At 44.6% G+C, this 51689-nt stretch overlaps 3 protein-coding genes across 4 annotated transcripts; all 3 read left to right on the forward strand.

Annotated features, from left to right (window-relative positions):
- Nucleotides 1-1205: 1205 nt before the first annotated feature.
- PI3 (peptidase inhibitor 3) lies at nucleotides 1206-2801 on the forward strand. Its single transcript, XM_068987743.1, has 2 exons — nucleotides 1206-1293; nucleotides 2167-2801. Exons 1-2 carry the CDS (start codon nucleotides 1212-1214, stop codon nucleotides 2799-2801), a joined length of 717 nt encoding a protein of 238 aa, XP_068843844.1. The 5' UTR covers nucleotides 1206-1211.
- A 17088-nt stretch (nucleotides 2802-19889) lies between these two features.
- On the forward strand, nucleotides 19890-20256 carry LOC138091053 (WAP four-disulfide core domain protein 15A-like). Its single transcript, XM_068986699.1, has 2 exons — nucleotides 19890-19971; nucleotides 20099-20256. The coding sequence occupies exons 1-2, from the start codon at nucleotides 19890-19892 to the stop codon at nucleotides 20254-20256; spliced, it is 240 nt and encodes a 79-aa protein (XP_068842800.1).
- A 25019-nt stretch (nucleotides 20257-45275) lies between these two features.
- LOC138091030 (antileukoproteinase-like) lies at nucleotides 45276-47930 on the forward strand. 2 transcript variants are annotated; one of them, XM_068986672.1, is made up of 4 exons: nucleotides 45276-45539; nucleotides 46373-46534; nucleotides 46956-47099; nucleotides 47853-47930. In XM_068986672.1, exons 1-4 carry the CDS (start codon nucleotides 45425-45427, stop codon nucleotides 47879-47881), a joined length of 450 nt encoding a protein of 149 aa, XP_068842773.1. In that variant the 5' UTR covers nucleotides 45276-45424; the 3' UTR covers nucleotides 47882-47930. The 2 variants fall into 2 exon arrangements, with proteins under 2 accessions (XP_068842773.1, XP_068842774.1); XM_068986673.1 differs by having other exon boundaries at nucleotides 45276-45509.
- The last annotated feature ends 3759 nt before the right edge of the window (nucleotides 47931-51689 follow it).

Raw genomic sequence — 51689 nt, forward strand, 5'->3', positions numbered from 1 at the left:
ATTACTCTGAACTATGACAGCAGTGAGAAAATACCAACTTAGACTAGCTTAGGCAGTTTATTGGGTCATAACCGAACTACGGCAAAGGTGTGGGAAGAACTGCTCTCAAGATAGAGGGGCGTGAAGGGCTGGCTTCCAAAGTTTAGTCCCTTCCAAAGCCTCTCTTACCATCCTTTCTCTGCTTTTCTAATTGAATTAAGTTTATTTTTCTCAAACAGTTGCCCTCCTCCCAGACTGGAACCATAGCTTCAGGAGTTTCCAGCCTCATCTCTCCTACCAAAAGGAGGGACTTCCCCTTAGTGTCCATTTAAATAAAAGATGTCAACTGACCACATATGCACACACCTCTGATCTGTGACTGGCTGTCAAGCTTTCATGATCAACAGTCCCCATTAGATTCCTAAGTTGGTGGTACAAAGAAACAGGAGTCCTTCAGAAGAAACAGGGGGCCTGTTCTAAAAAGGAAGAAGCCATATTGGATGTATGCACTGTAGATTCCACCTTATAGATGGTTTTTATTTTCTTCCCTTTATGGGTATTCCCTCTCTTCTTACTGTGATTTCAAGAGCATCATGCCGCTCCAGATGTCGAATGCCACCTTCCCTATTACTTTCTTGGTGCATTTCAGAGGCTGCCTGTGAAATGGAAAAGTATAATGATTAGTCATTAAACATTCAGGGCAAATTTGCCTTTGAGAGTTTTTCTTGGGATCAGGGGGAGAATGAAAGAAAAGCCTAGCATGATGCTGGGAAGAATAAATTGTTAGGGTAGGTCTGGGTGGGGCTTGCAGGAGCTGGGGAGAAATGGGGGAACACCTTGGCTATACAAACAGTACTCCAGACCTACCACTGACTTGCTGAATGACTGTGGGCGATTCCTCTCTCTCCTTTGGGCTTCATACTCTTTAAGTATAAAGAATTTGGTCATGATGGTGCCTACAGACCAGCCAGCCCTACTTCTTTGTGAGAATGTGAGATAGCTCTTGGGGCTATTAGAAATGATGTAACAGCCACCATTTCTCCCTGTGGATAATCCTTGGGGAAGGGCCCAAGGTCCCTCCCAGGATGAGGGTGTATATTTCCTGGTAGAACTAAGAAAATTTAAGTCTTATCCCTTGTGAAACCACAGACCCACCCTTGGCACCTGGCCAAGCTGAAGCTGCATAAAACTAGGCTTAGCTTCAGCTCTCAGTCATACACCTTCTTGACAACATGAAGACCAGAAGCTTCTTGGTCCAGGTGGTGGTGCTTCTCGTCCTTGGGACGCTGGTGGCAGAGGCGGCTATCATAAGAGGTGAGTGGACAAGTGGCCTGGGTGAGGCTGGCTTGGGTTAAGGAGAGGTTGTTAGGGGCAGCCTGGGTCTTGACAAGGGGCAGCGGGCAGAGCTGGAGCCCACTCTTTAGCCTGGACAGCAGGCTAAAGTTTTGAGTGTATCCAGAGATGTAGGAAGTTGCCCACTAGATTCCATGTATGTTCTGCCCCAGGACTGAGAAATCAGGGCTGTTTGTGGAGTGTTGGAACATGGCCTTGGCCTCAAGCACTGATACTTGGACAGAACATGCAATGAAGCTGAGGAGCCCCAGGAATCTGGGCCCTGGGTGGTGTCTCTTCACTGCCTGTTTGCTCCATCAAAGCACCTGAGTCATCAGTCCTGTAAGGGGAGGTTAAGAACTAACAGGGCCTCAGAAATCATGGAGTCTGAAGACCTCTGTTTTCCAAAGCAGGACACCGAGACCTAGAGCGAGGTGAGGAATTGTCAGGGCAATCTCCAGAGCCAGGCTGGAGCTCAGGTCTCCTGGCATTTGTCTCAAAGCTCCTTGCCCTTCCACCAAGTTTCCTCAAAGATGACAATGTGTCCTCATCTCCTGAAAGTCACTCCTCCCTGGCATATCCTCATGAGGGCCCCAAGACCCAGAATGGAGGGTGAGGGGAAGAAATGGACACCCAAAGGAAACCTGGTCCTATGGACCTTTTCTCCAAAGCCCAGGGAACAGCCATCCGAGAGTGCAGACCCTAGCTAGCCCTGGTGAGCCTCCTCTGTCTCAGTGTCCCTCAGCTTAAGGGACACCGCAGTGAGCAATGGCTGGACCTGGAGGAAAGACTAGATAGTTGAAGCAGACACACTGGTCTAAATATTAGTAATAGTAGGGATATTTCTTTCAACAGGTCGTCCAAAAGGTCAAGGTACTAAGAAAACAAATGTTTTAGTCAATGAAAAGGGTCCAATCAACGGTCAATATCCTGTCAAAAGACCAAATCCAGTGAAAGGTCAAGGTCCAGTGAAAGGTCAAGATCCAGTCAAAGGTCAAGATCCAGTCAAAGGACAAGATCCAGTCAAAGGTCAAGATCCAGTCAAAGGTCAAGATCCAGTCAAAGGACAAGATCCAGTCAAAGGTCAAGATCCAGTCAAAGGTCAAGATCCAGTCAAAGGTCAAGATCCAGTCAAAGGTCAAGATCCAGTCAAAGGTCAAGATCCAGTCAAAGGACAAGATCCAGTCAAAGGTCAAGATCCAGTCAAAGGACAAGATCCAGTCAAAGGTCAAGATCCAGTCAAAGGACAAGATCCAGTCAAAGGACAAGATCCAGTCAAAGGTCAAGATCCAGTCAAAGGTCAAGATCCAGTCAAAGGACAACACCGAGTCAGAGGTCCACTCCTCACTAAGCGTGGCTCCTGCCCCAGGGTTCTGATCCGGTGCGCCATGATGAACCCCCCTAACCGGTGTCTGAGAGATGCTCAGTGCCCAGGGGCCAAGAAGTGCTGTGAAGGCTCTTGTGGGAAGACCTGTATGGATCCCCAGTGAGGTGAGAAATGGGTGGAGGGAAAGGTGGCCCGTGAGGGCGCAGAGAGGCCGACTGGCAGAGGGCGACCCTAGGCTATGGGGGAAAGGACACGGGAGGTGATGGAGAGACTGAGGGGTCTCAGGGGCTACAACTGGGGTCCTGAGAAGGATGGCATGTGGGCTTGGCCCTGCCTCCCACTGCCTCTGAGTCTTCCACCTGCTGACTCACATTTTCGATTCTTTCTCTTTTCTTCTACCAGGTAGAGTCTGTGCTGCTGCACCTGTGAGGTCCCCAGGGATGTAGGCCCTGGTGCCTGTAGCATGACCTTCTCCCACACTGCCCCTTCTTCCTCTCATCCAGGAGGCCCAAGCTTGAGCATGGACTGCTTCCCTCATGAACTTTCCAATAAAACACTGCTTTCAACTCCATTTGTTTCTGGTTTCTGTGACTTCTGGGCTCCCAAGAGCTCTGGGGAGATGGGTGTGGGTTTGGGACTTCCTGTCCCTAGTGAAGAGTGGAGCAGAACCCATGGCAGATGTTCTTGGGGTGTGAAGGAGAGGAGGAGCAGGAACAAGAGGTCTATTCCTAGGGTTCACTGTAGAAATCCAAAAATCAACCCAAGAACCGCAGCCTCCATTTCACCAGGAAACGGAAGCCTCTGGCCTCTGGCCTTGGACCAGGGAAATAAACCCCCAAACCTTCCCATTGACCTCCACTTCTGACCTGGCTATGATCAACCCTGCCAGTGTGACCAACCAACCCTCCTGGCTAAACCCCTGACTCCCTCCTTCCCTTCCTCTAATGTTTCCCATGAATCTGTATCCTCCAAGAAGACAGAAAGACAGATGCCAGGAAATCCCTGCTCATGAAGCATTTCACCCATTCATGATTGAGATGACCTCCAATAACACATAATTCCTTTGGGTGAAGCAATATCCTCTCCCAGCTTTCTATTTCAAGATGTGAATGAGGAGGCAAGACACATCGATCCTTCCATGTCATTGCTGGGGACGTACAAGTTGGGGTGGAGTAGACTGGAGGAGTGAAGACAGCGGGAAGGTGTATGTTGGCTAACCTTGGATGACCTCATGGCTCTGCTGTTGGCTCACCTGCCCCCCTGCCCTTGTGCAATGGAGTTCTCCAGGAAGAAGTGGGAGGAGCCTTGGGGTGCAGTGGGCACCCCACTTGGGAGTCAAGAGACCTGAGTTCTAGCTCTAGCCTCCTCCCAACTTGCTAGATGACTGCAGATGAATCTCTTTCTCTCTCTGAGCCTCAGTTTTGTCTATTCAGTTTGAGGGGAGTTGGGTGAAATTATTCTGGAAGTATAGTAATGAATGTCAGTTCAGCCCTGATATTCTGGCGCTGAAACATCTCTTCTTTGTGTATGTGTGTTGGGCTCTGCTAGAGGGGAGGTGGGGAGCAGAGGCTTTGTTGGGGGTGAGAGAACAGAGAGCCCAGTGTCCCTTAGACACACACCCTCAGGAGCCAGGGTTCCCCTCTGATTCTCCAGGGGATGGACTGGACCACACATCTTGGAGGACAGACAAGAGCAGTGCCTAAACTTCTGGCTTGAGAAACATATAATGCACCACTGGTGGTAAGAATGGTTCCTGTCTGAGTGTTTTGTCTCTTTCAGATCCTGTACTAAACATTTCATAACTATTGTCTTATTTCTCATTAGAACTCCCTCAGCTGGGCCATATACACCTCTTTAATTTTGTTAAAAGATTGAAACCATGGGACTTCCCTGGCAGTCCAATGGGTCAGACTCTGCACTTCCAGTGCAGAGGATGTGACTTTGATCCTCGATCAGGGAACTGAGGTCCTGCACAGCCAAAAAAAAAAGATTGAAGTCATGAAAGCATCATTAATCACCCAAAGACACAGAGCTAGTAAGTGATGATAAGTCCTAGTTTTTCAAAATTTTTAATTGAAGTATAACTGATTTACAATGTTGTGTTCATTTCTTTTGTACAGCAAAGAGATTCAGTTATACATATCCACACAGATTCTTTTTCATATGCTTTCCCATTATGATTTATCACAGGATATTGCATATAGTGCCCTGTGCTATACAGGAGGGCTTGTTGTTTATTCATTCTATATATTATAGTTTGCACCTACTAATCCCAAACTCCCAGTCCATCCCTCCCCACCCCCACCGCATTGTAACCACAAGTTTGTTCTCTGTGTCTGTGAGTCTGTTTCTGTTTCACAGATAAGGTCATTTTTGTAATAGTTTAGATTTCACCTCTAAGTGATGTCGTAACGTATTTGTCTTTCTCTTTCTGACTTTCTCCATTTAGTGTGATAATCTGTGGGTTCACCCATGTTGCTCCAAATGGCATTATTTCATTCTTTTTTATGGCTGAATAGTACCCTTTGTGTATATATCACACCTTCTTTATCCGTCCATTTGTTTTTGTTTTTGTTCATCTCTTGATGGTCATTTAGGTTGTTTCCATGTATTGGTTATTTAAATAGGCTATATGAACATAGTGAAGTGAAGTGAAGTGAAGTGAAGTCGCTCAGTCATGTCTGACTCTTTGCAACTCTGTGGACTGTAGCCTACCAGGCTCCTCTGTCCATGGGATTCTCCAGGCGAGGATACTGGAGTGGGTTGCCACTTCCTTCTCCAGGAAACTTCCCGACCCAGGGATCGAACCTGGGTCTCCCGCATTGCAGGCAGACACTTTACCGTCTAGGCCACTAGGGAAGTCCCAATATGAACATAGGGGCACAACTAAATCCTGTTTTATTTTTAAGTTTTTGGCTGCACCACATAGCTTACGGGATCTCAGTTCCCCAACCAGGGATTGAACCCAGGCCCAGCCCACGGCAGTGAAAGCATCAAGTCCTAACTGGATCCCCAAGGAACTCCCATGAATCCTATTGTTATTATAAACTAGCAATAATCAGACTCCAGTATTCTGCCCGGAAAATCCCATGGACGGAGGAGCCTGGTGGGCTGCAGTCCATGGGGTCGCGAAGAGTCAGACATGACTGAGAGACTTCACTTTCACTTTTCACTTTCATGCATTGGAGAAGGAAATGGCAACCCACTGCAGTGTTCTTGCCTGGAGAATCCCAGGGACAGAGGAACCTGGTGGGCTGCTGTCTATGGGGTCGCACAGAGTTGGACACGACTGAAGCGACTTAGCAGCAGCAGCAGCAGCAATAATCAGAAAATGGAAAAAAAATTCCAAATACTAATATCAACACAATTAAACCACTCAACAAATAAACTTAATGAGAGAAGGCAGAATTTTAAAAAAGAAATGTAAACAAGTATTCATGTAGCAAATAAAAAAGTCTTGCATAAATAATTAACATGCTCCAGAATGTGAAGATAGAGATAAATATTTACCCTTTTGATTGTATCTCTTTCCTCTGTTTTATTGAGATAAAACTGACATATAACATTGTATAAGTTTAAGGTGTATAACCTGGTGATTTGCTATATGTATACACTGCAAAATCTGAGGTTATTGATTATTTCTCCCGGCAATCTTGATTTGAGCTTGTGCTTCTTCCAGCCCAGCGTTTCTCATGATGTACTCTGTATATAAGTTAAATAAGCAGGGGGACAATATACAGCCTTGACGTACTCCTTTTCCTATTTGGAACCAGTCTGTTGTTCCATGTCCAATTCTAACTGTTGCTTCCTGACCTGCATAGAGCTTTCTGAAGAGGCAGGTCAAGTGGTCTGGTATTCCCATCTCTTTCAGAATTTTCCACAGTTTATTGTGATCCACACAGTCAAAGGCTTTGGCATAGTCAATAAAGCATACATAGATGTTTTTCTGGAACTCTCATGCTTTTTCCATGATCCAGTGAATGTTGGCAATTTGATCTCTGGTTCCTCTGCCTTTTCTAAAACCAGCTTGGACATCAGGAAGTTCATGGTTCACGTATTGCTGAAGCCTGGCTTGGAGAATTTTGAGCATTACTTTACTAGCATGTGAGATGAATGCAATTGTGCAGTAGTTTGAGCATTCTTTGGCATTGCCTTTCTTTGGAATTGGAATGAAAACTGACCTTTTGTCCTGTGGCCACTGCTGAGTTTTCCAAATGTGCTGGCATATTGAGTGCAGCACTTTCACAGCATCATCTTTTAGGATTTGAAAGAGCTCCACTAGAATTTCATCACCTCCATTAGCTTTGCTCGTAGTGATGCTTTCTAAGGCCCACTTGACTTCACATGCCAGGATGTCTGGCTCAAGGTGAGTTGATCACACCATTGTGATTATCTTGGTCTTGAAGATCTGTTTTGTATAGTTCTTCTGTGTATTCTTGCCACCTCTTCTTAATATCTTCTGCTTCTGTTAGGTCCATAGCATTTCTGTCCTTTATCGAGCCCATCTTTGCATGAAACGTTCCCTTGGTGTCTCTAATTGTCTTGAAGAGATCTCTAGTCTTTCCCATTCTGTTGTTTTCCTCTATTTCTTTGCATTGATTGCTGAGGAAGGCTTTATGGCAGAAAGTGAAGACGAACTAAAAAGCCTCTTGATGAAAGTGAAACAGGAGAGTGAAAAAGTTGGCTTAAAGCTCAACATTCAGAAAACGAAGATCATGGCATCTGATCCCATCACTTCATGGGAAATAGATGGGGAAACAGTGGAAACAGTGTCAGACTTTATTTTGGGGGGCTCCAAAATCACTGCAGATGGTGACTGCAGCCATGAAATTAAAAGACGCTTACTCCTTGAAAGGAAAGTTATGACCAACCTAGATAGCATATTGAAAAGCAGAGACATTGCTTTGCCAACAAAGGTCTATCTAGTCAAGGCTATTGTTTTTCCAGTGGTCATGTATGGATGTGAGAGTTGGACTGTGAAGAAAGCTGAGCGCTGAAGAATTGATGCTTTTGAACTGTGGTGTTGGAGAAGACTCTTGAGAGTCCCTTGGACTGCAAAGAGATCCAACCAGTCCATTCTGAAGGAGATCAGCCCTGGGATTTCTTTGGAAGGAATGGTGCTAAAGCTGAAGCTCCAGTACTTTGGCCACCACATGCGAAGAGTTGACTCACTGGAAAAGACTCTGATGCTGGGAGGGATTGGGGGCAGGAGAAGAAGGGGACGACTGAGGATGAGATGGCTGGATGACATCACTGACTTGATGGAGGTGAGTCTGAGTGAACTCCGGGAGTTGGTGATGGACAGGGAGGCCTGGCGTGCTGCGATTCATGGGGTTGCAAAGAGTTGGACCCGACTGAGCGACTGAACTGAACTGAACACTGCAAAATATCTACCACAAAAATAATAGTTCATAAATCTTTCTCAGGTAATGGCTATTTTATTGCTGTTGTTGCTATGGTGAGAACATGAAAGCTCTACTTTCACAGTGACTTTCAAGGATGCAGTAGCTTTGTCCCTGCACAGACTCCCTTGGTGATTTTGGCACCAGATTAACAAAACAATCCAAGGAAGCGGTGGTTGTTATTGTTATTCAGTCGCTCAGTCGCTCAGTGACGTCTGACTCTTTGCAACCCCATGGACTGCAGCAAGCCAGGCTTCCTTGTCCTTAACCACTTCCCAGTTTGCTCAAACTCATGTCCATTGAGTCAGTGATGCCATCCAACCATCTCATCCTCTGTTGCCCCCTTCTCCACCTGCCTTCAGTCTTTCCCAGCATCAGGGTCTTTTCCAATGAGTCAGTTCTTCACACCAGGTGGCCAAAGTATTGGAGCTTCAGCTTCAGCATTGACTTTAGGATTGACTGGTTTGATCTCCTTGCTGTCCAAGTAACTCTCGAGAATCATCTTTTAGGATTTTAAATAGCTCAAAAGATGATGACACAAGGGGTTAGGGACAATAAAATGTCTGTAGAGGGGACTTACCTGGTGGTTCAGTTGGGTCCACCTGCCAATGAAAAGGACATCGGTTTGATCCCTGGTCTGGGATCTAGGAACCCACATACAGTGGGGCAAATAGGCCCACAAGCTGCAGCTACTGAACCTGTGTGCTCTGGAGCCCGTGCTCTGCAATAAGAGGAGCCACCACTCTGATGGTAGCTGAGGACAAGGAGACTAGAATGGGGTGATGAGGAGGGGTGATGATGATGGTGAGCAGCTGTAGCAGGGGCTGGGGCTGTAGTTTGCCCCACAGACCCCCACCCTCTATGATTTCCTACAGGAAGAGAGCCCACAAGAGCTGTTCCCCAGTGTAAACGGAGATGTGGATCCCCAGAGCAGAAGGAGGTGTGCAGCTCAGAGTTCCTTCACGAAGCAGCTCGCCACTCAACTGCAAGGAGTGTGTTAGCTGATCGCAGACAGCAGGTGCTTCTCAGACACCTGGTACTTGAGCTGAGATCACACTATACCCGGGGAAGCCCCTGGCCAGGAGCAGAGTAAGGCTGTCATTCAAGGCTCTTTCCTTTTCTGCCTAATGGAGGACCCCCTCTTATGGAAAATCCTTGCTCCAGAGCTTCCCCGGGGGGCTGGCAGGGATGCGATCAGGTCAGCAAGATGATGCTCCTGGTACCTAGTCCTGCAGCCTCTCCTTCCCTTTCACTGATGTTACTTTGCCATGAAACTTGTACTGCTAACTCTGTCTCAGCTTCTGCTCCCTGGAGAATGCAATCTGCAAAGCGTGGCTCATGGAATTGTGAGGATTCAGGCTCAGGGCACTGTAAGAATGAGTGTCCGGGCGGCGTGATCACAGCCAACCACAGCTCAACAACCGTGTGATGTGAACACCTTTACTCTGGTCCTGGACACTCACCACAGCCACCAGTGGTCCCTGACTGGGTGCTGCTGTGGATGAAAATATTACCTTGCCCTGCAAAAGGCTGCCCTTTGGTCCTTGCTGCTTAGGGTCGCTCAGTGGAGATCTAAGTGTCATGTAGGAGCATCTTAGTGCAGCCCTAGGTATCAGGGTGAAACAAAGTGACTCATTGATTTGTTCAGTGTCTGCAGCAGGCGTCCAGAATGTCCATCAAGACTCAAGTTTGGGGACTTCCCTGGTGTTCCAGGGGCTAATCCTCCCTGCTCCCAATGCAGGGGACCCGGGTTCAATCCCTGGTCAAGGAACCAGATCCCACATCCTGCAACTAAGAGCTCGAATGCTGCAGCTAAAGTACCCGCATGCCACAACTAAAGATCCTGCAATGACAGAAGAACCCACCTGCCACAACTAAGACCCAACACAGCCAAATAAATTTAAAAAAATTTAAAAAAAAAGACTCAAGTATGAACTTGAAAGGAAGGTACCAAAATACAGTGGGCAGTCAACAAACATCAGATACCCTCTGCATACTCCCCGTGAAACTCCAGAGACTCTTCACATTGGTGATTACAAAGGGGACATCACAAATGGTGCCACCTCTGAAACAGAAGCCACACTCCCTGGTTACCATGGCAACGTCCCTGGAAAGCACCTTCTCTGATCGGACTCCTCTTCTGCCAGTTTCTCTCTTAGCAGTAGTCTCTTTCACAAGGTCATTTTTAATGGATCTGAATCGTTTTGCTACTCATTTTATTTTATTTATTTGGCTGCTCTGGGTGTTAGTTGCAGCACTTGGGATCTTTAGCTGCAGCATGTGGAATCTAGTTCCCTGACCAGGGATTGAACCCAGGCCCTCTGCATAGGGAGCGTGGAGTTCTTAGCCACTGGACCATCAGGGAAGTCCCTCTAACCAGGGAACCAGTGAAGTTGCTCAGTCGTGTCTGACTCTTTGTGATCCCATGGACTGTAGCCTACAAGGCTCCTCCGTCCATGGAATTTTCCAGGCAAGAATATTGGAGTGGGTTGCCATTTCCTTCTCCAGGGGATCTTCCCGCACCCAGGGATCGAACCCAGGTCTCCCGCATTGCAGGCAGACGCCTTACCATCTCAGCCACCAGGGAAGCCCTGCTGCTGCTGCTAAGTCGCTTCAGTCATGTCCGACTCTGTGCGACCCCATAGACGGCAGCCCACCAGGCTCCCCCGTCCCTGGGATTCTCCAGGCAAGAACACTGCAGTGGGTTGCCATTTCCTTCTCCAATTCATGAAAGTGAAAAGTGAAAGTGAAGTCTCTCAGTCATGTCTGACTCTTCGCAACCCCATGGACTGCAGCCTACCAGGCTCCTCCGTCCATGGGATTTTCCAGGCAGGAGTACTGGAGTGGGGTGCCATTGCCTTCTCCTATCCCTCTAGAGTGGGATTTTAATCCCAAATTACCTTCCAGCTTTCCGACACTAGATGGCGCTTGGTCTTCCCTAGTCTGCAACTAAGTGTTTTTAGACACTAAGATAGTAATTCTTCAATACTTGTCCCAGGGTTGTTTACTCCTGAATCACAGTAGGGTGCCCCATCCCCCACTGCCTCTGGGCAGAATGATGTCACATCTTGTCCAGCCAACACTGCCAAAGCCTTGGGCATCCCTTCTGCTTCTCTGCCTGGAAGTGAGATGCTGCCGCCATTGGCTGCTGGGCGAAATCCTCACTTCCTTTCTCTGTGTCTGCTTCTAACAGTCACCAGTCCTCACACCCATGACAGTGTTTGTGCATGGGTTCTTAAAACCAGCACTCTTGCACATGTGATGGCTGCAAAGAAGGCAAGGGGGAGCTGATGTCTGGACTTTCCAGCTGCTACAGGGATTGAGCCTCAACCTCCCACTCCCAAGACTGACCTGGTGGGACACTCCCTCCTTCCACGTATGCTTAGAAGTCCAGACGTGAAAGTTGTCTAAAGCACCTCATTCCTGCTGTGAGCATTGGAGCAGCTCTGCACCCTCCTCTCCATTCTGTCTTCTGGTCTCAGCTTCTACCCTACAGTTTAACCACCTGTTAAAAAGAAGGGGATTGGGACTTCCCTGGTGGTGCAGAAGAGAAGAATCTGCCTGCCAGTGCAGGGCACATGGACTCGATCCGAGTCTGAGAAGATTCCATGTCCTCTGGGCAGCTGAGCCTGTGCACCAAACTAGAAACTAGCCACCGCTCCCTGCAACTAGAGAAAGCCTGCGTGCAGCAAGGAAGACCCAGTGCAGCCAAATATAAATAAATAAAGCAATGTGTACATGTTAAAAAAAAGATTTTAAAGAAAAGAAGGGAATTGGGTGGAGCAGAGTGGCTCCAATATTCTCTAAACCACCTCCTGCCTCATCAAGCCTTTTCCACTCTGCCTGTTGTGGTGAGGAGACAACAAGGATGATGGGGAAGGTGACAGCTTCTGGGGAGGCATGATGTTCAGTTCAGTTCAGTCGTGTCTGACTCTTTGCGACCCCGTGGACTGCAGCACGCCAGGCCTCCCTGTCTATCACCAACTCCCGGAGTTTGCTCAAATTCATGTCTATTGCGTTGGTGATGCCATCCAACCATCTCATCCTCTGTTGTCCCCTTCTCTTCCTGCCCTCAATCTTTTCCAGCATCAGGGTCTTTTCAAATGAGTCAGCTCTTCACATTAGGTGGCCAAAGTATTGGAGTTTCAGCTTCAACATCAGTCCTTCCAGTGAACACTCAGGACTGATCTCCTTTAGGATGGACTGGTTGGATCTCCTTGCAGTCCAAGGGACTCTCAAGAGTCTTCCCCAACACCACAGTTCAAAAGCATCAATTCTTCGGCACTCAGCTTTCTCTATAGTCCAGCTCTCACATCCATACGTGACTACTGGAAAAAGCACAGCCTTGACGAGATGGACCGTTTTTTGGCAAATTAATGTCTCTGCTTTTTAATATGCTCTCTAGGTTGGTCATAACTTTCCTTCCAAGGGGTAAGCATCTTTCAATTTCATAGCTGCAGTCACCATCTGCAATGATTTTGGAGCCCCCAAATAAAGTTAGCCACTGTTCCCAGTGTTTCCCCATCTATTTCCCATGAAGTGATGGGACCGGATGCCATGATGTTAGTTTTCTGAATGCATGATGTTAGTGAAGTCAATAAGAGATGCTTGCTGAGGTTCCCAGAATGGGCAGTGCAGCCAGGAAATATACAGTTAATTGGGACCAGCTCAAGTGCTACCACATGCCTGCCAGAGACACAGTGCTCCCCAGCTGAGGAATGTTTTGTTGAGATGAAGCTCTGATGTCATTCCTGCACGCTCTGTGTGCACCCCGGGGTCACTGATAATTCTCGGACATTCTCTGGCCACTTCTTAGGCTCTCCTTGTCCAGAACCTCCTTGAATGAGGAGACTCTGTTCTAGCCAGCCATGTGTATCTGCCCTCGGGTGTCCAGTGTGACAGGGGTCATGCACAGATACCACAAGCTTCTCAGCTTGTCCCAGATGCTCAGAGTCACAACATTCTGTTGAATTGGAGTTGAACATGAGCCAGACAAACACCTTCATTTCGAAAAGTAGAAAACTGACGTCTGGGGGCATCATCAAACTTTACATGGGGAGTCACAGGTGGTGCTGGGGCTAGGAGCCACCTGTCCTGATATTATCTTTTTTCTCTTTCCATGGGGTGTTTTTTTCATTACTGTATTTTATCACTGCTTTTATTTTAATAGCATTGCCTAATAACTGTTCCCATTTTATACAGAATGTTGAATAAAGTAGGAGGAGAAGTAACCTTTCAAAGAAAGACTTCATGATCTATTCATCTGATCTGAACTGGATTTCAAGTTCATGGCAGGAATTCCAGAGTAACAGAATTTCTGAACCCAAAGTGTAGAATCAGGGACTTCCCTTATGGTCCAGTGGCTAAGACTCTGCTTTCACTGCAGGGGGCATGGGTTCTATCCCTCACTGGGGAACTAACATCCCACGTGCCCATCTGGCACAGCCAGAAAAACAAAAACAAAACCCAAACAGCAACAACAAAAGGAACATAACAGAAAAAGAAATCCCAAAGTATAGAATCAAAGATAATAATCAAAGAATTGGGCAGGAGTTGAGAAGTCAGCTATGAACTGAGACTTTGCAATTTGCCAGGTCAGCTATTATCATGAGTGTCCGGCATCATTTTGGAGCCCTCTCAAAGATGCCTCTGCTTGTCTCTCACCAATTTACTCCTCACCAGGCATAGACCTTTGCTTAGATTCTTGGAGCGTTTCTCCAGCAAGATGGGTCCTAAGGGACTAAGTCACCCATTTTATAATAATTGAGACAGAGACCAGTGGTAGGTGAAATTTGTGCCAAATCAACAGTGGGAAACCAGTCTCATGGGGAAAAAAATTAGAATCGTGTTGCCTTTATTTGTATTTCTTTAATTACAGGCACAGTTATGTATATGGATATGCTACTTGTATGAATTTTCTGCCATCCATATCTTCCTGGCCTGTGTCCATGTTTCTATTAGGTGATCTGTTATCTTTACTGTATTGTAAAATGTCTTTCTATTTATTATAGAATATATATTCCTATTGTATGTATTCACTCACATTTTCAGAATTTCTAATTTTTTTCCTAGTGTAGGATTAATTTTGCCCTACAGAAGTTTTTCATTTGCTTGAGGTTAACTGTATCAGTTGGCTTTCAGAAATCATTCCCACATCTGCATTGTACAAAACTTTCAATTTCATGGCTGCAACGTCTTTTAATTTCATGATCTGCAGTGATTTTGGAGCCCCCCAAAATAAAGTTAGCCACTGTTTCTGGTGTTTCCCCATCTATTTGCCATGAAGTGATGGGACCAGATGCCATGATTTTAGTTTTCTGAATGTTGAGTTTTAAGCAAATTTTTTCACTCTCCTCTTTCACTTTCATCAAGCTTTCAGAGGCTCATCACTTTCAGAGGCTCTTTAGTTCTTCTTTCCTTTCTGCCATAAAGGTGGTGTCATCTGCATATCTGAGGTCATTGATATTTCTCCCAGCAATCTTGATCCGAGCTTGTGCTTCCTCTAGCCCGGTGTTTCTCATGATGTACTCTGCATATAAGTTAAATAAGCAGGGGGACAATATACAGCCTTGAAGTACTCCTTTCCCTATTTGGAACCAGTCTGTTGTTCCATGTCCAGTTCTAACTGTTGCTTCCTGACCTGCATACAGGTTTCTCAAGGTAGGTCAGGTGGTCTGGTATTCCCATCTCTTTCAGAATTTTCCACAGTTTATTGTGATCCACACAATTAAAGGCTTTGGCATAGTCAATAAAACAGAAATAGATGTTTTTCTGGAACTCTCTTGCTTTTTCCATGATCCAGCGGATGTTGGCAATTTGATCTTTGGTTCCTCTGTCTTTTCTAAAACCAGCTTGAACATCTTGAATTTCATGGTTCACATATTGCTGAAGCCTGGCTTGAAGAATTTTGAGCATTGCTTTACTAGTGTGTTAGATGAGTGCAATTGTGAAGCAGCTGTGAAGAGAGACCCCACGTCCAAGGTAAGAGGAACACCAGTAAGACGGTAGGCGCTGAGAGAGGGCATCAGAGGGCAGATAGACTGAAACCACAATCACAGAAAACTAACCAATCTAATCACATGGACCACAGCCTTGTCTAACTCAATGAAAGTAAGCCATGCCGTGTAAGGCCACCCAAGACAGATGGGTCTTGGTGGAGAGGTCTGGCAAAATGTGATCCACTGGAGAAGGGAATGGCAAACCACTTCAGTATTCTTGCCTTGAGAACTCCATAAACGGTATGAAAAGGCAGAAAGATAGGACACTGAAAGATGAACTCCCCAGGTCGGTAGGTGCCCAGTATGCTACCAGAGATCAGTGGAGAAATAACTCCAGAAAGAATGAAGAGATGGAGCCAAAGCAAAAAGAACACCCAGTTGTGGATGTGACTGGTGATGGAAGCAAGGTCCAATGCTGTAAAGAGCAATATTGCATAGGAACCTGGAATGTTAGGTTCATGAATCAAGCCAAATTGGAAGTTGTCAAACAGGAGGTGGCAAGAGTGAACATTGACATTTTAGGAATCAGCGAACTAAGCTGGACTGGAATGGGTGAATTTAACTCAGATGACCTTAATATCAACTACTGTGGGCAGGAATCCCTTAGAAGAAATGGAGTAGCCATCACAGTCAACAAAAGAGTCCAAAATGCATGATCTCTGTTCATTTCCAAGGCAAACCATTCAATATCACAGTAATCCAAGTCTCCTGAGAGTCCCTTGGACTGCAAGGAGATGCAACCAGTCCATTCTAAAGGAGATCAGCCCTGGGATTTCTTTGGAAGGAATGATACTAAAGCTGAAACTCCAGTACTTTGGCCACCTCATGCGAAGAGTTGACTCACTGGAAAAGACTTTGATGCTGGGATGGATTGGGGGCAGGAGGAGAAGGGGATGACTGAGGATGAGATGGCTGGATGGCATCACTGACTCGATGAACATGAGTTTGAGTGAACTCCGGGAGTTGGTGATGGACAGGGAGGCCTGGGGTGCTGTGATTCATGGGGTCGCAAAGAGTTGGACATGACAGAGCGACTGAACTCAGGGAACTGAACTGATGCCCTGACCAGTAATGCTGAAGAAATTGAAGAAAGTAGGGAAAACCACTAGACTATTCAGGTATGACCTAAATCAAATCCCTTATGATTATACAGTGGAAGTGAGAAATAGATTTAGGGACTAGATCTGATAGACAGAATGCCTGAAGAACTATGGACAGAGCTTCATGACATCATACAGGGGACAGGGATCATGACCATCCCCAAGAAAAAGAAATGCAAAAAGTAAAATGGCTGTCTGAGGAAGCCTTTCAAATAGTGAATAGTGAAAAGAAGAAAAGTGAAAAGAAAAGGAGAAAAGGAAAGATATGCTCATTTGAATGTAGAGTTCCAAAGAATAGCAAGGGGAGATAAGAAAGTTTTCCTCAAAGATCAGCGCAAAGAAATAGAGAAAAACAATAGAATGGGAAAGACTAGAGGTCTCTTCAAGAAAATCAGAGATACCAAGGGAATATTTCATGCAAAGACGGGCTCAATAAAGGACAGAAATGCTATGGACCTAACAGAAGCAGAAGATATTAAGAAGAGGTGGCAAGAATACACAGAAGAACAATACAAAAAAGATCTTCATGACCCAGATAACCTCAATGGTGTGATCACTCACCTAGAGCCAGACATCCTAGAATGTGAAGTCAAGTGGGCCTTAGGAAGCATCACTATGAACAAAGCTAGTGGAGGTGATGGAATTCCAGTTGAGTTATTTCAAATCCTAAAAGATGATGCTGTGAAAGTGCTGCATTCAATCAGTTCCGTTCAGTTCAGTCGCTCAGTCGTGTCCGACTCTTTGCGACCCCATGAGTCGCAGCACGCCAGGCCTCCCTGTCGATCAGCAACTCCCAGAGTTCACTCAGAATTGCATCCATCGAGTCAGTGATGCCATCCAGCCATCTCATCCTCAGTTGTCCCCTTCTCCTCCTGCCCCCAATCTCTCCCAGCATCAAAGTCTTTTCCAATGAGTCAACTCCTCGCATGAGGTGGCCAAAGTACTGGAGTTTCAGCTTTAGCATCATTCCTTCCAAAGAAATCCCAGGGCTGATCTCCTTCAGAATGGACTGGTTGCATCTCCTTGCAGTTCAAGGGACTCTCAGGAATCTTCTCCAACACCACAGTTCAAAAGCATCAATTCTTTGGCGCTCAGCCTTCTTCACAGTCCAACTCTCACATCCATACATGACTACTGGAAAAACCATAGCCTTGACTAGACGGACCTTTGTTGGCAGAGTAATGTCTCTGCTTTTCAATATGCTATCTAGGTTGGTCATAACTTTCCTTCCAAGGAGTAAGTGTCTTTTCATTTCATGGCTGCAGTTACCATCTGCAGTGATTTGGGAGCCCAAAAAATAAAGTCTGACACAGTTTCCACTGTTTCTCCATCTATTTCCCATGGAGTGATAGGACCGGATGCCATGATCTTCGTTTTCTGAATGTTGAGCTTTAAGCCAACTTTTTCACTCTCCTGTTTCACTTTCATCAAGAGGCTCTTTAGTTCCTCTTCACTTTCTGCCATAAGGGTGGTGTCATCTGCATATCTGAGGTTATTGATATTTCTCCCAGCAATCTTGATTCCAGCTTGTGTTTCTTCCAGTCCAGCATTTCTCATGATGTACTCTGCATAGAAGTTAAATAAGCAGGGGGACAATATACAGCCTTGACGTACTCCTTTTCCTATTTGGAACCAGTCTGTTGTTCCATGTCCAGTTCTAACTGTTACTTCCTGGCCTGCATACAGATTTCTCAAGAGGCAGGTTAGGTGGTCTGGTATTCCCATCTCTTTCAGAATTGTCCACAGTTTATTGTGATCCAGACAGTCAAAGCCTTTGGCACAGTCAATAAAGCAGAAATAGATGTTTTTCTGGAACTCTCTTGCTTTTTCCATGATCCAGCAGATGTTGGCAATTTGATCTCTGGTTCCTCTGCCTTTTCTAAAACCAGCTTGGACATCAGGAAGTTCATGGTTCACGTATTGCTGAAGCCTGGCTTGGAGAATTTTGAGCATTACTTTACTAGCATGTGAGATGAGTGCAATTGTGCAGTAGTTTGAGCATTTCTTGGCATTGCCTTTCTTTGGGATTGGAAGGAAAACTGACCTTTTCCAGTCCTGTGGCCACTGCTGAGTTTTCCATATTTGCTGGCATATTGAGTGCAGCACTTTCACAGCATCATCTTTCAGGATTTGAAATAGCTCAACTGGAATTCCACTAGCTTTGTTTGTAGTGATGCTTCTAAGGCCCACTTGACTTCACATTCCAGGATGTCTGGCTCTAGATGAGTGATCACACCATCGTGATTATCCGGGTCATGAAGATCCTTTTTGTACAGTTCTTCTGTGTATTCTTGCCACCTCTTCTTAATATCTTCTGCTTCTGTTAGGTCCATAGCATTTCTGTCCTTTATCGAGCCCATCTTTGCATGAAACGTTCCCTTGGTATCTCTAATTTTCTTGAAGAGATCTCTAGTCTTTCCCATTCTGTTGTTTTCCTCTATTTCTTTGCATTGATCTCTGAAGAAGGCTGTCTTATCTCTTCTTGCTATTCTTTGGAACTCTGCATTCAGATGCTTATATCTTTCCTTTTCTCCTTGGCTTTTCACTTCTCTTCTTTTCACAGCTGTTTGTAAGGATTCCCCAGACAGCCATTTCGCTTTTTTGCATTTCTTTTCCATGGGGATGATCTTGATCCCTGTCTCCTGCACAGTGTCACGAACCTCATTCCATAGTTCATCAGGCACTCTATCTATCAGATCTAGGCCCTTAAATCTATTTCTCACTTCCACTGTGTAATCATAAGGGATTTGGTTGAGGTCATACCTGAATGGTCTAGCGGTTTTCCCTGTTTTCTTCAATTTCAATCTGAATTAAGCAAATATGGAAAACTCAGCAGTGGCCACAGGACTGGAAAAGGTCAGTTTTCCTTCCAGTCCCAAAGAAAGGCAATGCCAAAGAATGCTCAGGCTACCAATGCACGATGGTATCCATAAATCTCCGTATTAAGGGACTTCCCTGTGGTCCAGTGGTTAAGAGTCTGCCTGCAGATGCAGGGATACTGATTCAGTCCTTGGTCTGGGAGGAATCCACATGCCACTGGGCCGGTAAACCCATGGCCACAACTACTGAAACCCTCACGTCTTGGAGCCCGTGAGCCGCAACAAGAGAAGCCATCACAATGAGAAGCACGCACACTGCAGCTAGAGAGCAGCCCCCATTTGCTGCAACTAGAGGAAGCCCAGGCACAGCCAAGATAAATAAATAAATAATGTTTTAAATAGGAGAGTTGGTGTTTTGTTTTGTTGGGTTTTTTTTTAGAAAAAAAGCTCCATTTTATTTTGCTAATAGCTTATTATTGTGCTTTGTCTTGGTACCTGTATGTGTTTCAAAGGTTAATTTGTTCAAAGGAAACTCTTTGAATGCACCCCTTTCTGAAATCTGTGGGGAGGGTTGGGGTTACATTGTCCTGGATACATGGTGAGAAGGGGAGAGAGTTGTCAGACCGGATAAAGTGCCCTGGGAAAGACCATTTCCTCCTATTTGCCTCCAAATCCACTGCATAAAGCAGGAATGTCCAGCCCAGACACTCTCTGAAGACGAGGGCGCACTTGTGGGGTCTCAGAGGTTATGCCTCAGAGGCTATTACAGTTCCTTTTTCAAGGATGGGAGACTTGATACTTCCTGGTCAAACGCGGGCGCTTTTGACCTTGGACCCTGGGAACTACAGCTCCCCCTGCTGGCCGCCGCCTGCCAGAGTCGATATAAACAAGACATCCAGTCTCCACGTTCACCGACACTCTTTGCTTCCACAATGAAGACGAGCAGCTTCTCTGCGCTCCCCGTGATCATCCTCCTGCTCTGCTTGCACACGGCACAGCCGGGACCCCGCAAGGGTGCGTGGAGGGCGCGGCGGTCCTCGGTGTGGTGGGGGTGGGGGCACGCTTTCTCCGAGAAGCCGGTGGGACCCACTGGGGCAGATGCCCAGGGGCCCCCACCTCACCTTGTGGCATTTTTCCCCAGCCGTCCAGAAACCTGGATATTGCCCAGAATTTTTTCTTTCCTGCCCTTTCGTCCTTTTACCTATGTGCCAGCGCGATCGAGGGTGCAATGGGACCAAGAAGTGTTGTTTCTACAACTGTAGGCGTCAGTGTATGGAACCCTGGGCATCGTTGGAGTGAGGTGAGAGGCCCTACATCTGCCATCCCCCACCCCCTCCACTTTGCCCCTGAAACGTTGCAGAAGAACCAGGTCTTCCAGAGGGAGTGGAGGACTGTCAGTACCCTTAGATTTCATGGAGACAAGAGCTTTTAAATTGATATCTGGTCTGGGACTTCTCTGGGGATTCAGTGGTTGAGACACAGCATTTCCATTGTAGGGGGGCCCTGGTTGGGTCCCCGACTGGGGAAGTAAGGTCTGGTCTGCCTGCCCCAAAACTCACCTCAAAGACAGTGAAGAGAGAGGGCCTTCAAACCTTCTTCAGAAAATGCACCATTTGTGTCTTAGGCATCACTGTTTGGTGAAATGACAAGGAGGTCAGGATGAGATTATCTCTAAGTGTCTGAACTGTTACTGAATTTTTATCATAACAGTTTTCCAGGGCTTTTTTTTTTTTTTTTTTTAATGTTTGTTTATTTGGCTGCACTGGGTCTTAGTTGCAGCACGCAGAATCTGTGATCTTCGTTGAAACTTGTGGGATCCAGTTCCCTGACCAGGGATGGAACCCCGGCCCCTCGCATTGGGAGTACAGTCTTAGCCACTCGACCACCAGGGAAGCCCCTGGCCATTATTTTTTCTAATCGCTCATAATGAGGAAGCACTTTCCTCTTTACATTTAAACAGTGAGGTAAGGGGTTCTGAGAGTATAATTCTTCAGCATGGCTCACCTAGAATTCTCGAACCCTGATTCCTTGGAAGTGCATCTCAGCATCCTTGGGAGGAGTATATGGGGTGCAGACCATAGTGGTCGTAGGATCCAGTCCGTGTTCCCCTCAGGGTCTGCATCATCCCATGTCTCTGTTCTCTCTCTGCTCTCCCCAGGTAGAAACCTCTCTTTACAGGTTTCTTGAGAAGGCTTGAGAAGAGGCTTCTCAAGGCTTGAGAAGACGTGGGGGAGTCCAGGCTCAGACTTGGATAACTGATCTCCAGTGCTTCCCTGCTTGCCTCATTCCACAAGACTTCTTTTTATCAAGAATTGAATGCTTCTCGATATGAAAATGCCACAAAGAAATAGAGTGTTCTCTATTTAAAACTACAGGGACGTCTATGACTACTGAGTCTCTCTCTCCCCTGCCCCCTTCTCTGTCTTCAGCCTTTCGTGGGGGACCCTTCGGTGATTGTATAAAAGGATGGGATCACAGTTTCACGCTTCCTCTTAAGTGCCTGCACTTCTGTTTTTCTGATGCTTTTTTTTAAATGCCTCCTGACACTCCGACTCTCTGTTCGTTAAGTTCCCAGGGCATTTTTGAGTCAGAGTTTCTGTGTTTGGATGCCATGAAAGGTGTACATTCTTATCCTGAGGTGAGGGGCAAGTCTCTTCACTACATCGTCTCTGGTGCAGCCGCTGGTCGCCTCTCCACCTGTGGGAGCTGTATGATGTAAGACTAGACTTGGGACTTCAGGGCTGGAAATGGAGTGGAACGTGGCCTTGGTTCTAAGCTACTTCAGCGTCTAAAACCTAGGCCTTCATAAATTTAGAAATGGAAATTCTGCTTAGCAACCTTGAATCTTAATTTAAGGGGTTGAAGACCCTAATCTACCTAATAATGAAGTGTTATTTAGCCATGCATTTCCTCTCTCTCTGCTTTGTGATTCTTTCTTGATTTGGGATCACAGAGGGATTTCAGTTCTTAGAGAGTGGTCTTCAAAACATGTGTTTTTCTTTTCTACCTTCATGAACTGTAACAATTCCCTCAATAAACAGACAAATATCAATTTTCAAATTTATGAAAATTTGAAATATATGTATGCTGCTGCTGCTAAGTCGCTTCAGTAGTGTCCGACTCTGTGCGACCACATAGACGGCAGCCCACCAGGCTCCCCCGTCCCTGGGATTCTCCAGGTAAGAATACTGGAGTGGGCTGCCATTTCCTTCTCCAATGCATGAAAGTGAAAAGTGAAAGTGAAGTCGTTCAGTCGTGTCCGACTCCTCGCTTCCTTTCCCTTCATTGCTTGAACAATTCAAACCAAAAACAAACAGGTGACTGACTGAGCTTAAGGTCCCCTGGACGGCAGATGTCAGGGTAAGATTAGATCACCAAGGGTTTCCTGGGGAAAAGGCGTGTCGGAGTAAACGGGTGACAAGGGGGTGAGGGCAGCCATCAGACTAGGTGCAGGGTTGACTCCTGGCGAAGAAGGGAAAGATGGAGGGTTGAGGAGGAAGGGTCTTTGAAGACAGTGTAATAGTGAAGAAGCATTGACTGAAGCATTGGCTGAAGGGGAGGGTCTGAATCACAGTCACCTACTGGGGGTAGCTCAGAATGGGCAGGGGTGGAGGGGTGCCTGGCTAGCTCGGTGGGCGGGGGGAGTGCCTTTTTCTTTCCTAGAGCAGGAGTTCAACCCAGTCCTTCCACTGGGCATCTCCGGAATGGGAACCCTGACAGACAGCAAGTTCTCGTGAGGGCGTCATCCGGGCGTGTGCCTGGACCACCTGAAAGGACCCCTGCGCAGACAGCGCTGTCTGCCACTCCCTGTGTGCCTCTCGCCTGCTTCCTCCCTCCCTCTCGCTCCTCTCATTCTCTGCGTCTCCTTTGTCCTCTTGCTCTCCATCTTCTTTCCCCTCCATATCCTTCTTTCCGTTTCCGGTTCCTTTTATTACTGCCTTGCTGTCCTGTCTTGCTTGTCCTTCCGTCTTGCTTGTCCTTCCGTCTCAGTTTTCATCCAGTGTTCTCATGTGTGTGCTTTATTTCTTCTCTCTCTTTCTGTCCTGTTTTGTTCTGTGTGCCTGTTCTCTTTCTCTGGGCCAGAAACACCTGTGTGGGGGCCCGGCGCATTCCCTCGGGAGTCAGCGACATGGCACGCCCCTTGTCAGGCTGTCCTGAGCACCCTCCCCTTGCCCACCTCTGGGTCATGTCTGCTCCCCCGCCGCCTTCCTTCTGGTTTTTGGGGAATCCTTTCATCTTCCAGGAAGGTGGTCTCTGAGCCCTTAAATCCACCTCCCTCTATGTTGTATCTCTTGAGGAAGAGACAGTGAAAGACTCTCCCCTGCCCCAAAACTCCGTATTGGGGCTGGAGCTTCCAGCCAGCCCCTGCCCCCGCCCCCAGCCCCTGGACGGTGCCAGGATGGCCAGCAGTGTTCAGAGAAGAGGCAATGCTGGCCTCGTATTGGTTGCATGAAAGACAGGAATCCTCCAGCTGTTCTGAACCCATGAGAGGGGCAAAGATCGAGACGGACGGCAGAGGGTCTTGGGATGCTGGTGTTCAGTTCAGTTCTGTCGCTCAGTCGTGTCTGATGCTTTGCAACCCCATAGACTGCAGCACGCCAGGCTTCCCTGTCCATCACCAACTTCCAGAGCCTACTCAAACTCATATCCATCATGTTGGTGATGCCATTCAACCATCTTATACACTGTCATCCCCTTCTTCTCCTGCCTTCAATCTTTCCCAGCATCAGGGTCTTTTCCAGTGAGTCAGTTCTTCACATCAGGTGGCCAAAGTATTGGAGTTTCAGCTTCAGCATCAGTCCTTCCAATGAATATTCAGGACTGGTTTCCTTTAGGACTGACTCGTTGGATCTCCTTGCAGACCAAAGGACTCTCAAGAGGCTTCTCCAACACCACAGTTCAAAAGCATCACTTCTTCAGTGCTCAGCTTTCTTTATAGTCCAACTCTCACATCCATACATGACTACTGGAAAAACCATAGCCTTGACTGGATGGATCTTTGTTGGTAAAGTAATGTGTCTGCTTTTTATTATGCTGTCTAGGTGGGTCATCACTTTTCTTCCAAGGAGCAAGCGTCTTTTAATTTCATGGCTGAAGTCACCATCTGCAGTGATTTTGGAGCCCCCCAACAGAAGAGAAATGAAAAGCAAAGGAGAAAAGGAAAGATATAAGCATCTGAATGCAGGGTTCCAGAGAATAGCAAGAAGAGATAAGAAAGCCTTCCTCAGCGATCAATGCAAAGAAATAGAGGAAAACAACAGAATGGGAAAGACTAGAGATCTCTTCAAGAAAATTAGAGATACCAAGGGAACATTTCATGCAAAGATGGGCTCGATAAAGGACAGAAATGCTATGGACCTAACAGAAGCAGAAGATATTAACAAGAGGTGGCAAGAATACACAGAAGAACTATACAAAAAAGATCTTCAAGACCAAGATAATCACAATGGTATGATCACTCACCTAGAGCCAGACATCCTGGAATGTGAAGTCAAGTGGACTTTAGAAAGCATCACTACAAACAAAGCTAGTGGAATTCCAGTTGAGCTATTTCAAATCCTGAAAGATGATGCTGTGAAAGTGCTGCACTCAATATGCCCGCACATTTGGAAAACTCAGCAGTGGTCACAGGACCGGAAAAGGTCAGTTTTCCTTCCAATCCCAAAGAAAGGCAATGCCAAGGAATGCTCAAACTACTGCACAATTGCATTTATCTCACACGCTAGTGAAGTAATGCTCAGAATTCTCCAAGCCAGGCTTCAGCAATGTGTGAACTGTGAATGTCCTGATGTCCAGCTGGTTTTAGAAAAGGTAGAAGAACCAGAGATCAAATTGCCAACATCCGCTGGATCATGGAAAAAGCAAGAGAGTTCCAGAAAAACATCTATTTCTGTTTTATTGACTATGCCAAAGCCTTTGACTGTGTGGATCACAATAAACTGTGGACAATTCTGAAAGAGATGGGAATACCAGACCACCTGACCTGCCTCTTGAGAAACCTATATGCAGGTCAGGAAGCAACAGTTAGAACTGGACATGGAACAGCAGACTGGTTCCAAATAGGAAAAGAAGTACGTCAAGGCTGTATATTGTCACCCTGCTTATTTAACTTCTATGCAGAGTACATCATGAGAAACGCTGGGCTGGAAGAAACACAAGCTGGAATCAAGATTGCTGGGAGAAATATCAATAACTTCAGATATGCAGATGACACCACCCTTATGGCAAAAAGTGAAGAGGAACTAAAAAGCCACTTGATAAAAGTGAAAGAGGAGAGTGAAAAAGTTGGCTTAAAGCTCAACATTCAGAAAACGAAGATCATGGCATCCGGTCCCATCACTTCATGGGAAATAGATGCGGAAACAGTGGAAACAGTGTCAGAGTTTATTTTGGGGGGCTCCAAAATCACTGCAGATGGTGACTGCAGCCATGAAATTAAAAGACGCTTACTCCTTGGAAGAAAAGTCATGACCAACCTAGATAGCATATTGAAAAGCAGAGACATTACTTTGCCAACAAAGGTCCGTCTAGTCAAGGCTGTGGTTTTTCCAGTGGTTATGTGTGGATGTGAGAGTTGGACTGTGAAGAAACCTGAACACCGAAGAATTGATGCTTTTGAACTGTGGTGTTGGAGAAGATTCTTGAGAGTCCCTTGGACTGCAAGGACATCCAACCAGTCCATTCTGAAGGAGATCAGCCCTGGGATTTCTTTGGAAGGAATGATGCTAAAGCTGAAACTCCAGTACTTTGGCCACCTCATGCGAGGAGCTGACTCATTGGAAAAGACTCTGATTCTGGGAGGGATTGGGGGCAGGAGGAGAAGGGGATGACCGAGGATGAGATGGCTGGATGGCATCACTGACTTGATGGAGGTGAGTCTGAGTGAACTCCGGGAGATGGTGATGGACAGGGAGGCCTGGCATGCTGCAACTCATGGGGTCGCAAAGAGTCGGACACGACTGAGCCACTGAACTGAACTGAAAATAAAGTCTCTCACTATTTCCATTGTTTCCCCATCTTTCTGCTGAAGGTGGCTGGAGACAAGAGCTAGTCCAGTCTCTGCCATTGCCAATTTTGTGATTCTTGTTGATGGCTTGATCAGCTAGTGGAACTTACTTTCAGCCTGACTCGAGATCAGCCACTAGTCAGTCCAGCAGGGGGCGCCCTGGGTTAAAGGAATCAGGTCTGCCTTCACGAGATGCTTAGGCCTCAGTTTGGGGACTGGGGCAGTTAGCCTCCATGAAGGAGGGTAAAACTGGGCTGTAGTCTTGGACAGTGGGAGGGTTTCAAGCTCCAGACCTGCTCTCTCCAATTCAGGTGAAGCCTGGGAAGTGTTCAGTGGTGAGAGACACTTGGAAGCTGCTCGGCGTTGACATGAGGGCAAGTGTAGACAGTGGTGCATCGTCCCTGAGGAAGTAAGAAGTCAGCCAGGCTCAAATCTCTGAGTCATCTGCCATCAGTCTCCCTCAGCCTGACCTAAGTACCCTGGAGGTCTGTGCTTTGTGACGGGGGCTGCCTCAGCAGAATGTTGGCCCTTCCACAACATCTCCCACTGTCTTCTGGGCACAAAACCTCAGAGGATCACATTGCAGGGCCTCTATGCCTGACCTATCACCTGGGCCCTGGGTGGGAGATGGTCTGGAGAAGCTTGGAGAAGCAGCCCTGACTTAGGGTTCATGAGACTGAGGTCTGAATGTCAGCTTTGCCTGACCGACTTGTTGCCTTGGGCAGGTGACAGTGCCTCTCTGACACGGTTGAATGAAAGCCCAGAAATGGACCTTAAACATATTATGGCCCACTGTTTGACCTGGGAGCCAAGTATACTCAGCGGGGAGAGGAGAGTCTTTGCAATAAATGGTGCTGGGAAAACTGGATATACTCATGCAAAAGAAAGGCATTGGACCCCATCTACACCACTTACAGAAATTAGTTTGAAATGGAGTAAGGACTTACACATAAGACCTGAAACCATTAAACTATGAGGAGACAACAGAGGATGAGATGGTTGGATGGCATCACCGACTCGATGGGCCTGAGTTTGAGTAAGCTCCGGGAGTCAGTGATGGACAGGGAAGGCTGGCGTGCTGCAGTCCATGGGGTTGCAAAGAGCTGGACAGGAGGAGCGACTGAACTGACTGAACTGACTAGGAGAAAACAGGGAAAACACTCTTTGACATCAGACTTGGCAAGGATGTTTTTGGCTACAACATCAAAATCACAAGCAACAAAAGTAAAAATCAGTAAGTGGAACTACATCAAACTAAAAAGCTGCACAGCAATATCAACAACCCACAAAATGCAAAGGTAACCTAAGGGATGGCAGAAAATATTTTCAAATCATATATCTGATAAGGAGGTTAATACCCAAAATCTATAAATAATTCATATAATCAATAGCAGAAACAAAAACAGACCTCCCAATAAAAAATGGACAGAGGACTTGAATAGACTTTTTCCCCAAGAAGACATACAAATGGCTGACAAGTACATGAAGAGGAACTCAACATTACTAATATCATGGAAACAGCAAATCAAAACCACAGTGAGATATTGGCCCACATCTATTAGAATGGCTATCGTCAAAAAGGAAAGAAATAAAGTGTTGTTGAGGAGGTGGAGAAAAGAGAACCGCCACGTACTGTTGGCTGGTACATAAATTGGTAGAGCACTATGAAAAACAATATGGCGGTTCTTCAAAAAATTAAAAATAGAGCTACCATATGATCCAGCAGTCTCACTTCTGGGAATGTATACGAAGGAGATAAAACCGCTATCTAGAACATCTTAAAAAATCATGATTTATTTGCTTGTATTTCTAACATGAAGGATAGTTTACTATATACACTGTTTTTGCGAAACAAGATAACTGACAACTCTTCATCTCAACTCATAGAGACCTTCCTCACTCTATTTTTTAAAATATTGTCCAGATATTTTATTGTGCTGATATATCACAGTTTATTATCCCATTTTTCTCGTCCTGCACAGATAAGCAATCCTTTGCTATTACAAATGACGTTACAAATTATGCTAACATGGTTGTTGACACATGTCTTCAGAGTAGATTCCTAGAAGTTAGACTGTTGACAGGCTAAAAACATGTCATTTTGTTAAACATTGCTCAATTCCTGTCCCCAGGAACTGCATTATTTTGGATTCCTACCAGCTATGTCTGAGAAAGACTGTTTCTGCGTAGTCTTAGTAATGGAGTTTGCTGCCAAGCTTTTGAATTTCCGCCCGTTTGGAAGACAGGGAACAGTACAGCTTCAATGTGGAGTTTTCTATTCACATACCCAAACCACAGTGCTTTAACTACAGGGGCATTAGAGTGCATTGTAACATATGGGAAGGCTATCCTTTGTTGATGTTTTTCTCCTTTAGGGGCTTCCTAGTGTTCTTGCCTGTTTACTTTTTATATGAAGTCTAGAATCAACTTCTTAAAATTTATTGGTACTTTATTGAAATTATACTAATGAAGAAATTTGACATTTTTATTATGTTGTAATCATTCCATCCAAGGACAAGGGATGTTCCTATTTAAGCATACTTTTGAATCTTTGACAAATGTTTTTAAATTTTGATAATTTCCTAAGGCATTTATTTCTAGTGTAAAGTTTTGTTGCATTAAATGCGTAACGTCTTACATTAAATCTTTAAACTTTTTCATGTGTAAGACTATCGGTGATTTTTGGTGCTAATATAAAATATGATTGAATGCTTTCATCATTTATATGCTTTGGATTTAACATGGAATCTTCTGGCTTCTACAGATACACAATCATGTTATCTACAATGGTGTCTTCATTTCTAACTTTTGTGTATCTGATTTTTAAAATCCTGTGCAATACCTTAGCTACTTCTTCCATTACAATATGAAACAGTAGTGAAGTTAGTGGACATGCTCCCCTTCTTAATCTTAATGGAAAAGTCTTTGTATTTCTCTATTCAAGAGGTTATTAGTCCATTTTATAGCTTATGTGCATATAGCTTTTAAAAATAATAAATAAGTGTTTATTTTTCTGAAGTTCTTTTTAACGTTTATGAGAATAAATTCTATCATTTTTCCCTCCTTAGATATATTTAGATAAGAAATTATATTAAAGATTTCCACCATCTTGTATTTGAGCATAATGACTTATTTTTTAAAATATACTTTGTATTCTGCTTGCTAAATTTTATTTTGGATTTTGGAATTAATATTCATTACTGAAATTAATCAGTAGTTTTCTTTTTTATGTAGTTTTACCAAGTTGGGATGTCAATTTTGTATCTACTTCAGAAAAAAGAATTGAAAGATTATCTTTTTTACACTTTGCAATCATCTAAGCATTGTTGGAATTTTGTGTCTTGGGAGGAAATAAGTATAGCAGGGAATGGTTCTCCCCAAAAGCATCTGCGGGGAGCATGGTCCTGGCAACACTTTGGTTTCAATCCAGTGAAACTACGTTGGACTTTCAGCCTCCAGAACTTTTATGTAAAAGCATAAATGTCTGTTGTTTTAAGTCAGTAAGTTGAGGCCAATTTGTTAAAGCAGTCATAAGAATCTAACACAATAGATTGACTGATAGTTTTGGCCACATAAAAATTTGGTACAGAAGCATTTTACAGAGCTGTTGCAGAATAATGGAGGACTTAACTAGTTTCTTTTTTTTTTAAGGGAAGAAAAATGAAATAATAAGGTAATTCGTTACAGAAAAGACCTAAACTATACAGGCATACCTCGGAGATAATGTGGGGTTAGTTCCAAACCACCACAATAAAGCAAGTTCACACAAATTTTTAGTTGCTTAGTGCATCTAATGACAGAATCGTCTCTGTTTGTTTCCAAGGCAAATCATCCAGTATCACAATAATCCAAGTCTATGCCCCAACCACTAAGGCGGAAGAAGCTGAATGGTTCTATGAAGACCTACAAGACCTTCTAGAGCTAACAACAACAACAAAAGGTGTCCTTTTCATCATAGGGGACTGGAATGCAAAAGTAGGACATCAAGAGATACCTGGAGTAACAGGTAAGTTTGGCCTTGGCGTACAAAATAAAGGGCAAAAGCTAACAGAGTTTTGCCAAGAGAATGATTTGGTCATAGCGAACAGCCTCTCCCAACAACACAAGATGTGACTCTACGCATGGACATCACCAGATGGTCAATACCGAAATCAGATTGATTATATTCTTTGCAGCAAAAGATGGAGAAGCTCTATACAATCAGCAAAAACAAGACCAGGAGCTGACTGTGGCTCATATTATGAACTCCTTATTGCAAAATTCAGACTTAATTGAAGAAAGTAGAAAACCACTAGACCATTCAGGTATGACTTAAGTAAAATCCCTTAGGATTATACAGTGGAGGGAACAAATAGATTCAAGGGATTAGATCTGATAGACAGAGTGCCTGAAGAACTATGGACGGAGGTTCTTGACATTGTATAGGAGGCAGTGATCAAGACTATGCCCAAGAAAAAGAAATGCAAAACGACAAAATGATTGTCTGAGGAGGCCTTACAAATAGCTGAGAAAGGAAGAGAAGCTAAAGCCAAAGGAAAAATACCCAAAGTAATGCTCAAAATTCTCCAAGCCAGACTTCAACTGTACGTGAACCATAAACTTCCAGATGTTCAAGCTGGATTCAGAAAAAGCAGAGGAACCAGAGATCAAATTCCCAATATCCATTGGATCATTGAAAAACATGAAAGTTCCAGAAAAACATCTCCTTCTGCTTTATTGACTATGCCAAAGCCGTTGACTGTGTGGATCACAACAAACTGTGGAAAATTCTTCAAGAGATGGGAATACCAGACCACCCAATCTGCCTCCTGAGAAATCTGTTATGCAGGTCAAGGAGCAACAGTTAGAACTGGACATGGAACAACAGACTGGTTCCAAATCAGGAAAGGAGTATGTCAAGGCTGTATATTGTCACCCTGCTTATTTAATTTATATGCAGAGTACATCATGAGAAATGTTGGGCTGGATGAAGCCCAAGCTGGAATCAAAATTGCCGGGGGAAATATCAATAAACTCAGATATGCAGATGACACCATCTTTATGGCAGAAAGCAAAAAGGAACTAAAGAGTCTCTTGATAAAAGTGAAAGAGAGTGAAAAATTGACTTAAAACTCAACATTCAGAAAACTAAAATCATGGTATCCACTCCCATCACTTCATCGCAAATAGAATGCAAACAGTGACAGACTTTATTTTGGGGGGCTCCAAAATCACTGCAGATGGTGACTGCAACCATGAAATTAAAAGACGCTTGCTCCTTGGAAGAAAAGCTATGACCAAACTAGACAGCACATTAAAAAGCAGAGACATTACTTTGCCAACAAAAGTCCGTCTAGTCAAAGCTATGGTTTTTCCACTAGTCATGTATGGATGTGAGAGGTGGACTATAAAGAAAGCTGAGCGCTGAAGAATTGATGCTTTTGAACTGTGGTGTTGGAGAAGACTCTTGAGAGTCCCTTGGACAGCAAGGAGATCCAACAGAAATCAGTCTTGAATATTCTTTGAAAAGGCTGATACTGAAGCTGAAACTCGAATACTCTGGTCAACTGCTGCAAAGAACCACCTCATTGGAAAAGACTCTGATGCTGGGAAAGATTGAAGGTGGGAGGAGAAGCGGACGACAGAGGATGAGATGGTTGGATGGCACCACCAATTCAATGGACATGAGTTTGAGTAAACTCCAGAAGTTGGTGATGGACAGGGAAGCCTGGCGTGCTGCAGTCCATGGGGTCGCAAAGAGTCAGACATGACCGAGTGACTGAATTGAACTGATACTCACCTGAATGCAGAGTTTCAAAGAATAACAAGGGGAGATAAGAAAGCCTTCCTCAGTGATCAATGCAAAGAAATAGAAGAAAACAATAGAATTGGAAAGACTAGAGATCTCTTCAAGAAAATTAGAGACACTAAGGGAACATTTCATGCAAAGATGGGCACAATAAAGGAGAGCAATAGTATGGACCTAACAGAAGCAGAAGATATTAAGAAGAGGTGGCAAGAATACACAGAAGAACCATACAAAAACGATCTTCATGACCCAGATAACCATGATGGTGTGATCACTCACCTAGAGCCAGACATCCTGGAATGTGAAGTCAAGTGGGCCTTAGGAAGCATTACTACAAATAAAGTTAGCAGAGGTGATAGAATTCCAGTTGAGCTATTTCAAATCTTAAAAGATGATGCTGTGAAAGTGCTGCACTCAATATGTCAGCAAATTTGAAACTCAGCAGTGGCCACAAGACTGGAAAAGGTCAGTTTTCTTTCTAATCCCAAAGAAAGGCAATGCCAAAGAATGTTTAAACTACTGCACAATTGCACTCACCTCACATGCTAAAAAAGTAATGCTCAAAATTCTCCAAGTCACACTTCAACAGTATGTGAACTGAGAATTCCAGATGTTCAAGCTGTATTTAGAAAAGGCAGAAGAACCAGAGATCAAATTGCCAACATTCACTGGATCATAGAAAAAGCAAGAGAATTCCAGAAAAAACATTGCTTCTGCTTTATTAACTACACCAAAGCCTTTGTGTGGATCACAACAAACTGTGGAAAATTCTTCAAGAGATGGGAATACCAGACCACTTGATCTGCCTCCTGAGAAATCTGTATTCAGATTAAGAAGCCAACGGTTAGACCTGACATGGAACAATGGACTGGTTCCAAACTGGGAAAGGAGTATGTCAAGGCTGTACATTGTCACCCTGCTTATTTAACTTATATGCAGAGTACATCATGAAAAATGCCAGACTGGATGAAGCACAAGCTGGAACCAAGATCGCTGGGAGAAATATCAATAACCTCAGATATGCAGATGACACCACCCTTATGGCAGAAAGCAAAAAGGAACTAAAGTGAAAGAGGAGAGTGAAAAAACTAGCTTAAAACTCAACATTCAGAAAACTAAGATCATGGCATCCAGTCCCATCACTTCATGGCAAATAGATGGGGAAACAGTGACAGACTTTATTTTCTTGGGCTCCAAAATCACTGCAGATGGTGACTGCAGCCATGAAATGAAGAGAGGCTTGCTCCTTGAAAGAAAAGCTATGACCAACCCAGCTGCTGCTGCTGCTGCTAAGTCATTTCAGTCATGTCCGACTCTGTGCGACCCCATAGACAGCAGCCCACCAGGCTCCCCCATCCCTGGGATTCTCCAGGCAAGAACACTGGAGTGGGTTGCTATTTCTTTCTCCAATACATGAAAGTGAAAAGTGAAAGGGAAGTCACTCAGTCGTGTCTGACTTTTAGCGACCCCATGGACTGCAGCCTACCAGGCTCCTCCATCCATGGGATTTTCCAGGCAGGAGTACTGGAGTGGGGTGCCATTGCCTTCTCCGGACCAACCCAGCCACCATATTAAAAAGCAGAGACATTACTTTCTGACAAAAGTCCATATAGTCAAAGCTTTGGTTTTTCCATTCGTCACATATGGATGTGAGAGCTGGGCCATAAAGAAAGCTGAGTGCCGAAGAATTGATGCTTTTGAACTGTGGTGTTGGAGAAGACTCTTGAGAGTCCCTTGGACTGCAAGGAGATCCAACCAGTCAATCCTAAAGGAAATCAACCATGAAGATTCAGGGGAAGGACTGATGCTGAAGCTGAAACTCCAATACTTTGGCCACCTGATGCAAAGAACTGACTGCCTGCAAAAGACCCTGATGCTGGGAAAGACTGAGGGCAGGAGGAGAAGGAGACAACAGAGGATGAGATGGTTGGATGGCATCACTGACTCGATGGGTATGAGTTTAAGCAAACTCTGGGAGTTGGTGATGGACAGGGAAGCCTGGCATGCTACAGTCCCATAGAGTCACAAAGAGTCGGACACAATTGAGTGACTGAACTGAACTGAACTGAGTGCCTCTCAAAGTTATGTTTGTACTACAATGTATATGTGTATACTATATACATTTACTGAATATATATGTCTACACTACACCGTAGTCTATTGTGGGCAAGAGAATTAAGTCTAAAAAATGTACATACCTTAATTTAAAAATATTTTATTGCTGAAAAATTCTGATCATCTGAACCTTTAGCGAACTGTAGTGATAACATCAAAAGTCACAGATCACAAGTCCCTAATAACAAATGTGATCACAGTGAAAAAGTTTCGAATATTGCAAGAATTACCAAAACATGACATGACACAGAGACAGAAAGTAAGCATATGCTGTTGGAGAAATGGCACCCACAGACTTGCACCACAGAGGATTGCCACAAACTTTCAGTCTGTTAAAACTGCGACATCTGTGAAGCACAATAAACAAAGTACAACAAAATGAGATATGGTTGCATAAAGAATGAGCTGCGATCATGGTACACAACTCGACTCAGTAGTGACATTTTTACTGAGTTGCAAAAGGTCATCGTTGAATATAGATTTTGCCAAGATTGTGATAATACTTGTATTGCAAGAGTATAGAGGTTGTAACAGAAACCGCAATTAGAGTTGGGAGGTCAGAAGGGGGCGCTCTCACACCCTCTAACCATAGCAGAGCCCAGCAGGAGACTTTTCCTCCCTAGCAAAGACTCAGGCAATGAAAAGCCACAGATCTTTTGTTTCCTAGAGTCCTCCCGACTTCCTTGCTTGTGTGAGTGCATGCTAAGTTGTTCAGTTGTGTCCGACTCTTTGTGAGTCTATCCTCTGTCCTTGGGATTCTCCAGGCAAGAATACTGGAGTGGGTTGCTGTTTCCTTCTCCAGGAGATCTTCCCCACCCAGGGATGAAATCTTCTGCATTGGCAAGTGGGTTCTTTACCACTAGCGCCACTTGGGAAGCACCCCCCCACCACTTCCTTTTCCTCTCTGTAAAAGCATTCTCTTTCCCTTGCTGGGCAGGGACTTTCACTTGGCCCACCATGGTTGCAAACCCCAAATTGCAATTCTTTGCTGATCCTTAATGTTTTTGCTGGAGAAATAACTGGCCAGCTGTTTGTTTTTTTTTTTTTTTTTTTAAGTCAACATGATCTCCTTTGCCTAAACATCTGTCTCTCTTATTTTCATTCTCTTATTCTCTATACCTCCTCACTGTCTTTCTCTTTATGCCTCTATTTCTGTCTCTGTCTGGATTCCTTTTAATCTGATTTACCTTCTTTGTCTCTTACTCTCTGTGTGTGTTCCTTACTCTCTCTTCTGTCTGCCTGTCTCTGCCTCTATCTCTCAACTCTCCATCCAGATGCCTCCATCTGTTTGTCTTTAATCTCCACTCCACCCTCGTTTCTGGCATTCTTTGTCTCTGGATGTCTTTGTCTTTCCCTGAAACAGGGATACCTGATCATGAGCTCTACAACTTTCCTCCTAAGCCAGTGACTTTCCTTGTTGGGATAACCCAACTACTACCCCCTCAACGCCCTCTCCCATCACAACTGTTCCCTGACAGGTTGGATCCTTTCACCTCCTTAATGCATTGGGGAACCCATCCCCTTCTCACGGCATGTGGGAAGGAAGAGAAAGCTGGGTTCTCCCCCTCAAAACCACTCTTTCACATTAGGCGGCTCAGCCCCCATGATGCCATACGATGGCAGTGCCCAGGCAGAAAAGACACACCCTAGCCTCTGTTGCATCACATATGGGAATTCCACAGGCATCTCAGACTCCAAAGCAAAGGCCCTGCCCGGAAAGAGTAGTTCCCACGGTATGTAGGTATCCATTTCCATTGGGGGTCAGTCAGCTGGTGACCCAGTCAGTTAGCCTGTCTGTTAGTGCCACATGCCATGAGCTACGGGCACTGCTAGAGGCTCCCTGGGGAATCAGTCACTCTTTCAGGAGTTGATTGGACCTCAGATATGGGAGATATGGTCTTGAGATATGGGAGATATGAGACAGGTTGATTTCTTTACTAACACTCAGACCTGGGCTGGGATTTGGCAGAGTGCAGGGGGCATCCAGAGGCATCCTGTAACCTGAACCTCTGTCTTGTCCTGTTAAGGTGAAGCCTGGAAAATGCCAAGGAGATTCTAGCAAGGATAGGAGACTCTACCTGCTGCACCAATGTGAGCAGGATGGTTAGGATAATAACCTCAAGGGCCAAGCAGGCAGGTGTGGGCACATGTTTGCCCCTTCATGAAAGCTAAAGAGGAGGTCCAGGCTTATTTCAATGTCTCAATCCATCTTCCACTTGGTCCAGACCCACAGAAAGGGGCTCTCTGCCTTGTTCCCTCTGCCAGGCTTCCTGGCCTTCAGTATCATCCTCACTCCCAGTCCTTCAACAAGAGTCCCACGGAGTCACCATCTCGGGGGGTTCTCCCCCTTACCCATTTCTCCGGTGCCAAGGGCTCAAGGGCACTCAGGAGAAACTGGTAAGGAGATGAGGGAAAGAAGCCTAGCAGTGGTGCCATTCAGAGGATGTCCCAGACACAGCATGATCCCAGAGGGATCTTTGAAGCATTAAAAAGAGGGATTTGGGGGACTTCCCTGAAGGTCCAGTGGTTAAGACTCCACCCTTCCAAAGCAGGGGGCATGAGTTCAATCCTTGATTGGGAAACTAAGATTCCACATGCTGCGCAGCACAGCCAAAAAAAAAATTTTTTTTTATTTAAAAAAAGCACACCAAAAGAGGGGTTTTGTACTCCCAGAGTGGTCAAACATTGCCTAGGAGCTGAAGGAGATCAAAGGAAGTCCCAGGCATTTCTGGTTCTTCCTCTGGACAAAGGGACTGCAATAGCTCAAAGATGTGCCTCAGAGTAAGATGTTAGCGTGAAACACTAATTGGGGTCCTCGGCATACAGAGACAATCAAAGGTATTGAAGGCACCTGGGCATGGAAGCAACAGTGTTCAGTGTAACCAGTACCCACAGCAGTGCTCCCATCACAGACATCTTTGGTATGAGCCCTGGAAGAGAGACTAGCTTTGATGGGTCAGCAGGGAGTGCCCAGTGCCCTGCTCTGTCTAGTTGGGAAGATTGGAACGCGTCTGGTGGTACAAAGCCACAGCAGAAGGTCCTCCTACAGAGATAAATGTCAACAGCCAGTGCAGAAGTGTGTCTAAACATCGCGAGGTCCTGTGTAGGAAAGCGATGCATTTACCTCGCAGAAGGGAAAGAGGAAGTCCAAACTCAGATCAAACTTCTTCGATCCAGTTGGCCTCAGTACCCCAGACCCACGGGGAGGGGCTACCTCCTTAGTTATTTCTGGCAGAGTTTGTGCAAGGCCTCCCTGACATTAACACCACTCTTGCCCCAGGAAAGGATTCCCAACCAGTTACCTGGGACAGTGCTTTCTCCCAGACGCCTCCAAAGGCCCTGGGCTCATTGTGGGGATGTTTGCGAGGACATTCGAACCTTATATACATTTCAAAAGATCCATGTGGAAAGAGCTGGAACAGGGAAACCCCTGCAGAAAGGATTCAACTGTGAAGCGCGTTCATGATTGGAGGAGATCTGACGGCCACAGTTGTCATCCCTTAAATGACTGGAAAGAAGGGGAGCATGCTTGGAGTGACCTTCCCTTGTTTTTACCAGATTTCCCAATATCTATTTTTTAGTCAAATTCAGCAGGTTTCTACCCTGCCGCCCACCACCAGCTTGTTGGCATAAGACCACGATCTCAGGCAGCCAGCCTCGTGGCGAAGGGGCCCTCCAACCCCCTTAGAGATCATTGGAATTTTTCAGAGAAACTTTTCCAAATGTGACAATAATACTGTACATACCAGGACATGGATGAGTGTCTCCCAGGACTAGGGAGGGAAATTGGAGTGTGGCTGAGAGCACTTTCTGGCTTCTTTCACTGGTTTCCTCAAGGAATCATTCATTCAACACATACTATGTGTCACTGTGCCAAACCACACAGATGCCACCCTCCTCCTGACGACAATTGGAGTCTACGCGTGTCAGTCAGAGCTGGATGCTGGGATGTACTTTCAGTTGAGTTCTCCTGGAAGCAGACCCTAAGGCAGTAATTTGAGGACAAATAATTTACATGGGAAGTGATCCAGGAAGCCTTTTTCAGAGAATGGGCTTGTGAGGTGGGGAGTGGAAGGAAGCCATAAAGGGGGCAGGGCTGAGGAGTTTACTGTTGGGGGGCATGGGGGGCACGTCCTGTTGGAAAACTCTCGGAGCTTTCATAGAGCCTGCCTTAGAATTTCCTACTCTGGATGAGAAAGAGGAGGTATTTATCCTCCCACTCCTGTCTGTCATTGGCTAAGGGCTGCTCCCTGAAACCCCTCAGGCAGAGAATCACAGGCTTATAGTAGATGCCACTGGCATGCAATGGAGTGGAGAGTGCCCTGGGACTATGGACAGGGCACAGAAGGGGCCGCTGAAAATTTTGGCTGAAATTAACACTTATTATAAAACTACACGTCTTTTTAATTTCATTTTATCTATTTGGCCACGCCCACAGCATGCGGGATCTTAGTTCCCCAACCAAATATCGAACACATGCCGCCTGCACTGGGTCTTACCAACTGGACCGCTAGGGAAGCCCCTAAAGCTACATGTCTTAATCTACTCAGACTGCTATAGCAAAATACCATGAACTGGGTGAATTAAACTACAGAAATTTATCTCTCACTGTTCTGAAGTCTGTGAAGTCCAAATTCAAGGCTCTGGAAGATTTCGTGTCTGGTGAGGTTCCCCTTCCTGATTTGTAGATGGCTACCACGTCTTTGCTGTATCCCGCCAGAGAGAGAAAGATCATTTCTCTCATTCCTCTTCTTATAGACACTAATCCCCATTATTGAAGGCTCCACCCGACTCCACCCTCATGATCTAATCACCTCCCAAAGGCCCCAGTTCCTAATATCACCACATTGGGTGCTGGGGATTCAACATAGCAATTTTGAGGGAACACAAACATTCAGACCACAGCACTATAGTAATAAAGGCACCGTGGTATTGACAAAAGGATACACGCACAGATCAATGGACAGTGCAGAAGTGAATTCACATGCAGCTAGTCAGTTGACGGTTGACAAAAGTGCAAAGGGAATTCGTCAGAGAAAGAACGGTCTTTTCAACAAATGATGCCAGAACAGTTGGATATCCATATACAAAAATATGAACCTTGAGCCATACTTCACATCATTTGCAAGAACTCACTCAAAATGGATCATAGACATAAATGCAAAAATTAAAACTATGGAACCTATAGCAGAAAACATAAGGAGAAAATCTCTGTGACCTTAGGTTATGCAATGATTTCTCAGGTACAAAACCAAAAGCATGATGAAGAAAATACTAATGAATGCGACGTCATCAAAATTAAAACCTTCTGCTCTTTGAAAAATCACTGTTAAGAAAATGAAAAAACAGGCCACCAAGGACTCCCAATTCGGAAAGAAAGTCTTACGTTTTAAAGAACCCTATTGTGGGACTTCTCTGGTGATGGAGTGGTTAAGAATCTGCCTTGCAATGGAGGGGACGTGGGTTCAGTCCCTGGTTGGAGAACTAAGATCCCGCATACCTCGGGGGCAACTAAGCTCCTGCACCATGCCTAGAGAGAAGACTGCTTGCCACAACTAAGACCCAACACAGCTAAGTCAATATTAAAAAAAAAAAAGAGCCCTATCTTGAGAAGAATAATTCTGGGTGGTTGTACGTGGGGATCTGTGTGAGAAAATAGGCTTTCTTTTAATTTTTTTAAAATACAAATTTATTTATTTTAATTGGAGGTTGATTACTTTACAATATTGTATTGGTTTTGCCATACATAAACATGAATCTGCCACGGGTGTACACACGTTCCCCATCCTGAACCCCCCTCCCTCCTCCCTCCCCATACCATCCTTCTGGGTCATCCCAGTGCACCAGCCCCAAGCATCCAGTACCATGCATGAAACCTGGACTGGTGATTCATTTCATATATGATATTATATATGTTTCAATGCCATTCTCCCAAATCATCCTGCCCTCGCCCTCTCCCACAGAGTCCAAAAGACTGTTCTATACTTCTGTGTCTCTTTTGCTGTCTCGCATACAGGGTCATCGTTACCATCTTTCTAAATTCCATATATATGTGTTAATATACTGTATTGGTGTTTTTCTTTCTGGCTTAATTCACTCTGTATAACAGGCTCCAGTTTCATCCACCTCATTAGAACTGATTCACATGTATTCTTTTTAATGGCTGAGTAATACTCCATTGTGTATATGTACCAAAGCTTTCTTATCCATTCATCTACTGATGGACATCTAGGTTGCTTCCATGTCCTGGCTATTATAAACAGTGCTGCAATGAACATTGGGGTACACATATCTCTTTCAATTCTGGTTTCCTCGGTGTGTATGCCCAGCAGTGGGATTGCTGGGTCATAAGGCAGTTCTATTTCCAGTTTTTAAAGGAATCTCCACACTGTTCTCCATAGTGGCTGTACTAGTTTGCATTCCCACCAACAGTGTAAGAGGGTTCCCTTTTCTCCACACCCTCTCCAGCATTTATTGCTTGTAGACTTTTGGATCACAGCCATTCTGACTGGCATGAAATGGTACCTCATTGTTGTTTTGATTTGCATTTCTCTGATAATGAGTGATGCTGAGCATCTTTTCATGTGTTTGTTAGCCATCTGTATGTCTTCTCTGGAGAGATGTCTATTTAGTTCTTTGGCCCACTTTTTGATTGGGTCGTTTATTTTTCTGGAATTGAGCTGCAGAAGTTGCTTGTATATTTTTGAGATTAGTTGTTTGTCAGTTGCTTCATTTGCTATTATTTTCTCCCATTCTGAAGGCTGTCTTTTCACCTTGCTTATAGTTTCCTTTTTTGTGCAGAAGCTTTTAAGTTTAATTAGGTCCCATTTGTTTATTTTTGCCTTTATTTCCAATATTCTGGGAGGTGGGTCCTAGAGGATCCTGCTGTGATTTATGTCGGAGAGTGTTTTGCCTATGTTCTCCTCTAGGAGTTTTATAGTTTCTGGTCTTACGTTTAGATCTTTAATCCATTTTGAGTTTATTTTTGTGTATGGTGTTAGAAAGTGTTCTAGTTTTATTCCTTTACAAGTGGTTGACCAGTTTTCCTAGCACCACTTGTTAAAGAGATTTTCTTTAATCCATTGTATATTCTTGACTCCTTTGTCAAAGATAAAGTGTCCATCACTTCAGTTCAGTTCAGTCGCTCAGTCGTGTCTGACTCTTTGCTACTCCATGAATCGCAGCACGCTAGGCCTCCCTGTTCATTACCAACTCCTGGAGTTCACTCAGACTCGCATCCATCGAGTCTGTGATGCCATCCAGCCATCTCATCCTCTGTCGTCCCCTTCTCCTCCTGCCCCCAATCTCTCCCAGCATCAGGGTCTTTTCCAATGAGTCAACTCTTCGCATGAGGTGGCCAAAGTACTGGAGTTTCAGCTTTAGCATCAGTCCTTCCAAAGAAATCCCAGGGTTGATCTCCTTCAGAATGGACTGGTTGGATCTCTTTGCAGTCCAAGGGACTCTCAAGAGTCTTCTCCAACACCACAGTTCAAAAGCATCAATTCTTCGGCGCTCAGCCTTCTTCACAGTCCAACTCTCACATCCATACATGACTACAGGAAAAACCATAGCCATGACTAGATGGACCTTAGTCGGCAAAGTAATGTCTCTGCTTCTGAATATACTATCTAGGTTGGTCATAACTTTTCTTCCAAGGAGTAGGGGTCTTTTAATTTCATGGCTGCAGTCACCATCTGCAGTGATTTTGGAGCCCCCCAAAATAAAGTCTGCCACTGTTTCCACTGTTTCCCCATCTATTTCCCATGAAGTGATGGGACTGGATGCTATGATCTTCGTTTTCTGAATGTTGAGCTTTAAGCCAACTTTTTCACTCTCCTCTTTCACTTTCATCAAGAGGCTTTTTAGCTCCTCTTCACTTTCTGCCATAAGGGTGGTGTCATCTGCATATCTGAGGTTATTGATATTTCTCCCGGCAATTTTGATTCCAGCTTGTGCTTCTTCCAGTCCAGCGTTTCTCATGATGTGCTCTGCATTTAAGTTAAATAAGCAGTGTGACAATATTCAGCCGTGACGTACTTCTTTTCCTATTTGGAACCAGTCTGTTGTTCCATGTCCAGTTCTAACTGTTGCTTCCTGACCTGCATACAGATTTCTCAAGAGGCAGGTCAGGTGGTCTGGTATTCCCATCTCTTTCAGAATTTTCCACAGTTTATTGTGTCCATAGGTGCATGGATTTATCTCTGGGCTTTCTGTTTTGTTCCATTGATCTATATGTCTGTCTTTGTGCCAGTACCATACTGTCTTGATGTCTGTGGCTTTGTAGTAGAGCCTGAAGTCAGGTAGGTTGATTCCTCCAGTTCCATTCTTCTTTCTCAAGATTGCTTTGGCTATTCGAGGTTTTTTGTATTTCCATACAAATTGTGAAATTATTTGTTCTAGCTCTGTGAAAAATACTGTTGGTAGCTTTATAGGGATTGCATTGAATCTATAAATTGCTTTGGGTAGTATACTCATTTTCTCTATATTGATTCTTCCGATCCATGAACATGGTATATTTCTCCATCTATTACTGTCCTCTTTGATTTCTTTCACCAGTGTTTTATAGTTTTTTTTAAAATAATTTTCTTTATTTTTGTTGATGTTATGCATTTAGGTAAGAGCTTCCCTAATGGCTCAGAAGGTAAAGAATCTGCCTAAAATGTGGGAGACCCGGGTTTGATCCCTGGGTTGGGAAGATCCCCTGGAGATGGGAATGGCAATCCACTCCAGTATTCTTGCCTGGAAAATCCCATGGACGGAGGAGCCTGGAAGCTACAGGTCGCAAAGAGTCAGACAGGACTGAGCGACTATCACTCACTCATACATGAAGATAGACTAAGAAGTCACATGCTTTTACAAAGCATGTTGTGAAGAGTATTGGTTGCTTACCAGCAGCCTCCCCCTAGAGGAAACCATTTCTAGTTTATCATCTTGGCATTTGTATCTCCATTTCTAAGTAATATCCATTATATTAACACCTTGATAAAATAATGCTGCATCTGGACTTTGCAGTTTTAGATCTAGTCCATTGAATTCCCATGACTGAAAAGGAGATTTTTGTCCACCTCCTTGCTCCCTACACCTCTGGCACCTAGGCTCACCCTCCCACTGCCACTCCCTCCCATCAACACTATATGCTCCTGTGATTTGATCTGCGCGGTTGTTTACATTATTGTGATTACAGAAACATGTTGTAGTTGAACTCTGTTGTAAACCCAACACCTTTTCCCTTCTGATATGGCTTTTTTATTTTCTCTGAGGTGAAAAAAAATTGTCTGATTTTGTGTTTGCTACATTTCCTATGTACATTGGTCTTTCCAGGTGGCTCAGTGGTAAAGAATCTGCCTACCAGGCAGGAGACACAGGAGATGAGGATTCGATCCTGGGATCGGGAAGATCCTCTGGAGGAGGAAATGGCAACCCACTTTAATAATCTTGCCTGGAAAATCCCATGGACAGAGGAGCCTGGTGGGCTACAGTCCATGAGGCCTCAAGAGTTGGACACAGCTGAGCACGTATGAGTTGCTGCTGCTGCTAAGTCACTTCAGTCGTGTCCAACTCTGTGCGACCCCATAGATGGCAGCCCACCAGGCTCCCCCATCCCTGGGATTCTCCAGGCAAGAACACTGGAGTGGGTTGCCATTTCCTTCTCCAATGCATGAAAGTGAAAAGTGAAAGTGAAGTCGCTTAGTCGTGTCCGACTCTCAGCGACCCCATGGACCCCAGCCTACCAGGCTCCTCCGTCCATGGGATTTTCCAGGCAAGAATACTGGAGTGGGGTGCCATTGCCTTCTCTGCGTGTGAGTTGAGAGAGCATCTATTCAACCACATCCTCTTCACCAGTTGCCCAATCTCCTCTCCACGTATTCATCAGTGCCAGATGTTCTCTATTAATTTCACCTTTCAGAAGATGAATTTCCTGGGGCCCTCTGACCCTCTCCAATCTGGTCTGGTAGTTCCGTTTTTTTTTTTTTTTTCTTTTTTCTTTTTTTCTTTTTGAAGTAGCAAATATGCAATGCTTTCTTAAAATTTTTGTGTCGATGTAGAGTTGATATACAATATTATATGTTACAGGCATATTATATAGTGACTGACATTTTAAGGGTTATACTCCATTTATAGTTATAGTAAAAAATTGGCTCTATCCCTCAGGTTGTGCAATATATCCTTGTAGCTTATTTTATACATAATAGTTTGTACCTCTTAGTCCCCCTGGGTTTCCCGGTGGCACTAATGCAAAGAATTTGCCTGCCCTTGCAGGAGATGAAAGAGACACAGATTTGATTCCTGGGTTGGGAAGATCCTTTGAACAAGGGTATGGCAACCCACTCCCATTTTCCTGCCTGGAGAATCCTATAGACAGATGGAGCCTAGCGGGCTACAGTCTATAGGTTACAAAGAGTCAGACACAACTGAAATGACTTAGCACGCACACTTAGTCCACTACCCCTGTATTGTCCCTCCCAGCTTCCTTCTCCCCACATAACCTCTAGTTTGTTCTGGCACTCAGGTCTCACTCTGGGATTTTCTGTCACCATCATCATGAGGACTCTCTTATTTTCCTTTCCTACATTCTACTTTGTATATTTCATGCATTTTTTTTCTTGGTTTCACCTTAAGAGGATTTCTTTTGCTATTTAGAATTGTTTAAACTTCTCATCATGTAGCCAGTGTACAATAAATGTCCATTATGATCATGCAAGACCAGTGAGGATGACTCTGGGGTGTGAGAGGATTTTTTTGAGCATATGAAATGACATACCTGTTTCAACTGGCTCTTCAACGGACTGCTAAGAAGAGCCCCATCGGTTTATCTCAGGAAACAGGGCTCCAACGTGATTGACTTTGCATCAGTCTCACTTCCATTCTGCTAACAGGTAGTGTGTTCATTCTTCTTCAACTTCCTTCCACTCTTTTCAACTCAAGTTCCCCCTCTGTGATCTAGTCCGTTACTATTATCCCAACTTCACAACTGAGAAAGCTGAAGCCTCAAGAGGTTTTCCTTGCTGTCCCCTCTCCACCTGTCATTCAGCAGATTCTCTGTGTGACTGGCACTGCAATTATACGTGGTAATAAGTCAGGAGAGAATGAGAAAAAAATGTCACCTGCCCTTTAGGGAAGGGAGTGACCCTGGGTAATGTGGTAACAAATGTGGCAATCCTCCAGAGCCCCGGAGTGTGGGAAAGTCATGGCACTTTCAGAGGCCATGGTTCCGGATTTCTAACCAGTTCCTTTGTAATGTCCTATTTGGCCCTCTTTGCCCCTCCCTGACTCTTCCCCAAGGAGGGTGATTCAGGGTCCCGTAACGTGTTCCCAAGTGGCTTTCTGACACCACCCCCTCCAACTCCTTCATTCCCCTTCCTAGTCCTCACGCTTTTGCCTAAGGGCAGGAAAGAGCCAGCAACACTGGATGGCGTGGTCACTGTCCTCACCTGAATTTCCTGCTGAAGAAATAGCAGCTGAGAGAACTCAGGGCAGCTCCGGTGGGAGCACACCCATCAGAGCGGGTATAAAGGGTGAGGCTGACACTGGTCACCACCGCCCTGCCTGCCCTCAAGATGAAGTCCAGCAGCCTTATCGTCTTCCTGGTGATATTTGCCTTTGGATTCCTGATGCCCTGGACTGTGGAAGGTGCTCCCAAACGTGAGCTGGACTTTCTCAGGCCATACCCAGGTACCAAAGTCAGTGATGGCTCAGCGTGGGAATAACCTCTTCTTTTTAGCCCTGGTCTTGAAGCCCTCTTTCCAATGGCCTATGGTCCTTAATTTCAAGCATGTCTCTGAGGACTTCAACTAAGAGAGTTTCTGTGCATCCAGAGATAAGCCCTTGTATTTCTTATTTTTCTTTCTCTATATCTCCTTCTTTACTGTTTTTTTCTTTTTTCTCTGTCACATTATTTTGGTCACTATCTGTTTTAATGTTCCAAATTGTTCTCTGTTTCTCTTAATTTTGTTGTTGTTGTTAATGGTCACTCTATTTTTTTCTATTTGCTTCTCAGTTGATCTGTTCTCTTTTGTTTAATCTTGAATGAGTGGCCTCTCCTGCTGTCACTGTCTCTGCCTCCCTCCCAGCCCTGGGCCAGGGATACCTGGCCATGAACTCTGTTCAGCCCTCCCTGGAGCTGACTTATACAGACATGCCATAGCTGACTGTGAAAACTTCAAGACTTCAGTGAGGTAGTAGATGTCACATTGGTAGCTTGAAATAAGGAACAGTGGGAATATTTACACCAGGGAAACTGGCAAACTCCACAAAGTCTCCCTCTTGAAAGATTTAGTGGCACACCGCCATCTATACCTTCTCTTCCGTTGACTCCCTCTTGGTTGAGGGTTTGGCTGAGCTTGCCACTGTCCCACATCGGCCTTGAAACTGGAATCCTAATGGCTCCCTTCATTCCTTTGAGGTCAGCTACTTGGGTTAGGCTTTCTCTCCTCACCTGGTTCCTTCTGGAGGATTGTGATCTTGACTCAATGCCAGCTTCTTCCTCCTTTGTTCTTACCCTTCAGAAAAAGGCAAACCTGGAGCCTGTCCTTTCGTCCGCCCTGTGCTGTGCTTTGTATATGAACCCCCTGAGTGCCAGAGTGACTGGCAGTGTCCGAAGAGGCAGAAATGCTGTCAGGGTCTTTGTGGCATCAAATGCACGGATCCTGTAGACACGTCAAAGCCAGGTGAGGAAGTCCAGTCCTGGAAAGGGGGATCAGGGAGGTCTGAGCTTGAGGACATGCTTCTTGGGCAAGTGGAGGGGGCTCGTCTGAACTGGGGTGCAGGATGGGATAGAGTCAGGGCTTCTCTACCCCCTCTACCCACTCTGTTTTCTCAGGTAGACAGTAGGCCAGTTGGTGAGCCTGTCAGCCAGCAGGTCAGTCAGTTCATGAATAGTCTGTCTATCAGACACACGTATGTCAGACACTAGTTGGGGTCCCGCTGGTGGGAGGGAGTCTTCTTTAGGACACGCACCAGCCTCAGATTGGATCCTGAAGGTAGGGAAGAACTAGTTTCCATGCATGGGGTGAAGATGGAGTTGGGAATTTGGGTGATGTGCCAAGGGGCAAAGCCTCTGAATTGTGACTTTGTTTTCATCACTTAAAGTCACTCCTGGGAAGTGTCCGGTGGTCACTGGCCACTGTGAGAGGCCCAACCCTGTAAACATCTGCCAGGATGACAGCCACTGCCTAAATGGTTTCAAGTGCTGCAGGGGTCCATGTGGGAATTCATGTGTCCTGCCGGTGAAAGGTGAGAAGATCTAGCAAGCTCCGCATCCCCCTAGACCTTAATATGCTCTCAACCTAATGGTACCTTTGTATGTGAAAGAGGTTGCTTGACATCTTCCAGTACTTCCCCATTCCCCAAGCAGATCCTCTGCGCTTCAGTGACCTTCACCCCTTAGAGTTCTCTAGACAAGTCCCAGGAGGCACCTATGACAGGCCATGCTGGGTCCTAGGAAGGAAAGCTTCTTGGAATAAGGCAGGAGGAAGGAGAGTGATACAAGAGGGAAAAGTTCTATCTTTGAATATCATCTCTGCCTCTGACTGACTATGTGACTATGAGCAACTGACTATTTCATCCTCGACCTCAGTTTCCCCATCTGTAAAATGGACACAATTATATCCATGGCGATACTAAATGTAAAAGTGATTTTTAAGACTTGAAGTACTGTTTGCATTCAGAGAATGTTGCTATGGTTATGGCCTCGATTGGCTGAGTTATCTTGAACCACAGGGAACTCTAGTAAGATGCATAGATGTCAATCTAGCCCAATACCCTGATTTTATCAGACGGCATCAGAGAAGAGCCTGTGAAAAGCCTGGATTTTGTCTTGATTCCTACATCAAAGGCCAGCACTGTTTCAACGATTCCAGCACAATGCTCTCTACCTATCCCAAGGGACCTAGGACTTGGTGGTGGAAGGACCATCTTGGTGGGACAGATATAAGGGTCACTTAAATAATTCCTGTGCTGAAGCTCCACTTTATTTTCTTTCTACAGATTCATCCTTTCCAGGTCAAAAACATTAGGACTTCCTGGTCTGTGTGCTCTGGGGATTCCCCCTACTCCCCACCCTGCAAGCCTGGAAAACAATGAAAGCACCTTGGTCAAGATGTGGTTTTGTGACCAATACTCCTTTGGGGACAAGATCTGGCCTGTTTTAGCTATGTATCCCCAGCATCCAATGTGAAGCTTGGCACACGACAGGAAATGCCTATTGATCAGTGAATAAATAAATGTACTAGGTTTTCTCTGCATTTCCATCTTCCTTGACTCTTTTGAATGTGGACTAGGGTATGAGGAGTGAGATGAAGAATAAAATGTCTGAATGTGCGGGGTTTCTCCAAAAACCCATAAAATAGCAATCGGAAGAAGAGAGTGTTTTGGTTCCAAGCAGATACAGGTTTAAATCTTACATTCATAGATTACAGGTTCTGTGGATTTGGGCAATGAGTTTGTTCCATTGACCCTTAGTCTTGTCATCTGTAACATGGAAACGATAACAGGAATGACAATTTCATAAAGTTATCAGGATTAGAGGTGATAACATGTGAAAGGAATAGCTCACTGAGCATTACATAGTAGATGCTCAAGAAATGTTAGACTTACCTCAGGGTAAGCAAGGTGCAAAGACTTTAAAAAATGATTACGTTTGATGACATTAGGAGCAAAATTGACAAACACAAAAAGTTGAAAGAGAAATGAGAGCTTAGAAGTAAATACTTGGAATGATTATCACAAACAAAGAAATAGAAAAATAAGTGAAGAATTTCTACAGATCAGTAAGAAAAACAGCTAACCTCTCAGAAAAAAATGAACTAGGAATAGGACGGACAATCAAATAAGAGATCATTATAGCAGCTTGTGTATAGATATATAGGAGCTTCAATGTCACTAGTTACAAGAAAAACCAATTAAAACAACCAGACACCATTTTTTATTTATCAGAATGGCAAGAATGAAAAGTCTACGTTATAGGTCTTCCTTGGTAACCCACTGGGTACGCGTCCACCTGCCAATTCAGGGTTTGATCTTTGGTGCAGGGATATCCCACGTGCTATGGAGCAACCACTGAAGCCTGTGCACTTAGACCTTATGCTCTGCAACAAGAGAAGCCACTGCAATGAGAACCCGTGCACCTCGGAGAGTAGACTGCACTCGCTGCAACTAGAGAAAGTCCACACACAGCAACAGCACAGCCAAAAAAAGTAAAATAAACAAATAAATAGTCTTAAAATAAAGGCAACAATATAAACACTCAGAGACTCTAAATAGTTTGCTGATGGAAATGTAAATTGGTACAACCACTTGGAAGAGTGATCTGGTTATGCCTAAGAAAATTAAAAAGTTACATATATCATTTAGCAATTTTCTTTTCAGAAACAGAGGAAAGACAAAATATTTGCCAATGGGAATCGAATACATGTATTAGGATGTTTAGTATAAGATTGTTCCAAAGAGTCAGAAACCGATACTAGTCAAGATGGCCTGCATTTGTGAAATAGTTAAATTTCATACTTTGATATGCTTGCTATGCTATAGAAAAATAAAAATAAATTTATAGGAATCAATATGGAGATGTATCACAGAAAACTTATTAGGAAAATAAGATTGGTGATACAATGTATAGGATGAAATATTCATTTATATTTAAAAATTACACATAAAGGGACTTCCCTGTTGGTCCAGTGGTTGCCTCTATGCTCCCAGTGCATGGGGCTGGGTTTGATCCCTGGTCAGGGAACTAGATCCCACACACCACAGCTAAGAGCTTGCATGTCTCAATTAAAGATCTCAGGACTGCAACTAAGGCCTGGCATAACCAAATAAACAAATAAATATTTTTTTAAGTTGCACATAAAATATCAAGCTGGTTATGAGTATACACCAAAGAATATACACCAAATGCAGGATGATACCTTCTTTCATAGAAGAGGAATTTAAAATGAGACAGGTAGTGCTGATTGTGGAAATTGGTTATTTATCTTCAAGATTTAATACTTCAACAAAATAATGCCATTTTTAGCAACATGGATGGACCTTTGCCAACCAAAGGTCCGTCTAGTCAAGGCTATGGTTTTTCCAGTGGTCATGTATGGATGTGAGAGTTGGACTATAAAGAAAGCTGAGCACCAAAGAATTGATGCTTTTGAACTGTGGTGTTGGAAAAGACTCTTGAGAGTCCCTTGGACTGCAAGGAGATCCAACCAGTCCATCCTAAAGGAGATCAGTCCTGGGTGTTCATTGGAAGGACTAATGTTGAAGCTGAAATTCCAATACTTTGACCACCTGATGAGAAAAACTGACTCACTGCAAAAGACCCTGATGCTAGGAAAGACTGAGGGCAGAAGGAGAAGGGGACAACAGAGGATGAGATGGTTGGATGGTATCACCGACTCAATGGACATGAGTTTGGGTAGGCTCTGGGAGTTAGTGTTGGACAGGGAGGCCTGGTATGCTGCAATTCATGGGGTCGCAGAGAGTCGGACACGACTGAGCAACAGAACTGAACTGAATTGGATGGACCTAGAGACTTGCCTGGAAAATCCCATGGATGGAGGAGCCTGGTAGGCTGCAGTCCATGGGGTCACTAAGAGTCGGACACGACTGAGCGACTTCACTTTCATCTTTCACTTTCCTGCATTGGAGAAGGAAATGGCAACCCACTCCAGTGTTCTTGCCTGGAGAATCCCAGGGATGGGGGAGCCTGGTGGGCTGCCGTCTATGGGGTCGCACAGAGTCGGACACGACTGAAGCGACTTAGCAGCAGCAGCAGCAGAGACTGTCATACTGAGTGAAGTAAGTCAGACAGAGAAATACAAATATCATATGATATCACATATTTGGAATCTAAAAAATAATAGTGCAAATGAACCCATGTACAAAACAGAAATTGGATCACAGATGTAGAAAACAAACTTATGGTTACCAAGGGAGAAAGCAGGGAGGGATAAATTGGGAGACTGAGATTGACATATACACACTACTATATATAAAACAGATAGCTAATAAGAAAGTACTGCATAGCACAAAGGACTCTGTTCAATACTCCAATCATCTATATGGAAATAGAAGCTAAAAAGAGTGGATATATGTGTATGCATAACCGACTCACTTTGCTGTAAAGCAGAAACTAACACAACATTGTAGATCACCCATTCTCCAATTTAAAAATTAAAAGATTTACTACTGGAAAATAAAACAAATATATATTGCCACCACTCTAGGTACTTCAAGTATCCAATGTTAGGACAAAACAAATGTTTCTCAAAAAAAAAAAAAGCTTTTTTTTTTTTTTCCTTCCAAAAGTCACACCTAACACCTAACATGGAGAGTAAGAAACAGAAACTCAAAAACCATCTTGTGTGAAACTAGAAATCGTTTGTATCCAGTGGTTACAATATGGAACTGGAAGTTAAATTTTCAAATTGGAGAAAGGTGAAAGCTAAGGGTTTGCAGCAGGAGATACTTATGAGAACCCCTGTAGAATGCTTCAAAGGCTCTAAAATTAAGAGTAGGAAAGAGAGGGAGATTTTTTTCGATAGTGGAGAGGGTGCTATTTTAATACCTGTACAAATTGTAAATAATTATCCTTGAGTTAAATAAATTTTAAAAGGAAACTGTAAAATTCTTAGGATAAAACATAGAGGTAAATTTTGGCAAATAATTCTTAAATAAGACATCCAAAGCATAAACTTTATTTAACTTATATGCAGAGTACATCATGAGAAATGCTAGGCTGGAAGAAGCACAAGCTGGAATCAAGATTGCCAGGAGAAATATCAATAACCTCAGATATGCAGATGACACCACGCTTATGGCAGAAAGTGAAGAGGA

Source organism: Capricornis sumatraensis, chromosome 15, assembly GCF_032405125.1.
Source record: "Capricornis sumatraensis isolate serow.1 chromosome 15, serow.2, whole genome shotgun sequence".
In the NCBI taxonomy this organism is placed as follows: Eukaryota; Metazoa; Chordata; class Mammalia; order Artiodactyla; family Bovidae; genus Capricornis; species Capricornis sumatraensis.

Bases quoted from the DNA above. Each gene is read 5' to 3' on its own strand.
- LOC138091053 (XM_068986699.1), top strand. From the start codon at position 19,890: ATGAAGACGAGCAGCTTCTCTGCGCTCCCCGTGATCATCCTCCTGCTC. The intron at 19,972-20,098 runs GTGCGTGGAGGG...ATTTTTCCCCAG, and splicing joins ACAGCCGGGACCCCGCAAGG to CCGTCCAGAAACCTGGATAT.
- LOC138091030 (XM_068986672.1), top strand. From the start codon at position 45,425: ATGAAGTCCAGCAGCCTTATCGTCTTCCTGGTGATATTTGCCTTTGGA. The intron at 45,540-46,372 runs GTACCAAAGTCA...CTTACCCTTCAG, and splicing joins CTTTCTCAGGCCATACCCAG to AAAAAGGCAAACCTGGAGCC. The intron at 46,535-46,955 runs GTGAGGAAGTCC...CATCACTTAAAG, and splicing joins TGTAGACACGTCAAAGCCAG to TCACTCCTGGGAAGTGTCCG.
- PI3 (XM_068987743.1), top strand. From the start codon at position 1,212: ATGAAGACCAGAAGCTTCTTGGTCCAGGTGGTGGTGCTTCTCGTCCTT. The intron at 1,294-2,166 runs GTGAGTGGACAA...TTCTTTCAACAG, and splicing joins AGAGGCGGCTATCATAAGAG to GTCGTCCAAAAGGTCAAGGT.